Consider the following 60948-nt stretch of genomic DNA (forward strand, 5'->3'; position numbering starts at 1 on the left):
ACATGGGTGATGAAGGCTGACCTTTCCTTGGCGAGGCCATCTAGCAGCACTTGCCAGTACCCCTTAGTTAAGTCTAAGGTGGAGATGAACTGGGCACGTCCCAGTTTCTCCAATAGCTCATCTCTGCGTGGCACTGGATAGTTGTCTGGGAGAGTTACAGCATTTAGCTTACAGTAGTCCACACAAAAGCAGATTTCCCTGTCTGGTTTGGGAGCCAGAACCACTGGAGAGGCCCATTACACCCATCTGTAACATGTCCTTGATCTCCCTTTCCATTGCACTTTTGGCTTGAGGAGCCATCCGGTAGGGTTGGCCTCTAGTTGGGCAAGCATCATCTGTGCCAATGGAACGCCTGTTCTGTCCGTCCTGGGGTGGCTGAAAACGTTAGTGCGAAGCTAGTGCACAGCTCCTGGATCTGCTGTCGCTGCTTACGCCCAAGAGTCATGGAAGAGTCCCCAGTTTACAGCCCAGGAAAGAGATGATGCTGAGTGGCCTGAAGGAGCCGCCGTTGCTTTTTTTGTTATAGTAGTCTCCTTCAGGCCACTCAGCATCATCTCTTTCCTGGGCTGTAAACTGGAGAACCTTGATTTCTCGGAAATAAAAGGGCTTTAGAGAATTAACATGGAATACTTTAGGTTTTAGGGTAGGGTCTGGGAATGCTATGAGGTAATTAACAGCTCCCAGGCGCTCTCGGACTATAAATGGCCCCTCCCATGACACTTCCATCTTATCGGCCTGGAGCGCTTTCAGGACCACGACTTGGTCATCTACTCTGAAGGAACGCTCTCTGGCACGTTTATCATACCGGGCCTTTTGCTCCTGTTGCGCTTCCTGTAAGTTTTTTCGAGCAAGGGCTAAAGAGTCTTTGAGGGTGTTTTGTAGGTTGTTTACAAAGTCCAAAATGTTAGTTCCTGGAGAAGATGTAACCCCTTCCCATTGGTGCTTTACCAACTGTAATGGCCCCTTAACTTCGTGGCCATAAACAAGTTGAAAGGGTGAAAATCCCCAAACTGGGATGTGGTACAGCCCTGTAGGCAATGAGCAACTGCTGCAACACTAGGTCCCAATCATTGGAGTGCTCATTCACGAATTTACATATCATGGCCCCCAAAGTCCCATTAAACTTTTCCACTAGGCCATTCGTTTGATGGTGGTAAGGGGTGGGAACCAAGTGGTTTACCCCATGAGCTTCCCAAAGACGTTTCATGGTCCCAGCCAGGAAGTTAGTTCCTGAATCTGTAAGGATGTTGGCGGGCCAACCTACCCTGCCAAAAAATGTCTGTCTATGCCTGGCACACACTTTTAGCCCTGGTGTTGCTTAGAGCTACTGCTTCCGGCCATTGGGTGGCAAAATCCATGGAAATCAGTATGTACAGCTTTCCTCTGGGTGTCTTCTTAGGGAAAGGACCCAGAATATCCACAGCTACATGTCGAAATGGAACTTCAATGATGGGGAGTGGCTGGAGAGGGGCCTTGACCTGGTTTTGGGGCTTTCCCACCCTCTGGCACACCTCACAAGACCAGACATAGGTAGAAATGTCCTTGCCCATTCCCTCCCCATGGAATGACTTCCCCAAACGGTCCTTGGTCCTGTTCACCCCAGCATGGCCACTAGGGTGATCATGGGCCAAGCTCAAGAGATTTTCCCTATACTTAGTTGGAGCTACCCACTGCCTCTGAGGATGCCAGTCCTCCTTGTGCCCACCTGAAAGGGTTTCCTTGTATAAGAGTCCTCCTTCTATAACAAACCTGGACCTGTTAGAAGAGCTGAGAGGCGGTGGGTCACTCCATGCCGCCATCCAAGCTCCCTTGAGCCTCTCTGCTTCCTGCTCTGCCTGGAACTGCTCCTTTGATGCTGGAGACATTAGTTCCTCACGGGGTTGTGGACTTGGCTTGGGCTTGGTCCCACCAGAAGTGATGCAGGTGATGGGGTTCTTTCCACTGACTGTGAACCACTCTCCGCTGGTGCACTAGGTGGGATTTCAGGCTCTGATGTGCTAAGCTGGTGCAAGCAGCTCAGCACCCTTTGGTGGCACCCTTTGGTGCTGGCTCCCCTGACTCTGGTGCAAGCACGGGCTCTGGTGCCGACTGCTCCGCCAGTTCTGATCCTTGGGCTGGTTCTGGCAGGGTTCCAGGAACTGGATTTACAACCGCTGCCATAGACTCTGGTCCTGAGTCTCGTTCCACCACCTCTGGTTGGGTTCCTGTAGGAAGCTCAGGAATGGGGTTAGGTGTGGAGGCCTGTTTAGCCTGGCTGCGGGTGACCATCCCCACCCTTTTGGTTAGCCTCACATGGTTGGCTAAGTCTTCTCCCAGCAGCATGGGAATGGGATCATCATCATAGACTGAAAAAGTCCATATTCCTGACCAGCCCCTGTACTGGACAAGCAACCTGGCTGTAGGCAAGTTAAAAGAGTTGGACTTACCGTCACTTGGGTCTCTGGGTTGATGAATTTGGGGTCTACCAGGACTGGTGGATAATTGACACATGTGCTCCAGTGTCTCTCCACGCTGTAATCTTCCTCCTGCCCACACTCACAGTTTCCCTTTGTCCTCGGGGTATTTGTGAGACATCTGGTCCTGAAGGCTCTCAGTGGGACTCCGGAGAGATGAGTTGCAGTTGGCTGGTGCTCTTGGGGCAGTTGGCCTTCACATGCCCCAGCTCATTATATTTAAAGCATCGCCCAGCTGACTGTGGGCTGGGGCGAGGTGGGTGGGTGGGTGGAGAGTGGGGTGGTGGGACGAGAGGGCATCTGGGGTCTCCCTGGCTGTGTGGAGGGCTCCTGCTGAATTCCAACTCTATCCCTCCGAGTGCAGAAGTGGCAGCCCGCAAGGATTTTAAAAATGAATACTGGCCACTCCAGGCTTGTATTGAACTCCCACGGTTACAGCTTTTCTCTGACCTTGGCTTGGTAAATGCTGCCACCACCCAAATGCAAAAAAAACCAAACCCTTTGAACCCAGGAAGGAGCACTTGGGAATTCCACCCTTAAGCCCTTTCACCCCCCACTCCAGGGAAGAGCTGAGAAAGAAAACAAGAAAATTAGCTGTGGCTACCAGCTAAACAAACAACATGCACAAACCTCTTAGGACACCAAAAATCCAATCCTGTTCTTAAAAAAGGTACATTTTATTAAAAACAAAAAGAAAGAAAACACACCTGGAACTTAGGCTTTTGCTAGACTTTAAAAGAGCAATTCCAAAAACCAAGTACCCAAAATAGCTTTCTTGGAGGTTTAGCTTAAAGGTTACAAGCAAACAAAAGCATCTAGGGTTAGCACAGAGGAGTCCACAAGCCAAGAAGAAATAAAAGAAAAACCCTAATTGTGTCTAGCTAAACATTCTGATCTACTTACACATTTGGAGTTTGGAGAAGTAGTTTTTGGCATGAGCTAATGAATTATGATCATACCTGGCTTAAGCTGCTTATAGCATGGCTGCTCTGTCCCTCCGGCCCAGAGAGGAACAGAGAAAGGGAAAGTTTTTCCCCAATTTTAAAAAGTTCTACCTTCCCATTGGCTCTTTTGGTCAGGTGCCCACTTTTTTTTTTCTTTACCTGGGGGACTTTTTAATCCTTTACAGATAAAGCAAGTAAAGAACAGCTACCAAGAGGGATTTTACAGCTGGCTGGCTGGGTTTCCACCAAAGGAAGCTATCCCCCACTTTATTTATTACAATAATTCATAGCTATCTGGTCTGAGAGCATATTTACTAGTGGAAGGAGTATCAGCGTGTTGCTCTGAGACATGGGTATTGGAGCCATTCAGGTCAGGTCTCAAAATTGGGCTACATCTTGATGCCTGTTTGTTTGTTTTGTTTTTTGACTAACATTGAAATCAGATGCTAACCCATGTCTTTTCTCGGCCCAACTTCCCAGCCAACCAACTCTGGGGATTTTCGGATTAGGATTTTCACAGACATTTACCGAACACTTCTTGATCTAAAGACATGTGAAGACAGACAGATCAGTTTTATTCACAGATCCTAAGGCCAGAAGGGACCACTGTGATCATATAGTCTGACCTCCCGTCTAACACAGGCCAGAGAACTGCCCCAAATAGTGCCTAGAGCAGATCTTACTTCTGTATTTTCTGTTTTCAGACACACATTAAAAAAGCAAGGAAGAGTCAGATCAAATTTTTTCCTCAAGTCTAGCCAGTGCCCCATTTAACCATTGATTCACTAGCACGCGTCTCTGCCTTCTGGTAGCTCGCCCTTTCCCCAGTCTCCATAAAGCTCAGGGTGAAAAGGAAAAAAAAAGAGACCTGCAAAGCAGCAGGGAGTCGCGTTTTGGCTCTAGGTTGGGCCCTGGTCCTGATGGCAGTTTGGGGTGTTGATTCTTGCTTTCGTATTATCCCTGATTTTCTTTCCCTTTAGCGGTTGAGCAGCGATGCTCAGCCTGAGGCTTGCAAGCCCGAGACTCTTCAATGCATCTCCTGCCGCGCTTTAAAACACTGCGACTTAACTCGTAACCAATCAGGAGGCTTTTACTAGGTTATTTACCAATTGCAGCTGATAGAATACTATTGGTTGTGTCACCGGGCCTCAGTCGGTCACAGCTGGGATCACCAGATTCAGGACAAACTGCTGAGACATAAGGCAGACATGCCCCAAGTGGCTGGTTCTTCTATCCTTAGATTATACCAAGCCAGTAACAAAAGTAAATTTCTGTCTGGTGCCTCCCTGTACTGGAGGGGCACAAGCTAAAGAGGAGCACACGTGACCTCCCCACATGTCTCCTCCCTGCCTTGCCCCCAGCCTGGGGCCCCCGCGCTCTCCCCACCCCATGTTACATATGGGGGGGGAGGAGGGGGCATCTGGCTCCCCCCAGCACGTTCAACTGCTCTCCCTGGCAGCTGGGCCCGGGCAGGGAGCGGGACGGAGCAGCTCCCGGTCGCTGCTCTGTGCGGCGTAGCCAGCTGCCTGGAAGAGAGCCTGGCTGGGGAGGGGTGGCAGGGGCAGTCCACTCCCTTGCTGGTGCTCGGCTTCTGGGTACAGGGGCCAAGCATGCCAAGGCGGGAGGGGAGGCTCTGGCTCACTCAGCTCCTGTCCCCAGAAGCCGAGCCTGGGCAGGAGGCTCTCCATTGCTGTTGCACCAGGCACTCTTCCGGGCAGCTGCTCAACTGCACGGGGAAGTGTCCCAGCGGCCGGAAGAGGCTCTGGCCCCACCCCTACTGCTCCGGTTCTGGCCCCACCCCTTACTCTCCCCACCCGGGCCAGCTGCTGGGGGGACACTTGGCCCTGCGTGCCCCCCACCCTGCCCCCCCAATGCGTCGCCTTTGGTCTCACCACACTGGTTAACAAGAAGTCAGAAATGCCATCTCCTTAGGCATTCCAGCCCTCGTTGCACCGCCCAGCCACTTGACTTTCTAAGGAGAGGTTACTGAAATCCAGTGTCACCAAACAAAGGGTTCTTCTGATCCCGAGAGATCAACCACCTGCCCTGGCCTGCAGATTTATTTATCAGAGAAAAGAAGAAGAGAGTTAAAATGGTTCATAGCTCTACATACAATTGTTGCAAATTTCTTTGTCAGGGCTGTAGCAGTGATGCAATCAACTTGCTGGCTTGTAACATCTCTGGTGACTTCCAAAAGACTGGACGGTCCTCAGTCCAGAGACTAGGCTGCTCCTTTGAGTTGAAAGCCCATCAGAGGATCAGAGCAGGAAAGAGGCAAAATGGAGGTGTTTCAAGGGTCTTTTATAACCCTTGTTTGAAACAGATTTCCGGGCACATGGCAAAGCTCACAGTTTCTGTTTGTGGAAAGTTACAGGCACAAGATGGAGTCCAGAGTCACACGAGCATGTCACATACCCTTTTGCTGACTCACAGGGGCAGCCACTGGCCATATCTGTGCTGAGGTGACCCCCAGGAAGGCAGGAGGAGTTTCTTCGATGGCCCATTGTGAAAGTCAAGTGTCCAAGGGGCCACCAAGCTTGAATGGTCCATTCACAAAGTACTGGGTAGATTGGAGGTAAACGACGTGGTGGGTAGAGCAAACATTGGAAACCCAGGTACATAGTCAACATTCATAACTTCAGCTACACAGCGGACACGTGCATATAGACAGGATAGTCATACTGGGAAAATCCTAACTTTTCCATTGACACCTTACACAACATACATTGTACAGATCTGTCGCAATTGTAGAACAGTGGTAGCAACAATGATACAGTCTCTTTCAATCCTACAGCATCACAACTTGATCAGTCATTTTGCTGTGAAAATATTCATACACACAAAATATTTCCCCCATCCTACTGTTTAAATATGAATATATAGACTATAGTAAATGAAACTCCTGTGGCTCTTTCAGGTAATGTTGATTGCTAATTTGGTCACTGAATCACTGAGGTCTGAGTATCCCTGCTGTAGAGAGTTTTTGTAAAGGAGAAGAAAAATGCTGTTTGATCGTCTTTTAACTGTTTGCAGTGTTGGTGTAGGTGTGTTGGTCCCAGAATATGAGAGATAAGGTGGGGGAGGTCAAATCTTTTATTGGACCAACTTCTGTCAGGGAGAGAGACACAGTTATGAGATCCACTCTGGAGCTTGTCTCTCTCGCTGCCAGAAGTTGATCCAATAAAATATATGATCTCACCCCCCCCCCCCCGCACTTGTCTCTCAGTCTTTTAACTGGTATTAAAGAGGAGAATCATAGAATCATAGCATATCAGGGTTGGAAAGGACCTCAGGAGGTCATCTAGTCCAACCCCCTGCTCAAAGCAGGACCAATCCCCAATTAAATCATCCCAGCTAGGGCTTTGTCAAGCCTGACCTTAAAAACTTCTAAGGAAGGAGATTCTACCACCTCCCTAGGTAACGCATTCCAGTGTTTCACCACCCTCCTAGTGAAAACGTTTTTCCTAATATCCAACCTAAACCTCCCTCACTGCAACTTGAGACCATTACTCCTTCTTCTGTCCTCTTCTACCACTGAGAATAGTCTAGAACCATCCTCTCTGGAACCACCTCTCAGGTAGTTGAAAGAAGCTATCAAATCCCGCCTCATTCTTCTCTTCTGCAGACTAAACGATCCCAGTTCCCTCAGCCTCTCCTCATAAGTCATGTATTCCAGACCCCTAATCATTTTTGTTGCCCTTCGCTGGACTCTCTCCAATTTATCCACATCCTTCTTGTAGTGTGGGGCCCAAAACTGGACACAGTACTCCAGATGAGGCCTCACCAATGTCGAATAGAGGGGGACGATCACGTCCCTCGATCTGCTCACTATGCCCCTACTTATACATCCCAAAATGCCATTGGCCTTCTTGGCAACAAGGGCACACTGCTGACTCATATCCAGCTTCTCGTCCACTGTCACCCCTAGGTCCTTTTCCGCAGAACTGCTGCCTAGCCATTCGGTCCCTAGTCTGTAGCTGTGCATTGGGTTCTTCCATCCTAAGTGCAGGACCCTGCACTTATCCTTATTGAACCTCAGCAGATTTCTTTTGGCTCAATCCTCCAATTTGTCTAGGTCCCTCTGTATCCTATCCCTGCCCTCCAGCGTATCTACCACTCCTCCCAGTTTAGTATCATCCGCAAATTTGCGGAGAGTGCAATCCACACCATCCTCCAGATCATTTATGAAGATATTGAACAAAACCGGCCCCAGGACCAACCCTGGGGCACTCCACTTGACACCGGCTGCCAACTAGACATGGAGCCATTGATCACTACCCGTTGAGCCCGACAATCTAGCCAACTTTCTACCCACCTTATAGTGCATTCATCCAGCCCATACTTCTTTAACTTGCTGACAAGAATACTGTGGGAGACCGTGTCAAAAGCTTTGCTAAAGTCAAGAAATAATACATCCACTGCTTTCCCTTCATCCACAGAACCAGTAATCTCATCATAGAAGGTGATTAGATTAGTCAGGTTAGATTAGATTAGATTAGTAATAGCTGTCCTTTTAGGGGAGAAGAGACAAAAAGTGCATATGAACTTTTAACACGGTGGGTTGTGGAGAATGGCTTACGAATGCAAAAATGCTTCCAGTAAACATCTCTATTGCTCCTTTCTTTTAAGAGAGGATTGTACACTTAAGTAATAATGCCTCAAAGGCTAAAAATTTCTCCAAGTTTAACCACACGTGGGTAGAATTTTCATGATTGATCTAAGAGGACAGCTTTAAAAGTGCAAACTAACAAAATTGTCCCCAGATTTACTCTTTCTGGGCGTACAGCCAAAAAATGACAGCAAGCTAGTATGTTTTAAAACATCTTACAAATATAGAACAGCAGTTTTGCGTTACAAATAAAGTAAATTGTAAATTCTTAGCTTTGCTAATATCTGGAAGATTTAACTGTGATACCTGTAACATCTAATCCAATAAAAATAAGGCATAATTTGTTACTGGTGAGGGTAATTAACCACTTGCCATTTTAAAATCAAGATTGCATGTTTTTCAAAAAGAGCTGCTCCAATTTAAACAGGAATTATTTTGGGGAAATGCTGGAGCATAAGTGATGCTGGAAGCATGACAAGATGATCACAGTGCAGATCTGTGGAAACATCATTTGTAAATCCCAATTTGTAAATACAAAATGTGCAAACCTTCAAAAATAAGCAAGTACCATTTTCTTTTTCCTTTTTGCTTAAGATGAAGTCAGGTTTTTCTTTTGTAATTATAGTTTTATGAATCAAAGTTTGATCCTAAGTGGAACTGGTTTATAAAAGAAGGGGTTATTTTGTAATATGCAGAGAAGGCTATGAAAGAGATTGCATCTGGGTCAGGAGGAGGCAATGACCAGCTACCTCTGGAGCTCCTGAAGGCAGGGGGGAGAAAGCTTATGAGCGACTTCTCTGTACCTGTTGGGAAGAAAGCCACATATGCCAGGATCTGAAACACAGGGGCCAGCTTCCAATTTTCCCCAGGGGTGCTCAATCCACCCACACTCCACCGCTTCCCCAAACCCCCACCCTACCCCACCTCTTCCCATCCCCATCCCCTTCCCCAAGCACACCCCAGCCCCCCTCCTTCCCAGCGTCTCCTGCACACAGTGGAACAGCTGATATGCAGCAGGTGGGAGGCGCTGGGAGGGAGGGGGAAGAGTTGATTGGCAGGGCTGCCAGCAGGCAGGAGGTACTGTGGAGGAGGGAGGTTGGCTGCTGGTGGGTGCTAAGGACCCATTCATTTTTTTTGTAGGTGCTCCAGCACCCAGGGAGTCATCACCTATGATCTGAAAGATGAAAAGAGAATTACTCTGTGTAAATGTAAGCAGGGTCTGAATGAATGCTTCCCTGACGGCTAGCTGGGAGGAGAGACTTTGGGTGAGTTTATGTAAATACAGTTTGCTCCTGCTCTGCTTACCTATTCAGCAGATACAGCGGTGTCAAAGTGATCAACTTTAGCTGGTGTTAGGTACAAATCACCTTAGTACTGAATGCAGGGGTAGTGAAATATGGTTACCAATGTTGTAATTATTGTAGGAATACAGGAAAGCAGGACTGTGCTTAACCTGTCCCAAATGAGGGGACCACCCTCAGTTGAAAGAACCTCGTTAAGCCAGGGGCTCAAATGTCAGAGCCCTGTGAGAGTAAGAGTGGTGAGGACAGGTATCCCCAGCCAGGAGGCTGTATACCCTCAAAGGTTCTCCCTAGACCGGTTTAATCTATTCCCCACAATGTTCAAAGACTAAAGCTAAATAGACTTCATTAGAAGCCTCTTTGTTATGTTAAATTCCCAATCAGAGCTGGAATCAGTTGTGATAGGACTGTGTTTCTGCCCTGCCTGCTAAGAGCTAAAAATCACTGAGAGCTGAAATCACTTGAGATGGGGCAGTGTGTCTGCCCAGCCTGCAAAGAGCTGAAAATTACTATGAGATGGCTGTGCAGAGGTCACAGCAGAGAGGCAGGTGGCAGCAGAAGGTGACCAACAGTCAGCTGGTGAACGAGCAGCTGATGTGGCAGAGAGGCACGATGACTGGCCAGCAGGGTGGCTGGTGGAGCTGCATGGCGAGAGTGGTGAGCAGGTGACTGGCAGGAATGGTTGGTGAGCATCCAGCAGGGTGGCTGGCAGAGGGGGGCAGTAAGCAAGTGCCCCAACAGCAGAGCGAGGAAGGTACTTCTTTACCCCACCTAGGGTGGGAGGTGAGCTCTGCAGATGCACCTCTGATCTCTGAGTCTGCACTGACCAAGGACAGCAACTGTGAGTGGGGTGCAGAGAAGGGTCGGGCACATAAAAAGGGACTTTTGGGGTTGCAGAACCTCACCTGAGGGGAAAAGGACATTGCCCAATCTACTTGGGGGTGGGTCTTTTACTCATGGTTTATGTTTATGAACCTTGTTTGTGGTGTTTTCCCAAATTAACTCCAAGTTACTTCTGTCCTTTTATTAAGTTTCTTTTCTACACTCAGACTCTGTGCTTGTGAGTGGGGAAGTATTGCCTCTCAGAGACACCCAGCGGTGGTGTGTAAATTTCTCAGGTGTGATGTTATTGACATGAACTGTGACCGTATAGATCATTAGTGCAACCAAGGTCCTGTAATGGCATCAAATCTTGTATAAAGGGGTCAAATAAGGTATCTAAGACAAGGTTTTTGTTTGCTGGTTATGATTATGGTATCTGTATATGTGTATCATTTTTGTGGTTGAAGTTATGAATTTTGGCTGTATAATGTCTGTATTTCAAACTTATGCTATGCTTCTGGGTGACATCCCAGACAAGTTGGTGTCAACTCTGCCTAGACTGCTTGATGGCCCATTAAGGACCATCAGCTATACAATTGACCCACTGAGAGAAGGCTGACACACCTGGTGACTCAGCAAGGTATGCAGGGACCTGCCTATGGACAGAACTCTAAAGATTTTTCTATGCCATGTGCTGGATAGCGTGTCCTTGGGACAAAGAAAGCAGAAACCACATGGCAAAAGACTATAAAAGGCTGATGCCTCATCTCCATCTTGTCTTCAGTCCTGCTTCTTGCCTCTGGAGGGACTTTGCTACAAACTAAAGCTCTGAACAAAGAACTGAATGACCCATCCCAGCTGTGGATGTTCTCCAGAGACTTGATTTGAACCTGCAGTTTATTCTACCACTGCTACAAGCCTGAACCAAAAACTTTGCCATGACTGTATGTCCTTGATTTAACCAATTTTCTTATTATGAATAAACTTAGATTTTAGATTCTAAAGGACTGGCAACAGCATGATTTGTGGGTAAGATCGGACATGTATATTGACCTGGGTCTGGGGCTTGGTCCTTTGGGACCGGGAGAACTTTTTTTCTTTTACTGGGGTATTGGTTTTCATAACCATTCATCCCCATAACGAGTGGCACTGGTGGTGAACACGGGAAACTGGAGTGCCTAAGGGAATTGCTTGTGTGACTTCTGGTTAGCCACTGGGGTGAGACCGAAGTCCTCTCTGTTTGGCTGGTTTGGTGTGCCTTAGCGGTGGAGAACCACCAACCTGGGGCTGTGAATGCCCTGCTCTAAGCAATTTGTCCTGAATTGGTACTCTCAGTTGTGTCCCACCAAAGGCAGCATCGTTACACCAAGTTACTGGGTGGGGGCTTGAGCCGGTTCTGTGTTGGATCGGTGGAAAGGAACCCCTAGATATTGCACCCAACCCTGGTTGCTGCTGGCTCTACCTGGCAGAAGGGTTACACAAAAATAAAGAGGACAGAGTGGTCTGCTACAACTATCGAGGGATATCTTTGCTCAGCAAGAGTCCTGTTTAAAAGACTCCAAGTCCTTGCTGAGAGAGTCTACCCTGACAGCCAGTGTGGGCTCAGAGCAGGACACTCCACAGCTGACACCCTTCATATTGCACTTGTTGCAAGAAAGAAAAGCCGTGAACAGGCACCTCTGTGCATAGCGTTCGTTGACCTACAAAAGATCTTCGCCACGATTAGCAGAAATGGCATCTATAAGATCCTGTTGCTCTCTGTATTCAAGGAGCTCCACGAGGGAATGAAGGCAACCCTCCAATATGAAAATGAATCATCATCCGAGTTTAGTGTCAATACTGGTATGAAGCAAGGCTGCGTCTTAGCGCCCACTGGCTTTGGCATCTTCTCTATTCTTCAGTACACCTTTGGAGATGATCAGTCTGGCATAGTAACTAAATAGAGGATGGACGGCAGCTTGTTTAACATCAGACAGTTCCAGAGCAGAAGGCATGTCACCCAGCTCACTATTCGGGATCTACTTTTCACAGATAACACTGTATTCTTCTAACTCACCCAATGAATTGCAGTGCATGAGGAACAAGTTTTCTGATGCATGCTTCAAGTTTGGCATGGCAATCAGTATCAAGAAAACAGCTGTCCTGGCACAAGGTACCAACATTCCACCCAAAATCTGTCAATAACGAAGTTCTGGACTTAATCTTGATAAGGAACTTAATGCCACAATCGGCAAAGCTTCTGCTACCTTTGACAAACTTCCCTCACATGTTTGGAGCAACAAGTTGCTAACCCTGAACACAAAGGCCTCTGTTTATCAGGCTTGTATCCTTTATGGTTGGGAAAGCTGGGTCACATACTCCCAGCAGGAGTGGATATTGAACAGTTTCCACCTCCGCTGTCTTAGAAAAAATGGCTGGAGTTACTTGGGACCAACCGATCACCCATAATGAGATCCTTTATTCAACAGGGCTACCGTCTATGCCGACTTCGCTGGCTGGGACACGTGGAGCGCATACCTCAAGATTGTCTGCTGAAGGTTGTGTTCTATGGCCAACTTAAGAACCGCCTGCAGTGCTGAGGAAGTCCAAAACTCCGATACAGCGACATGGTCAAGAAATTCAGCATTCCTTCCGACAACTGGAAGAACCCTACCCACAACCAACCAGTTTGGAGAAGCTGGGTTAAGACTGGTGCAGTCATGGCGGAAAGCCATCAGAGAGCCTAGGCTGAAGCCCGCAGGCGAGCCAGGAAACAGCGTGTGCTTCCACCCCCATCTGGCGAGTGGACCTGTAGCCTCTGTGGGAAGGTTTGGGCTCTTTTCCCATATCCTTGCTAAGCACCACGGCCAGACCAACTTTATCGCATCTCTTTTCATCTGTCAAGATGTTGGACGGCCATGTGTGGGGTCTAGCCGGCCTACCCCAATTGGGAGCTCAGCAGTAGGAAAGTAAGGGAAAGTTTATAAAATGTTCCCATCACCTATAACAAGAAGCGTTGATGGAAAGAGGCGCAAGAGAGAGAGACAAAAATTAAGGGTTGGTCTCCACTGAAAACGTACACAGCCCTGAGAGATGTAGCTAAGCCAACCTAACCCCCAGTATAGGCAGTGCTGGGTCGATGGAAAAATTCTTCCGTCAACCTAGCTACTGCTTCTTGGGATTAATTACAGTGAAGGGAGTTAGTCTAAATTAATCCAAAGCCTGCTGATATAACTCATCGACTGGAGGATAGGTCCGTCAATGGCTATTAGCCAAGATGGGCAGGGACACAGCCCCATCCTCGGGGTGTCCCTAAACCTCCAACTGCCAGAAGCTGGGGCTGGACAACAGGGGATGGATCACTCGGTAATGCCCTGTTCTGGTCATTCCCTCTGTAGCATCCAGCACCGACCACTGTCAGAAGACAGGATACAGGGCTAAATGGCCCATTGGTAGAGCCCTACCAAATTCACCAGCCATGAAAAATGCATCACGGGCTGTGAAATCTGGTCCCCCCCTGTGAAATCTGGCCTTGTGTGCTGTATACTATAGGGTAAAAGATTTCACAGGGGAGACCAATGTTTCTCAGACTGAGGGTCCTGACCCAAAAGAGAGCTGAAGAGGAGCTGCAAGGTTATTTTAGGGAGGGGGTCGTGGTATTGCCACCCTTCCTTCTGCACTGCCTTCAGAGCTGAGCGGCTGCAGAGCGGTGGCTGTTGGTCAGGTGCCCCGCTCAGCAGCAGGGCAGAGGGAAGGGTGGAAATACCAGACCAGGCCACCCTTTACTCCTGCGCTGCTGCTGGCGGCAGCTCTGCCTTCAGAGCTGGGCTCCCGGCCAGCAGCTGCTGCTTTCCAGCTGCCCAGCTCTGAAGGCAGCGCCGCCCCCAGCAGCAGCGCAGGAGTAAGGGGAGCAGTGCCAACAGCACCCCCTACAATAATCTTGTCAACCCCTCTGGTGGTGCTTGTCCCCCGATGGCCCCTTAAGTCAAGCGGGCGGTAGGTATCGATAATGACGCTGCCTTTGGTGGGATACAGCTGAGAGTGCCAACTCAGCACAAATTGCTTAGAGCCGGGCATTCACAGCCCCAGGCTGGTGGTTCTCCACTGCTCAGGCACACCAAACCCGCCAAACAGAGAGGACTTTGGTCTCACCCTAGTGGCTAACCAGAAGTCAGACAAGTAATTCCCTTAGACACTCCAGTTTCCCAGTATCCCCACTGGTGCTACTCATTATGGGGATGAATGGTTATGAAAACCAATACCCCAGTAAAAGAAAAACGGCTCTCCTGATCCTAAAGGACCAAGCCCCAGACCCAGGTCAATATACAAGTCAGATCTTACCCACAAATCACACTGTTGCCAATCCTTTAGAATCTAAAATCTAAAGGTTTATTCATAAAAAGAAAAAACTAGATGAGAGCTAAAACTGGTTAAATGGAATCAATGACATACAGGACTGGCAAAGTTCTTGGTTCAGGCTTGTAGCAGTGATGGAATAAACTGCAGGTTCAAATCAAGTCTCTGGAGAACATCCCCAGCTGGGATGGGTCATTTAGTCCTTTGTTCAGAACTTCAGTTTGTAGCAAGGTTCCTCCAGAAGTAAGCAGCAGGATTGAAGACAAGATGGAGGAGATGCAGCTGCCTTTTATAGTCTCTTGCCATGTGGCCTCTTTCTTTGTCCCAAGGACACGCTATCCAGCACATGGCTTGGAAAAACCTTAGAGTTCTGTCCATAGACATGGCCCTGAATGCCTTGCTGAATCACAAGGCGTGTCTGCCTTCTCTCAATGGGTCAGTTGTATAGCTGATAGCTCTTAATGGGCCATCATTAGGCCAAGGCAGGGCTGACACCAGGCAAGGCAGGCAAGCAGGCAAGGCAAGGTAGTGCTGACACCAACTTGTCTGGGGTGTCACCCAGAAGCATAGCACAAGTTTGAAATACAGACAGCATAGAGCCAATACTTACAACTTTAAATACAAAAACGATACATGCATACAGATAGCATAATCATTACCAGCGAATCATAAGCTCTTCATAGACACCTCACACAACAACCTTTGTACAATATTTGCAGCAAATATAGAACAGTGGTTGCAACAATGATCTATACGGTCCCAGTTTATGTCAATAATGTCACAGTAACCCAGCCTCTCTACGCGCAAGTCTGTGTTTGAAACCCCCTCTGTAGTTAGCACAGTTTTGGCCCTAGGGCCAGAGTCCATCTACTTCCCCTTCCCTAGTGGGGTAATGTGGCCAGTGGCCAAAGTCCATACGATGCGTCCCTAGGGCAGCGCAGCACAGGGCCGGTGCAAGGATGTTTCGTGCCCTAGGCGAAGCTTCCAATTTGCGCCCGCCCCTTCCCCCCCCCCAGGAGCCCTGCAGCATCTCCCCACCCCCCACTCTGCCCTGAGGCACCCCCACTGCAGCAGCTCCCTGCCACCCCCTCTCTCTGCCACCCCCTCAAGTTGCAGTGGGGGAGGTTTAGATTGGATATTAGGAAAAACTTTTTCACTAAGAGGGTGGTGAAACACTGGAATGCGTTACCTAGGGAGGTGGTAGAATCTCCTTCCTTAGAGGTTTTTAAGGTCAGGCTTGACAAAGCCCTGGCTGGGATGATTTAACTGGGAATTGGTCCTGCTTTGAGCAGGGGGTTGGACTAGATGACCTTCTGGGGTCCCTTCCAACCCTGATATTCTATGATTCTATGATTCTCCCCTCGGCCCGGAGAGCCATGCGGCAACTCCCCACTGCTGCCCCCCACCCCAGGGAGCAGTGCGGCAGCTCTGCGCCCCCTCCCCCGTTACTTGCTGCAGGCGGCCCTCCCCGCACCCCCCTGCCCCAGCTCACCTCCGCTCCACTGCCTCCCCAGAGCACGCTTTTGGCAGACCCCAACCACTTGGCGCCCTAGGCGACTGCCTAGTGGTTGCACCGGCCCTGGCGCAGCACAATTGTCAGAGTCCATCCAATTCCCCTCCTCTGGTGGGTCAATGCAGTCGGAGTCAAACCAACAAACTGTGTGGGGCCACCGCCTTTCAAAGGTGGGTGTGAGAGATAGGGGGACCTGATCCCACCCCCAATCCTGACCCAGGGCCCTGTTGGTGGCAAGTTCTCTTCACCAGTGGTCCAGCAGGGATGCTCCTGAACATGCAGGCCTGAACGGTCTTTGCACCGTTTCCCTTTAAGGACTCCCTGGGTCACTTCCTACCCCTTCCTCAGATTCAACCAGATCTGCGGCATCCTCTGCTTCCCCCCTGCAGCGTGTCTGGCCTCTGCATCGTAAGGTGTGGGTCCCTCTTCTGCTGGAGAGAGTGACAAGCCTCCTGCCCCTCCAGCAGTCTGCCCTGACTGAGCAGCTCTGCAGACTTTTATACCTGACTTCCAGGTGGAGCATGCCCAGCAGAGCCTCAGGGGCGGGGCTTCTTCTGCTAGGAGGGAAGGATTAACCCCCGCCGTATCAACGCAGGGCCGATCCACCCCATCACAAGCCCCGCCCCCCCAACACCTTTTTGGGTCAGGACCCCTACAATTACAACACCCTGAAATTTCAGATTTAAGGGGATGAAATCATGAAATTTACGATTTTTAAAATCCTATGACTGTGAAATTGATCAAAACGGACCATGAATTTGGTAGGGCCCTACCCATAGGTCTGACTCAAGATTGTTGTGTCGAAAAATAGGCCTTAATGGTGGACAAAATAATTAGGGGATGGGAGATTCCCCCTTTTGGGGGCTTCAAAAAACCAAAGACCCTGGGAGGGGGAATCAAGCTAACAGCTGGATGGGAGATGGGTGGACTGTCTAATAAACATCTGGCTTAGCCGGCTAAGACAGTGTATTTCGCAACACTGCGGTGAGCCTGTGACCAGAAAGGCAACTAACAGCAATGCCCTAAATAATTTGATGCTTGTATCAGTTTGCCAGGTCTCAGAGTGGCTGATCAATCCTTGAGGCTGTGAGAGTCAGCCCCAGAGACAAACTGTGTTTTCTGTCTTGGTTGCTCTTATCTTTCCCTCTTTGGGTGCGTTTGTCATCTAGGAAATGGGCAGGAGCCCTTCTCAACTAACTTCTTCTCTTTCCCCCCCAAAAAAGGGTAGTTATTTCCAGCTTTAATGCCAACTCCTGACCAATGGGGCTTTTCTTATAAAAACTATCTCCAGCTAAAGGGAAAGAGAATAAGGACCTGTCACAGGGTAAGTACACCCCTTGGGCCGGAGAAAGGGGAGCTACAGCCCTGTGGCTGAGTCCAGCTGTCCACCCTTAGCCTCGGGGCAGTCTGGCCTAGCGGCCAGAGTCAGTACAGCTGCCCTCCCTTGCAGAGCTGCACAGCCTAGAGGTGAAAGTCATAGACTCCCAGAAGATTAGGGATGGAAGAGACCTCAGGAGGTCATCTGGTCCAATCCCCTGATCAAAGCACGACCAACCCCAACTAAATCATCCCAGCCAGGGCTTTGTCAAGCCGGGCCTTAAAAACCTCTAAGGATGGAGATTCCACCACCTCCCTAGGTAACCCATTCCAGTGCTTCACCCCCCTCCTAGTGAAATAGTGTTTCCTAATATCCAACCTGGACCTCCTCCACTGCAACTTGAGACCATTACTCCTCGTTCTGTCATCTGCTACCACTGAGAACAGCCGAGCTCCATCCTCTCTGGAACCCCCCTTCAGGTAGTTGAAGGCTGCTATCAACCCCCCCCCCCCCACTCTTCTCTTCTGCAGACTATATAACCCCAGTTCCCTCAGCCTCTCCTTGTATGTCATGTGCCCCAGGCCCCTAGTCATTTTCGTTGCCCTCCAATTTGTCCACATCCCTTCTGTAGTGGGGGGATCAAAACTGGACGCAGTACTCCAGGTGTGGCCTCACCAGTGCCAAGTAGAGGGGAATAATCACTTCCCTCGAGCTGCTGGCCATGCTCCTACTAATGCAGCCCAAGATGCCATTAGCCTTCTTGGCAACAAGGGCACACTGCTGACTCATATCCAGCTTCTCATCCACTGTAATCCCCAGGTCCTTTTCTGCAGAACTGCTGCTTAGCCAGTCGGTCCCCAGCCTGTAGCAGTGCCTGGGATTCTTCCACCCTAAGTTCAGGACTCTGCACTTGTCCTTATTGTACCTCATCCGATTTCTTTTGGCCTAATCCTCCAATTTGTCTAGGTCACTCTGGACCCTATCCCTACCTTCCAGCCTATCTACCTGAAGCACTTAGAGGAGAGGAAAGTGATCAGGAACAGTCAGCATGGATTCTCCAAGGGCAAGTCATGCCTGACTAATCTAATTGCCTGACTAATCTAATGACGAGATAACTGGTTCTGTGGATGAAGGGAAAGCAGTGGACGTGTTGTTTCTTGACTTTAGCAAAGCTTTTGACACGGTCTCCCACAGTATTCTTGCCAGCAAGTTAAAGAAGTATGGGCTGGATGAATGGACTATAAGGTGGACAGAAAGCTGGCTAGATTGTCGGGCTCAACGGGTAGTGATCAATGGTTCCATGTCTAGTTGGCAGCTGGTATCAAGTGGAGTGCCCCAGGGTTCAGTCCTGGGACTGGTTTTTTTCAAACATCTTCATTAATGATCTGGAGGATGGGACGGATTGTACCCTCAGCAAGTTCGCAGATGACACTAAACTGGGGGGAGAGGTAGATATGCTGGAGGGTAGGGATAGGATACAGAGGGACCTAGACAAATGAGAGGATTGGGATCCTCTACCCACTGAGCCCAACAATCTAGCCAGCTTTCTATCTACCTTATAGTTCATTCATCCAATCAATACTTTTTTAACTTGCTGGCAAGAATATTGTAGGAGACCGTATCAAAAGCTTTGCTAAAGTCAAGATATATCACATCCACCGCTTTCCCCATATCCACAGAGCCAGTTATCTCATCATAGAAGGCAATCAGGTTGGTCAGGCATGACTTGCCCTTGGTGAATCCATGTTGACTGTTCCTGATCACCTTCCTCTCCTCCAAGTGCTTCAAAATGGATTTTTCCAGGGACTGAGGTGAGGCAGACCGGTCTGTAGTTCCCCGGATTCTCCTTCTTCCCTTTTTCAAAGATGGGCACAAAATTTGCCTTTTTCCAATCGCCCGGGACCTCCCCCGATGGCCATGAGTTTTCAAAGATAATGCCCAATGGCTCTGCAATCACATCAGCCAATTCCCTCAGCACCCTTGTATGCATTGCATCCAGCCCCATGGACTTGTGCATGTCCAGATTTTCTAAATAGTCTTTAACCTGTTCTTTCACCACTGAGGGCTGCTCACCTCCTCCCCATACTGTGCTGCCCAGTGCAGCAGTCTGGGAGCTGACCTGGTCTGTGAAGACAGAGGCAAAAAAAAGCATTGAGTACTTCAGCTTTTTCCACATCCCCTGTCACTAGGTTGCCTCCCCCATTCATTAAGGGCCCCACACTTTCCCTGACCTTCTTCTTGTTGCTAAAATACCTGTAGAAACCCATCTTGTTACCCTTCACATCTCTTGCTAGCTGCAACTCCAAGTGTGCTTTGGCCTTCCAGATTACACCCCTGCATGCTCGAGCAATATCTTTATACTCCTCCCTAGTCATCTGTCCAAGTTCCCACTTCTTGTAAACTTGCTTCTTGTGTTTAAGCCCACCGAAGATTTCTCTATTAAGCCAAGCTGGTTGCCTGCCATATTTGCTATTCTTTCTGAAGATAGGGATGGTTTGTTTCTGCGCCTTCAATAAGGCTTCTTTAAAATACAGTCAGTAAGTCTGAGTCAATATAATGGCCTTCCCTCGCAGGATTATGTGGCCTAGTGGCCAGAGTCAGTATGGCTGCCCTCTCTTGCAGGGCTGCCCTGTTTGATGGCTGGAGGGGGATGGCCCACCACCCAGAGGGGGTGGTGGTCAGGATAGGGGGATCCGGGCGCTCCCTACTCCACCAGGTCTCAGCCTAGGGCCCTGTCAGCTACAAGTGTACTCATCACTGGGTCTGAAGGGATCCGACCGAAACATGCTGACTTAGTTCCCAGTTCTACAACTGGACCAATGTCTAATTCCCTTGGGCTACTTCCTACCATGTCCTCCCCTGGCACAGTCTCTGGGTCTCCTGGGTCTCTGGCCTGTGAAGCTCCCAGTGGTTCTGACAGCTTTGGGGTGTCTGCAGGTCGCCAAGTATCTGTCCAGATCCTGGCAGGCTTGACCTCTGTGGTCTCGGGCTCCAGCAGTCAGCCTTGACTGAGCTGGGTTGCTCCCTTTTATACCGCTGCTCCAGTTGGAGCATACCCAGCGGGGGTGGGGGGTGGGTTCCTCTGCCCAGAGTATGGGTTTAATCCCTTCGTCTCCAATGCAGGGTCAAAACACCCCATCACAGGGCCCTTGTGGAAATGCAAGCCTGACTTAACGCTTTACATTTCAAATGCTTCACTTGTTTTGCCTTCTTGTTCTGCATCTTTAATAAATGGTTAAAAAGATTTCAATGGGCTTTTTGCCACGGGGCTGAGATCTCTGTTCTTAGAATCCCCACCTTTGCTTGACGCTGTTTGTTTGAAAATGAACACAATGGCCCCGGGGGCTCCCCACTCTGGCTAGGCCAAGGCCCAGGACGGGTTGATTTCCACGGAGACTGCGTTGGAATGGTATCCCAGGACCTCTTGCGGTGGCCTGGTCAAAGTGCCTCCAAACCTCCGTGCCTTTGATCCGGGTGTTAAAACAGCATCAGAATTGACACGCTGACACAATGTCGTGATGTTGATGAAATTCCTTTTTTACCCCCTACGGAAAATTTCTGCTGGACAAGTTTTTCCAACCAGCGGGTGCGGCCCAGGCCTGTAGCACAGGGTGCGGGCCTACTTGGGTCTGCTGAGTCCATAGGGTCAGTCTGTGCACTGGTGCTGGAGAACCACAGGGTCCATCTGTGCCCAGCAGCCTGGTTAAAGAAACCCCCCCCCCCCGCCACTTGATACTCTGGGTCTTCCTTACCACGACATGCCCTGCAGCCAAGAGCAGATGGGGAGTAAATGAACAGCCTACGTGAAGTGGGACATGGATTCACAGGCTCTGGACTAAGTTCTGCCCTTAACCAGTCCTCTGGGAGTACCCTTTGGGTGCGTCCCCCTGGAGAGGTAATTTTGACCCTGCCATATCTCTGGGGCTCTGGGAAGGCAGGGATGCAGGGTGCTCCCCCACATTGACAGACCTCCTCCGGGGTTGTGTCTCCGCCTGGGGCTGTATGTTTACAAGGAATCCCTTTCCCCTCTTGGTGGCACCCCAATTCATTCCCCCCAGGACAGAGAACTCACTGTGTCCGTGGCCCAAGGAGTCTTTGCTACCAGCAACAGCCTCTCCTCCTGTTTTCCCCTTCCCTGGCACTTTTCCCACTCCAAGGCTAATTCAGATTGGAAAAATCAGGTGTACATTTTTAAGCAGAGAGGGGCTGAAGTACTGGAACAATTCATCAAGTCCCTGGGGCAGACTCTCCATCACCGGAAATGTATAAATCAAACACTGGAATTTGTTTTAAGAGAGTGAGAAATGATCTAGTTCAAAAGGAATTACTGACGGGAAGTTCTCTGGCCTGGGTTGTATGGGAGGTGCAGGGAGGCGGATGATCCATGTATAACCTACAGTGGTCCGTGCCTTCTGATCTGGGAACTTATGAATCGACGACAGGGTAAATTAGTCCGGCAGTGCTCCTTCCCTCCTGTATCTTCCCATGCTCAGCTGGGTCTCCTTTTCTACCAGGCCCAGCTTTGCCTCCGCTTCTCTAGTAAGGGTAAGCAGGAAGCTTGGTCCCAGAACCGGCCTTCATGGTGCGTCTACACCAGAGCCAGTGTGACTTGTGTCTCCTGTGTGGAAATGGGTGGGGGGCCCTTCTTCTGCCCCCCACCCCCTCCCGTTAGCTTCAGGGGTCCATTTACAAGCAGGAAGATGTCCTGAATTTTTCAGTTTTCCCCCTCCTCCCTCCCAGCCGCTCCATTGCTATTTTCATCCCATGCCGCCAGTTGCAGCCTTCTGGTTCCTTGTCAGGGCTTGAGTCAGGCCCGTGGTTTTTCCAGGAAGTAGCACCAGGCTCTGTGTTTGAGTGACACAGCCATTTCCAAGCAAGATGAGAGGCTCTGGAGAAGCCCCACTGACAACCGACCTGCCCTTTGTGTCTGCCCAGGGATCAGAGCCATAGGAAGGGCCAACAGCTTCACATTTGGAGGCTCACCCCAAGTCACACATCCTAGCCACCTTTGATGGGGTTTTACTGCATGGGGCCCAGCATCTCTCCAGCCCATGAATGTCTCCGCAATAGCTATCACCTCCCGCCCCCTGGGGACCAGAGGAATCTGAGCCCGTGAGTAACCCAGAACCTGTGCACGGCCCCGGGGATGGGTGCACAGTACCCAGTGGGCTCCGCTCCGCAGCGGAGCTGGCTGCATCACTGCATTCCTCCGTAGTTCATTCTACGAGGCTGAGACACGGACTGGCTTCCTGGCTGGACAGGGTATGGGGGAGCTGCTCGATCCCAGACAAATCCCAGCCCTCGAGCTTTGGGCAGTACCCAGTCTTCCTCCAGCTTTCGCATCTCAGGTATTTAGGGTCTGTTGGCAGGGGCCACTTGGGTTCGCTGTGCCCCAACTTTGGGTGTGCCCAAATCCCACTTTGGGGGTGGGGGGTTCCTCCACTGGCTCCCCTCCCCATGCTCAGGCCAGTCCACTTTGGGTTTTCTTTCCTAGCTGGACCTACTGTCCACAAACTGCCCTGCCAATCGTCCCGTGCTGCACAGAGCCTTAGGCTCCCCAGCCACTAAACACATCTGAAGCTCCGGGTCCATATTTGGTAGAAATGTTCCAACCCAACCAGGTTCTACAAAGATTCCAGCCCCTTCATCCCCACTGGTGTGGGGAGCTCTCCATCAGTGTAGAAGCTGACAAGGGCATCACACCCTAGCTCTTTTGCTCACACCAGGTATGGACTGGCTACTCCAGAGCTTCCTTCCCAGAGCGAGACACTAGATGCATGTTCATATAAGATCCTTTAATTCACTGCTCAGGTATGGCTGGTCTATAGTACTACCCCCCCCCCTTTTTTTTTTTGCACCTCGGTCTTCACAGACCAGGTCAGCTCCCAAACTGCTGCAGTGGGCAGCACAGTATGGGGAGGAGGTGAGCAGCCCTCAGTGGTGAAAGAACAGGTTAAGGACTATTTAGACAAGCTGGACGTGCGCAAGTCCATGGGTCCGGATCTAATGCATCCAAGGGTGCTGAGGGAGTTGGCTGATGTGATTGCAGAGCCATTATCTTTGAAAACTTGCGGCAAACGGGGAAGGTCCCAGATGATTGGAAAAAGGCAAATATAGTGCCCATCTTTGAAAAAGGGAAGAAAGAGAACCCGGGGAACTACAGAGTGGTCGGCCTCACCTCAGTCCCTGGCAAAATCATGGAGCAGGTCCTCGAGGAATTCATTTTGAAGCACTTGGAGGAGAGGAAGGTGATCAGGAACAGTCAACATGGATTCACCAAGGGCAAGTCATGCCTGACCAACCTGATTGCCTTCTATGATGAGATAACTGGCTCTGTGGATATGGGGAAAGCGGTGGATGTGATATATCTTGACTTTAGCAAAGCTTTTGATATGGTCTCCTACAATATTCTTGCCAGCAAGTTAAAAAAGTATTGATTGGATGAATGGACTAAAGGTGGATAGAAAGCTGGCTAGATTGTCAGGCTCAACAGATAGTGATCAATGGCTCAATGTCAAGTTGGCAGCCGGTATCAAAAGGAGTACCCCAGGGGTCAGTCCTGGTGCCGGTTTTGTTCAACATCTTCATTAATGATCTGGATGATGGGATTAATTGCACCCTCAGCAAATTCACAGACGACACTAAGATGGGGAGAGAAGATACACTGGAAGGTAGGGATAGGGGCCAGAGTGACCTAGACAAATTGGAGGATTGGGCCAAAAGAAATCGGATGAGGTTCAACAAGGACAAGTGCAGAGTCCCGCACTTAGGAAGGAAGAATCCCATGCACCGCTACAGGCTGGGGACTGACTGGCTAAGCAGCAGTTCTGCAGAAAAGGACCTGGGGATTACAGTGGATGAGAAGCTGGATATAAGTCAGCAGTGTGCCCTTGTCACCAAGAAGGCTAACGGCATATTGGGCTACATTAGTAGAAGTGTTGCCAGCAGATTGAGGGAAGTGATTATTCCTCTCTATTCGGCACTGGTGAGGCCACACCTGGAGTACTGCGTCCAGTTTTGATCCCCCCACTACAGAAGGGATGTGGACAAATCGAGGGCAACGAAAATGACTAGAGGCCAGGGGCACATGACATACAAGGAGAGGCTGAGGGAACTGGGGTTATTTAGTCTGCAGAAGAGAAGAGTGAGGGGGGATTTGATAGCAGGCTTCAACTACCTGAAGGGGGGTTCCAGAGAGGATGGATCTAGACCATTTTCAGTGGTAGCAGATGAGCAATGGTCTCAAGTTGCAGTAGGGGAGGTCTAGGTTGGATATTAGGAAACACTATTTCACAAGGAGGGTGGTGAAGCACTGGAATGGGTTACCTAGGGAGGTGGGGGAATCTCCGTCCTTAGAGGCTTTTAAGGCCCATCTTGACAAAGCCCGGGCTGGGATGATTTAGTTGGTCCTGCTTTGAGCAGGGCGTTGGACTAGATGACCTCCTGACGTCTCTTCCAACCCTAATAATCTATGATTCTATGGGCGGCGGATATAATAGACCAGGGGAGGCTAAGCCTCCCCAAACCCAGGCCATGGTTCTGCCCACACTCCATCCTGAGACCCCTGCCCTCGCTCCCCCTCTCAGCTGGTAGGGGCTCAGCTCAGGCTGGTGGCCTGGAGCTCAGGGCTTGGATTGGCCAGCGGCTCAGGCTGGCCGGCAGCAAGGGGCAGCTCTGGCCAGCCCCACCCATGGTGCTACCAATAACTAAACAGTATAGTACAGTTAAGCATTCCACACATTTCCCTGCGGGGAAGTAACTTGCTCTGGAAACTGCATTTTAGTCACTGAGGCTTCCATGCCAATGTGTCGATTCCAGCCCAGACAGACCCAGCAGCTCTATCTCTGAAACACCTGATCTCCCACCTCCCACGGCGGAAAACAATTCTTCTCCTCCCACAATGGGGTAGCACTGCCTAGAGGTTAGGTACAGAGCTAAGTTCGTGCTAAGCTGCGTGGCTATCAAGGGCTGTGGGGAGAGGCACCTCTCCCCCAGCCCAGGGTTGCTGTGGTGAGAGAGGGCTGGGGGGAGTCCTCTCCCCCCGTCGCAGCCCTGGGGCAACCTTCACCCCAAACCCCTCATCTCTGGCCCCACCCCAGAGACTGCACCCCCAGCCAGAGCCCTCACCTCCCCTGCACCCCAACTCTTCCCCAGCCCTGAGCCCCTCCTGCATCCCAAACCCCTTATCCCTGGCCCCACCCCAGAGCCTGCACTCCCAGCCACAGGCCTCATCCTCCCACACCTCGACCCTCTGCCCCTGCCCTGAGCCCCCTCCCACACTCTGAACCCCTCGGCCCCACGCCCACCACACATCACCTCCATATTGGTGAACATAACAAAATTCATTCAGCACATGGATATAAAAACTTAGAGGGAACATTGGTCAGGCAAATAGTTCGTAAAAACATCCCCCTTTGTGGCAGGCCGCTGTCTCATTAGCCTGGCATCAGCCTGTCTCAATGTTGATACAAGAGCTCTCACAAGTGTTACAAGAAAGACTGGAAACCCCCCGCTGATCTCAGGGCCCTGCTGTGAACAGACACATGCAATGGGAGCCTTGGACAGATTGACCGGACCCTGCTGCCGGGGGCTTCAGTACTGACTTCAACACTGAGCTCTTGTGGAAATCACACCCATTATGAGAGACAATCCCTGCCTCAAAGAGTTTCCTGTCTCAGACAGTGGGAGGGAAAACTGAGACACCTAGTGGTCAAGATCATTCAGCAGAGCTGGGGCTAGAACCTGTCCATGACTTGTACTATATACCCCTAATTCAGACTTCGGCTGGGGGGCCGCGGGTGTTGATAAACCATTAACCCTGCCTGGCTCCTCCATTGTTGTACCTGAAAGGCTGGTTGTGGGTGTTCCCAACCTCACAACGTATTTCAGTAACATATACAGCAATACTTCATAACCTCACATACAATGTGAACACACACAATCAAGGCCGGATTAATGCAGGGGCTTTAGGGGCTGCAGCCCACGGGCCTCGGGGCTAAGGGAGGCCCCATATATAAAAAAATGGGATCGGTAACAACCTTTGGCATGGAGCCCGTCAGGGTAATCAGCTGGCGGGCCGTGCAACAGTTTGTTTACGTTATTAGGTCCTCATAACAGACTGAGATTCTGCCAAATTCCAGATTTTATTTGAAAACAAAACAAAGAAACTTTCTGGCTCTTATGGTCACTAAGAAAACCTAACAAACATCAAGCAATGTAGCATGGTCTTAGAGTGAAGCAACAGCTTTGTGAGATGTCAAATACCTCCCACCCCCAAATTTATCTAAAAGCCAGGGCCTGAATTTCTAAAAACATAGATGGGATAATTCTGCATGCAAAACACATGTGTTCTTGCGTACCCAATTTACATGGGCAATTATATGTGCAAATAGCCAAAGAAACAAGAGCATAAAACAAGTATCGGGGGTAGCCGTGTTAGTCTGTATTCACAAAAACAACAAGGAGTCCGGTGGCACCTTAAAAACTAACAGATTTATTTGAGCATAAGCTTTTGTGGGTAAAAACCCCACTTCAATCTGAAGAAGTGGGGTTTTTACCCACAAAAGCTTATGCTCAAATAAATCTGTTAGTCTTTAAGGTGCCATCGGACTCCTTGTTGTTTAACAGCATTAAACAAATCTATTTTACCAACTTATCTTATTAAAAGAACTTCCTTCCTGATCATAATTATCATGTGATAAAATCCAATCACGTGCCATTTCTTATTGCTTGGATCTGTGCACCTGTGCGTGGGGTTTCATAAAAATGTCGAATGATGGTGCACCTGCACCTAGAAAATATGACAGCAGAGCTCAAAAGAGGAAAGTGCAGAAGTTAAAACCGATTTATGAGGAACAGTTGTAAAACAAAATACTAAAATTGACAGGCTATTTCAGTAAACCACCACCAACTGCACCAGATATTAGTGAGTTGAAAAATAAAAGTCAACAAGCTTCACAAATCCATGTGTAGGAATGACAGCAGCCATAACAGACAGTCCAGACACAGTCAGCCAGTTTCGGATGAGAGTGAAATAGCTGCATGTAATGAAGGTAAAAATGCAGCTAACTTTTGTAATAGGAAAATCCTATTTTAATAAATGTTTTGATTTAGAATGTAGTATGTATTGATGTATTTTATAATTATGGATTTTATATGCTCTGCCAGCCACACATTTTGATTTCAAGGCAGGAATAGACCAGAATACTCTTTAGGGCTGATTATAGTCACCTTTTGTTTTAGGATAAGATTTTATTACAGTATTTGCTATAAAGTCTTGCTTCTTGTACACATTTCAAATTAAGTTACGTTTCTTGTACACATTGCAAACCAAGTTGTTTAAGGTTCTTTTGTAATCCCTTTAGTAACCATATAATCCTTTCCAAAATGTTATTATGTTATCATGAAAGTCTCTGTAAAATTGCTTGGTGTGAATGAGGAATGTGTGCATAGTTAAAAATAAGTGAAAAGCCCATCACAAATGTCCAGATGGTCAAGAAAAAGTGAGAGACTTGGAAACACCAGGAGACGATCAGAAAACATCGTGTCCAATGCTAAACATGTTAGCAGCATTGACGACCTCAGAGGTGAGGCAGGCACCCCCGAAGGCGAGACAACAAATAAGAAATAACGATGGGAAGCCCGACAATAACCATCAAATGATAAGAGCAGAAAACACCAAGATTAACACCACTTAAGGACTAATGATTACAGGATGACATTACAGAATGCATGGACTCAAATGGGAATTTACAACTATAAAGATGGGGTGTTTTGCCACGAAACTCTGGGTTCAGTCCTGCAAAACCTCGGAGCATCGGATTGCAACCGGCAGAACCCAGCTTCTCACTCATTCCCAATCTAACTGGCCATTAGATTGACTCGAGCTACGACAGTTATTGATAAATGTTGCTAAAAGCGCTTGATCTATGATATAACTGATAACTGAGTCTATGTATAAACTGATTGAGCATTCAGGTGTGCACATCCCCGGCTGTAGAAGCCCAGGTAAAGAGAGGAGGAAATTAGATTTCTCGCTCCCCTGGTTGTAGCATTCAGGTGTGCACATCCCCGGCTGTAGAAGCCCAGGTAAAGAGAGGAGGAAATTAGATTTCTCGCTCCCCTGGTTGTAGAATTGCTGGCACAAAGTAAAGAAGGAGGGGAATTGGATTTTTCGCTCCCTGTGATGGGGTCTGGGACTCACCACCGCAGCGCCTCCTGTTGGTACCACCTGGAATTAGCTCCATCCTCTGTGGGGCGCCTTCTGTCAGTGGTGTCCCAGCCGTCCTTTGCTCTGCTGCTCTGGGGACCAGCGTTGCTCCCCGCTCGGCAGCATCCTCTTCAGGACATTGCCCTCCAGACACTACTCCGGTCTCAACCCCTTCCGGGGGTTTGGTATTATCAGCAGTCTTTGCTCTACACCCGCCCTAGTGGCCGACTGCAGCATCAAAGCCTAGCCCCTTTGTCACAGGGGCCAGCTACAGCCTGTATCCAGCCACACTCCTCCTCAGCCAGGTGTAGTACAAGGGAGAAGGGGGAGACCCAGGCCCACCTGCTACTCTGGGTCCCAACCCAGGGACCCTCTAGCAGCAGCCTCTCCGCCCTCCTTCTCTCCCCTCATCTGTCTGTCCTCCCTGGGTCACTTCCCCTCTGACTCCTTTGCACCCTCTAGGCCCTTCTGGTCAGGCCCCACAGTCTGACAGGTATCGGGCTGGAGCTCTCCTCTGCTCCCCCAAGCCTGCCCAGCACTGCGCTGCGCTGCGCTGTCCAAGGTGATGGTCTCCTTAGCTCAGGAGACAGACCTTCCCTTCTGACAGTCTGGGAGAGACTCCCTACTTTTCTTCTGGACAGCCTTTATATAGGGCCTAGCCTGGCTCTGATTGGCAGCCCTCTGCTCAGCACTGATTGGCTTCCCCACAGGCCCTTACTGATTGGCTGCTGTTCAGTGCAGTCGTTCTGGCCTGTTGTAGCCCAATCTGGCCTGGGGGTGGGGCACCACCCCACCACCCCACCACACTCCCCTTCACTTGGCAAGGAAAAAGAATTGTCTTAAAGGTATACACACCATCAGTCGTAGCAAGGTCGAATAAGGAGAGGGGTTTAGTATTCCACTCTCTGACCCAGTCTCTGGGGAATAATTTATAGGTGGTATACCCTCGGTCGTAGTAGGGTCGAGCCCAAAAGAATGAAGCCTAGCACCTCCCATAGGCGCCGACTCCATGGGTGCTCTGGGGCTGAAGCATCCACGGGAAAAATTGGTGGGTGCTTTGCACCCTCTGGCAGCTCCCCACCCTGCCCCCCCGCCCCAGCTCACCTCTGCCTCCTCCCCTGAGCACACATAACAAGCTGTGGGAGGGAGGGGGAGGAGCGGGAATGCGGTGCACTCAGGGGAGGAGGCGGGGAAGAGGCGGGGCCAGGACGGGGATTTGGGGAAGGAGTCCAATAGGGGTGGGGGGGGGGAGTTGAGGGGACTTTGGGGAAGGGGGCTGGGGGCAGGGGGGCACAAGCACCCACTGGTGCCAGGAGAGGTTGATGCCTATGGTGCCTCCATTCTACCCTCACATAGGGTCCAAGGGGTACAAGACAAATAAGAGTGAGGATTATTATTAAGTCCCAACAGGAGATTGGGCATATTAGAAAATGTTTAAACCATTTTACAGAGGTTCCATGAACCAAACTGCTAAAGTCTAAACCCAGCAATAGCAAAAGTTTGAGCCTTCCCACCTATTTGGCAGAATGACCACACCAGAGCAACAAGAGAAAAAGGGACTGAAGGAAAAGGAACCAGGAGGGGTGGGGGCTAATTGAGGAGTCCACCCTCCTTGCTAAATGGTTAGTGGGACAAAGCCTGTGCCCATGGGAAGGAAATGCAGGAATGTCTGTAAATAATCCAGGCAAAGAGACTATCTGATTGAAATCATTTGATTGTGGACAATTTAGTCAAATTTGCTAAAAAGAACATGAGGAGGTTCTACTGGGACTTAACTGCCTCAAATGTATAAAGGGAATGTAATCTATGTACAGCTATGTAAAAACAGAGCCGTGTCAAAGGGATGTTAAGAAAAATGGGTATGTAGCTATCTGTGCATGTAAATATGTGAGGTTCTAAGGACCTAAACCAACACACCTGGTTTGTAAAACTCCTGTTTTGTAGGTTTAAGATAAATTGGTTTTGTTTTGAATAATGCCACTAAAAATCCATTTGACTCTTTAATTCAAAGTTGCAAAACTGACAGACCTGTTTGCTAGACACAGATAATTAGTGTTGTTTGGCTTTGGGATTTGGCATTTAACCCTTAAGGGGTAACTCAATGCTTTACAACATTTAAAATGTTTTTAAATAAAGACCAAAGTCGTGGCTGCAGCAGGGGAGTCAAAATCAGGAGAACAGGAAGAGATTCTGGATTCTTTTTGTTTGTTTTTTGTAACAAAATAGCAGATGAGAGCTGTAGTAAAAAAATAAGATATAAAAGACAGTACACCTCTAGAACAGCAGCAGGGGTGAGGTGCACAAAGAAGCAATGTTAGGAACACGGAACCTAAGGTGGCTCTGAGAAATCAGACTGTCACTTTGATAAAGGTACTTGAAAAGTCTGAGCACAAAAGAAACAGTTACACCTTATGTAAAAATGGATATGGCTAATATAATGTTATAAAAGTTACACGATGGAAGGAATGTGCATTTTCCCCAGGACATGTGCAGTGTATCTTGAGAAAGGAGTAAAAGAAACGCACGCAAATCATGCTACTTAATTAATTCAGCATCTGAAAACAATATAAACATCAGAAAAGGTGTTTATCGAAAACCCATTTCACACGTACTCTTCAAAATGGAGAATCTGTATCTTGGGAGTGGCTTCTTTAGTCTCCATCGACAGGGTCTGTTTTTTGTTTTGTGTGTCGATTGTTTGGAGATTCGGCCTCTCTTACAACAGCATTTAGTGGTTGTGGCATTTATGACTGGTGTCAAGGTTCCTCCCCCACTCTGAACTCTAGGGTACAGATGTGGGGACCTGCACGAAAACTCCTAAGCTTACTTTTACCAGCTTAGGTTAAAACTTCCCCAAGGTACAAATTAATTTTATCCTTTGTCCTTGGAATATCCACTGCCACCACCAAACTCTAACTGGGTTTACTGGGAAATGTAGTTTGCACACGTCTTTTCCCCCAAAATCCTCCCAACCCTTGCACCCCACTTCCTGGGAAAGGTTTGGTAAAAGTCCTCACCAATTTGCATAGGTGACCACAGACGCAAACCCTTGGATCTGAGAACAATGAAAAAGCATTCAGTTTTCTTACAAGAAGACTTTTAATAGAAATAGAAGTAAAGGAATCACCCCTGTAAAATCAGGATGGTAGATACCTTACAGGGTAATTAGATTCAAAACATAGAGAATCCCTCAAGGCAAAACCTTAAGTTACAAAAAAGACACACAGACAGAAATAGTCATTCTATTCAGCACAATTCTTTTCTCAGCCATTTAAAGAAATCATAATCTAACACATACCTAGCTAGATTACTTACTAAAGTTCTAAGACTCCATTCCTGGTCTATCCCCGGCAAAAGCAGCATACCAACAAACACACAGACCCTTTGTTTCTCTCCCTCCTCCCAGCTTTTGAAAGTATCTTGTCTCCTCATTGGTCATTTTGGTCAGGTGCCAGCGAGGTTACCTTTAGCTTCTTAACCCTTTACAGGTGAGAGGATTTTTCCTCTGGCCAGGAGGGATTTTAAAGGGGTTTACCCTTCCCTTTATATTTATGACAACTGGAAACACACTGCAGTTTGTGTTGTTGAACACAACATTTGTCACATAAACGCAATGCTTACCTGGATTTCTTAGACACAAGCCAAAGGGCAAATTGACTCAGAACTGAAAAAACAGTTTGAAACTGACCTTGCTTATTGGAAAGAGGTCCTCAGATGGGTTGTTGCAGTTGTTAAGTTTCTGGCGGAGCATGAGCTTTCTGTCAGAGGAGACAATGAAACTGTTGGATCCCCCAATAACGGGAATTACTTGGAGCACCTTGGAATTATTGAGTCACTTTGATCCTTTTCTAAATGAACATATTAAAAAATATGGGAACGCTGGTAAAGGAAGGCTTTCATGCCTTTCTTCCACGATTTGTGAGGAATTTATAACTTTAATGGGACAAAGGGAGCTTTCAGAAATAAACAGTCAGTTGCAGATTGCAAAGTACTTTTCAATTATTGTAGATTCCACTCCTGACATATCCCACGTAGATCAATTTACGTTCATTGTGTCGCAAGAGGGGCAGATTTAAGAGCGTTTTCTTAAATTTTTCGCAACAAGAAGTCATACTGGAGAATTGCTTTGTAATTCAGTTTTGACAGTTTTGCAGGAGATGGACATTGACATAGCAAATTGCAGAGGTCAGTGTTATAACAATGCTAGTAACATGTCAGGGGCATACAACGGTCTGCAATCACGAATTCAGGAGATTAACCCTTTAGTAGAGTGAGAACCCTGTGCAGCTCACACTCTCAATTTAGTTGGGGTTACAAGTGTAAACTGCTGCTTGGAGACAAACATGTTTTTTCCTTTGTTCAGTCATTTTTTAATTTCTGCTCAAAATCAACCACTCGCTGGCAAATTGTTACCGCAGGATTAGAGCCAAATGACAAGAAGCTAACTGAGACACTGGAAGGTCTTTCAGATAGAAGGTGGTCTGCACATGTCCAGACTACAAAAGCACTATGGCTGAATTATGAAAATATTCAGGAATCTCTCCGAAAACTAGCTGACAAGGCACATCAGACACCAAATATGCGCAACGATGCTCCATCACTGGTTGTGAAAACGGACAAGCTGGAAATTGCTTTTCTTTGCAACCTCTGGAACACAGTTCTGCAGAGATTTCAAGCAACAAGCACTGCAGGCTGTTGACCTTGACTTTGTGACTGGGATCCCAGTGGGGGCCAGCTGTGGTCACTCAATTAGGGTGAACTGCAAAGAATGGGGCAGTCAAACCCCCAAAAGCTGGTGGATATTCCAATACTTAGATTTACCAAACTAGCATAAAACAGCTTCTTTATTACCTTACTGGTTACTCAGAAGTCCAAACAACACAGTTCCCTTAAAGTGATCCAGCCTCAGGCCTCCATCCAGGTACCCACATCAATTATGATGATTTCTGAAAATCTTATCTCATCATATAAAAGAACAGGTTCTACCAATCCCGAAGGATCGGACACATTACCTCTGAGGTTAATGAATGTTTCAGATCTTACCCAAATACATGCTACAACCAGTTCTTATTAACTACACTAAAATTTATTAAAAAACAAAAGAGAGAAAGAGTATGGTTAAAAGATCAATATACATATAGACATGAGTTCAGTCCATTGAGGTTCAGATTCATAGCAGAGATGGTGAGCTTTGTAGTTGAAAAGAGTTCCTTTAGAATTCAGTTCATGGGTCATAGTCCAATGTCCAAATCTCATATTCAGCATAACTGGGACCTCAGTCTTGCGACTCAAACTTCCCCTGATGAAACCTAAGCAGATCTGAGATGACAGAATCAGGACCCAAGGATCTTTTATACAATTTCATGTCTTTGACAAGTTGGGATTTCCTCGGGGAACAAAAGGTAATCAGGATGACTTTGAAGGAGGTCCATCACCGGTACTTTAGCTATATGCACTAATGTAAGGCCATTTGCTTGTTCCTCCACCATTCACAGTACATTTCAAAGAGAGATGAATACCGAGATATCCTGTGTTTACAATTCATTTAAATGCTAGGCTGTTCTTTTGACCTCTGAATGATCAGAATACAGCATGGACAGGGACTGTTGATTACATTGCTGACCCTACTCATACATATGTAACTACACAAAAACACAAACATCATCTCCCCACATGTCTTTTGAGGGTTATTTATTTTGCAGGATGCTTAACCCTTGTTGCAGAATTGCATCGCAGGTATGAAGCATACAAAGACGTATGCGGCTACTTCGGATTTATGAACAATCTTCATCTACTTTCTGCATCAGAACTACATGATTCAGCTGTTAAACTACAAAACAAACATAGGACCGACTTCCAAGAGGATTTTGCAGATGACCCGGTTCCATTTCGGGTGTTCACAAAAAACGAGGAAAACAAAATGGCAAAGACACCACTTCAGGTTTGAAGACAATGGAGTCTGTGTTTCCAAATGTTGACATTGCCTTACGGATTTTTTTGATGCTGCCAGGGACGAACGCTGGAGGGGAATGATCGTTTTCAAAATTGGCGCTAATAAAAAACAAGCTGAGGTCAAGTATGGATCAGATGAGACTGAATAATCTGACTCCGATGTCAATAGAGTATGATTTGCTTCATCAACTGGATTTCAGAGACATCACTGAGGATTTCTCAGCCCTGAAGACCAGAAAGAAACTAATATAACAGCTGTTTTAGGTAAGAAATAGGCTATTTTGAATGAACTTAACTAATATTCTACATGTTTTAAGACTGAAATGTAACCACAGAACCGCTTTATGGTCATTAAAAGGCAAGTTTAGTATAGCGTTAATAGCCTCAATGCCAATTGTGATAATTTTCTATTAAATTAAGAAAAAGACTTGTACACAGGGGGTCCCCACAAAATCTAATAGCCCCAGGCCCACAGGAGAGTTAATCTGGCCCTGCACACAATCCAACAGGATATTAGTGGTCAACAGATCAAGATTTTTAAAAGGATACCCCACTAGGCATGCATTGTACAAAGCATATCATCACTATATGAAAGTGGTGAATATGAGGGAACCAGGATGCTACTCTGAGAGACAGAGTGTCACAGGGAGCTTTCATTGAGATCAAATGGAAAGTTCTAGAAACGGCTGATATAATTTTCAAAAGCTTTGGCTCGTTAAGAAATATTAAAATATTTTCTCAGACTATTAAAAAAGCCTGGAGTACCCAACAAAAGCAAGAAAGCTGCCGGACATGTGATGGAACTGTTTCCTGTGATCTTAGCTGAAAGGCGGGCAGTGTTTAATTGAGACTTAAGGGACACATTATTACTGAAAACAAACAAAGTATCCTATTTAATCAGCGGTTTAGACAAATCAGAACCGGGCCTCCCTCATGCGCTGCCCATTTGACTTCTCTCATCTCAGTCCAAATGTCCACTGCATAGCTCCATTTCCTCTTCCCGGGCCATGGTTTGAACAGAAAACTGCTTCTCTTGCTTGCTAAAAGATACAGGCCCAGCAGCTGAAATTCATTATACATGCAGCAGATCTGCCAAGCAGACACTGACCCGACATTGCACTGCTATGCAATTTCAAGGGTTCTGGGCTGTATTTTAGAAATGGCCCTAAAATACGGCTTTATTGCGGCTGATTCTGATTTTATCTTGTACCTGTTTCTTTTGCTTGGGCTGTCTGGTGTTTTTCTTTTCAGTGCTTAAAAACTGCTAAGGCTAATTAAAGAAAATGTATTCAAATATTTGCAAAATACAGCATATGCCGGTGCACATCGGCAGGTGGACACTTCGATCAGTCAGCTTTTCCATATGTTTTGGTAAGTGTAATAAACCAATCTACACACACAAATGTGGGTGTCCAACTGTGATTTCTGCATCACTGACATTTTTCCAAACCATGATGGACTGACTCCAACCTCTGTGGTGCACCACAGCTGGCCTCCGTAACCAGTCTGGACTCCCGCGGGTAGGGGAAGAGTGGCACAAAGTGACCAGCAATTCTGCAGGGGAATCTGAATTCAGCTAATGCAGTTTACGAGTGGGCAGGGCCAGATGGGAAAAGCTGAGGTCAAGCTGCCTGTGAGCTGATTTCATAGAATCATAGAATATCAGGGTTGGAAGGGACCTCAGGAGGTCATCTAGTCCAACCCCCTCCTCAAAGCAGGACCAATCCCCAATTTTTGCCCCAGTTCCCAAATGGCCCCCTCAAGGATTGAACTCACAACCCTGGGTTTAGCAGGCCAATGCTCAAACCACTGAGCTATCCCTCCCCCCAAATGATGTGATTTCATTCACATCATTTGTTGGAAAGACCTCAGCTAGGCAGGTTCCTGGAAATGCCCAGCTGGGATGTCAGACTTCCCTTCCCAATAGCCGTACTGCCACCTGTCCTCCCTCACAATATAACTGACCCAACAGAAAGAAAAGGAGGACTTGTGGCACCTTAGAGACTAACAAAATTATTTGAGCATAAGCTTTCGTGAGCTACAGCTCACTTCATCGGATGCACGCCTGTAGCTCAAATAAATTTGTTAGTCTCCAAGGTGCCACAAGTCCTCCTTTTCTTTTTGTGGATACAGACTAACACGGCTGCTACTCTGAGACCCAACAGAGGTATTTGAGTCTCCTGTGCGCCAGGAAATGAATGGGACTCTAACTCAAGAGTTGTAAGTTTGAAAACTTTCCTTCAACCTAGGGCTAAATCATCCTTGCTCCAATTACAGCATCCTGAAAAAGCCAAAGGCATTCAGACAACTCCAGTTCTTTGTATGCTTCAATAAGAATCAGCGCATCCAAGACCAGGATCGAAAAAGGATTAGTAAATTCTAAGGCCAGAAGGGACCCTTGTGATCACATGACCCCCCTGGATAACCCTGGCTGGAAACCTGCCCCACAGTAATTCCTAGAGCAGAGCCTTTAGAAACCCAGGCCACCTCAATTTAAACATTGTCACTGATGGAGACTCTGCCACAACCCTCGGTAAATTGTTCCCATGTTAATTTACACCTTATTTCTAGTGTGAATTTGTCCAGCTTCAACTCCCAGCCATTGAATTGTGTTAGACCAGTGGTTCTCAACCTGTGGCCCAATCAGCACACAGCTGAGGCCCATGTGACATCCTCGGGGCCATGCAGATTGTGTATTGTGTGGATGCGGCCCACGTAACACATAGGGAGCTGCACAGAAAACCACAGTGTTAGATCCGTCTGTGCCAGATTGAAGAGCCCATTATTAAATATTTGTTCCCCAGGGTGACAGGGTGCTCCACTCACCACTTAGCTGGGGCCTCCTCCTGGCCATTCAGGGGGGGAACGGCTCACCAGGTCGACACCGCATCCCGCGGCTGCACACACCATCTCTCTGCCTCTCTGGGTCTGCAGCCCCCTTCTCTCACTCCACACGCTGCTGCTGCCTCTTCGTGACTCAGCCCCCCGGCCAGGTCCCTACATGCATGTCATAAATATAAAGGGACGGGTAACAACCTTTATGTATGCAGTAATATAAAATCCCTCTTGGCCAGAGGTACAGAATCCCCTTACCTGTAAGGGGTTAATGAATTCAATTTACCTAGTTGGCACCTGACCAGAAGGACCAATGGGGAAAGAAGATACTTTCGGGGGGGGGGGGGGGGAGGTTTTGTTTTTGTGCTCAGTGTGTGTTCTCTCCGAGACAAAGAGAGAGACCAAGCAAGTAATCTAGCTCCTACTGAATGATACATCTAAATTACAGGAATAGTAAGTAATAGCAAGGAAATCCGTTAGAGTATCTTTTGTTTTAGCTTGTGAATTTTCCCTATGCTTAGAGGGAGGTTTATACCTGTTTTTTCTAACTTTAAAGTTTTGCCTAGAGGGGAATCCTCTGTGTTTTGAATCTGATTACCCTGTAAAATTACCTTCCATCCTGATTTTACAGAGGTGCTTCTTTTACTTTTTTTTCCTTTATAATAAAGTTCTGGTTTTTTAAAGAATCTGATTGGTTTTAGTGTCCTAAAAACCCAGGGATTTGGTCTGTGCTCACCGCTACCAATTGGTGAGGATATTATTCTCAAGCCTCCCCAGGAAAGGGGGTGAAGGGGCTTGGGGGGAATATTTTGGGGAACAGGAACGCCTAGTGGTTCTTTTCCTTGCATCTTTGTCTAACTCACTTGGTGGTGGCAGCGATACCGTCCAAGGACAAGAAGGAATTTGTGCCTTGGGGAAGTTCTAACCTAAGCTGGTAGAAATAAGCTTAGGGGGTCTTTCATGCAGGTCCCCACATCTGTACCCCAGAGTTCAGAGTGGGGAGGGAACTCTAACAACGCGTCTTCCTTCAGCAGTGCCCACCAGTCGTCCGTCCCCCCCCGTGGCTGGTAGGGGAACCTGGGCGCACCCTCGATTCCGGGTCCCAGCTCAGGGACCCCCTCAAGGTCTGGTCCCTTCGAGAATGTTCTGCCTTCCCCCGAGCCCTTTCCTTGCCAGCTGGCACCTCCCCTCGCTGGGGTTCGCCAGCCTCCTAAGGGAGTAACTGTGGGCTACCTGTCTCTGCAGCCTCCAAACCCCTACTCCCTTCTCTCAGGGAGCGTCCGCAGCCTTCCCCAGCAGCCAATTTCCTGGGTGGGAGGCCAGGAGCCTGAGAGCAGCCTGCAACCCTTGTCTCTGCCCCCTCCCGGGGCACAGTGGAGGATCCAGGACTCTCCACAGTGGCCCAGGCTCCCTGAGCGGTTCTTACCGTGGCCTGGCTCCGGCTTCTGGCCCAGCCAGGAGCGGGGCCTCAGGGAAGAGGAGGACCAGGCGGGTGGGGCCTTATGGTGAGGAGGGGCTAAGGTCCACCTCAGGAGCCGCCCCCACCACCACCACCAGGAACAGGCTGGTGCTGCCTCTGAGCCTCAGGCAGGGGTGGAGCAGCACCACAGGGAATCCAAGACAAATGCCGTCCCGGAGTCTTCAGCCCGGGGCCGGGATTCGAACTCTGTCCCACCCAATTTGGAATGGGTGGTCAACGTAGGCCCAACAGGTGGAGTGGGACCAGGCGCTGTCCGGCTCCGTCCCAGCTGGGTGCCTGGCCTCCCTTACCCCTGCTCTGCTCCTTACCCCTCCCCTGCTCCTTACCCCTCCCGGCTGGCTCGCTGCTTCCCACCAGTCCCCGGCGCTGAGAGGGGGCCTGGCAGACAAAGCAGGACCCAGCTGCTGGCCGCGCTCAAAGCCACGTGAGGTGGTTACCACATTCGTGCGTGACCTGAAGGGAATGTTCTGCTGGGGCCCGCCTGCCCTGCCGCCTGGCATTGCAGAGGGCGGCCTGGCCAGATCTGAGTGTGATCTCCATGCGGAGCATTGCTCCATCCGGGATGGCAGGTGCCAGAGCAGTGCTCCGTACTGCTCTGGCAACACTACAGCCCCTTGGTCTGCGGGACAGGCCATGGTTGTGTGTGTGTGTCTGGGACACACTCTTAATAGTGTCTCGTGTTGTTCTCTCTTCCCCAGGTTGCTCTTCTGGCATTCCTGGAGCTCTGGTGTTGACTGCCCCACTGTAGCTTGCAGCTTGCTGATCCAGCAGGCCTCGTGGCGAAGCAGAAAGTAACACCCCAGGCTCTGTTCAGCGGTGAAGGCTCGGCCAGATTTATGGGCCAACAAGACACGGTATCAGCACCCTGGCTCGACGGCTGCAGGTTACGCTCACGTGTGTGCCCGCAGAAAGATACCCGCTCCATCAACATAACGGCATCCCCCAGGTCGATACAAAGAGGCCCCTCCTTGCATTCTCCTTTTATACAGGCATGCCTTACATTCCATATGGTTACCACCGGTAGGGGTCTGTGGCCGTCCCTCCCTGTCAGTTTGGGAAGGAGGTCACGCCCCCTTGCTACCACGTATCGATACAGGCAATCCTTAATGGGGAATTAGCAGTCTCAGCGTCTGATCCTCTGGGCAGGGCAGGGCAATAAGCAGTCTAAAGGGCTCTGGCCCCATGGCAGGGCACAGCAACACGCATTTTATAGGGGTCCAGCCTTCTGGGCAGGGCAGAGCAGTGAGCAGTCTTTCGTCTGACTTCCTGGCTCAGGCAGACAGTGGATAAATGCTGGCCTCTTGGTCTAGGGTGGGTAAGCAGCCACCCCAGAGGTGGGGCAGCCGCAGGGGGTAGAGGGACCTGGGCCTCCTTACTCCACCGGGTCCCAGCCCAGGGCCCTAACAGTGGTGGATTGTCCCGCCACTGGGTCAGAGGGGATCCCACCCAAACATGCTGATCTGAATTCTGGCAACACAACCAGACTATTGTCTGGTGTCCATGGGCTACTTCCTACTACCCCTTCACAGTGTACCTCTGTCTCATGGGTTCCTCTGTCTCTCCGGGGTACATGGCCAGCGGCTCCTCTGAGTCCTCGGCACTGCAGAGCTCACTCTTGGGCGTAGGGCTTAGCAGCAGGCAAGAGGCATCTGTCTCCTTCTCTGACCCTTGCACAACAGACCTGCAGGATCTGCCTTTTAAACTTTCTGTCCCGAGGGCTCCGAATCTTGGCTAACTGCTCAGGTCAAAAAGGAGTAACAGCTGCTAACCCAGTGACCTGTCGGCCTTGTCGGAGCACTAGGCATAGCTAACAGCGTGAACCGAAGTAAGGTCAGAATAGTAACACTAACCAAGTAAGCACATTCCTGGCCCAAAAGGATGATACAGGAACACCCAGAGTTCTCCAGTAACTAGGTAAAGAGGTTCCTAAGAGGCTGGTACAGGAAAACACGAACCGTGTAAACATTAAGAGGGGATAAGGATATAATGGATGAGGATATTTTGTTCGCGCTACAAGATACAACGGTGGTATAGCAAGAGGGCATGGTCTCTCTCTCAGACTGATGGAGCAGAGCTGCTCTTTACCCCCTGGTGGGCGGAGCCAAAAAGTCCACACTCAGCCCATCGGAAGCGGAGGGGCAGGTTGTCTCCATTAGGAGGAGAAAGTGATAATGGAGACAGTCCTGTCTCTGTAAATAAACAGGGTTGCAAAAAATGTACAAAGTCTGGCTCCCCTGAATCCAGGAGGAATCAAACAGCAGGAGAGAGTTTCTTTGCTTGCAGTTCCCAGCCTCCTTTTGGCCAGCAATCTGCCCAACAAGATGTCTCTCTGAGCTTCTTCTCAGGGTCACACTACCAGTGCATCTGTCGCTGGTGCTTCCTTCTTTGTCTCCTTTTGTGGTATTTCTTCTGTTTCTTGCTAACGCTAACACACACACACACACACCCCTCTGCTAAAACAATACCCAGTGAAGTACAAATTCCTGAGCAGCTTCATATGAGCCTTTCTTTCGGGTACTGACATGAGCCGAGGTTTTGGGTGGAGGTTGATTTTATTTCAGCCACCTGCCTTCAGGGAGGAGGTTTAATGGCTTCATGCAACTATCTTAACTGTAGGGCAGTGGGGTGACATCTCCAGTTTCAATGGGATTCACGCCAACTCGGAAAACCCCCATCTGAGCTTAGCCCATCATCCCCATACCACCTACAATGGTAACTGTCTGAAGAACAGAGACAGAAAGAAACACATTGTTTAACTGGCTGCAGATGATACAATCAGCTACCTACATAATGTCTCTCACAAGGTTTTTTATATCACACAACAAAAACGCTTCCTGCGTGATTTCCTGTCGGCCACATCTGATGATGCAATAAACCCTCTCCTGAGAACGTAGACTTATGCCATAATGAACCTATTTCTTTTCTAGTCCATGTCCTTGGGCCAGTGCCACCTCCAAATCATAAGCACTAGTGTCTGTTCCCAGTATGGAAGGGACTTGACACATGCACAGGGCATGACAGAAGCAGTCACCAGAGCCATTTTTAACTCTGAAGATGCCACGTCACGCTCTGCTGACCACTGAAATGGTGACCCTGGCTCACCCGACCTATGCGCTGGTTTTGCACAATCCACAAATAAACCTTCTATTCTGGGAGCAGAGTCCCACAAAACTCGGCACATCTTTGAGAGTCTGGGGAATTGGCCAGCTCTGTCCAGCCTCAGCTTGCTTTCATCCGTGGAAGTTCCCTCCTCTCCATTTGTGAGCCTGTGACAATCAGGGTCCAGATGCCCCAGCAGGAGAATCATAGAATCATAGAAGATCAGGGATGGAAGGGACCTCAGGAGGTCATCTAGTCCAACCCCCTGCTCAAAGCAGGACCAATCCCCTGCTTTGAACAGGGGGTCTGAACCCCCCAAAATAAGCAATTGAATCAACTGATAATATACAATATTCCTGTACAGTAGAAGTGTATTGAGTGAGGTACCATATAAAGACCGGTGACACACTGGCTAGGCATGTCATTGCGCGCTGTATGGGCGGGTTGTGTAGGAAGAGTTATGTATGTGTGCTGGAAATACATTCTTAAAATGTGTTTGGGAGGCCGGGTGTGACCCTAGCCTGCCTGAGACATACTAAAGTAGATTCCCCATCTGCCCACCTCACAGGCAAAGGGCAATGACAGGATAGTGATGGGCCAGGTGAACAAAGCCATTGTAACGAGACCTGTCTCTTCTCTTGCTCAGTATCACCGACATCTCTGTTTTCTGTTACAAAATTAATTCTTCTCCTAATACTAAACCATCTCTGGGCTGTTATATTGAAGTTCAAGTGGGGGTCCCCAGCTAACCCGGCAGGCTGGTGTGTGCATTGTGTCTTCGGAGGCAACCAACGTAACAATTTCTGTGAGCGTCACAGCGAGAGGGACTGGACGCTGCAGAGAGAGGTCTCCTGGGAACTCAGGCGCCGGGGTTCACTGAATGTTGCCAGGCCATGGTTAGACTGTTGGCTGTTGAGTATGTGAAAGGATCTGTGATGTGCGCAGGAATCATTGGCACGGACTCAGACGTAAGTTATTAGGCCAGACTGGCTAACAATGCTTGGAGATCCCAAACCGAACCACCTAATTGGCCTCAAGTGGGGACAGTGACTGGGGCAAGGACACCCAACCAAAAACTGGGGAAACTGGCTCTGAGAACTGGACTTCTGGAGTCTGAGCAAGGACTCTGGATCACTTGGTGATCACCTGTTCTGTTCATTCCCTCTGAAGCACCTGGCACTGGCTGCTGTCGGAAGACAGGACGCTGGGCGAGATGGAGCTTGGGTGTGACCCAGTCTGGCCGTTCTCGTGTTTCTCGATACAGTGGCTCAGCTAATAATTGGATGTCACGACTAAAAACTGGGCAGTTGATGCCAGGAAAGGGTGTTTTGCAAATTCAGTCTATGGAAATTCCTCTCTCCTCGCATGTTCCTCCACACCCCACTCTTGGTCAAAAAAGTCAGGATGGCTGGGATGGGGCTTAAAAAAAGGGACTGTCCCGGCCAGAATGGACAGATAGTCACCCTAATTATAACAGCCAGATGGTGCGGTAGCTCTGCAGCAAGGGAAAATGGGGAGTAGTTCAGACCTGCTTTGAGATCCGGGGTCATGGGGGGAGCATCTTAGCTACTAAAGCGCCTGTGGAAACAAAGCCAGAATCATCCCTGTTCATTTGCTGAATCTTTCGGACAAGCAGCAAAGAGTTAAAAAAGGATCCATGGTTCCAAATGGACTCCAGTGGAAATGCTGACTTGGAGGAAGCTTACAAAGGGGACGAGGAGGAAACTGAGTTTGCAGAACTTCTCTTGGACCTGGTCCAGCCCAGTGCAAACACTTATATGAGAAGCAGCAGGATGGACTCAAAGGCTTCCTAGTTAGGAATCAGGAGCTGGGCTCTCCATTCAACACAGATATGGGCCATATCACATGGGTCCAGCACAAAGTGATACTGGGCGGGGGGGAAACCAGCCCATTAACCTGCCGCCTCACCTGTTACCAGTAGCAAAGAGGGATTACAGGCAATTGAGGAAATGGATCAGCAAGGCCTATATGTGCCTTCAAACTGCCCTTGGGCTTCCCCCGTCCTGCTGGTTAAGAAAAGGACGACAGCACCAGAGGCTGTGTGCACTATATAGGAAATTAAATGATGTCATTGTACAGGGCTCGTCTCCATGACCACAACTTGACGACATCCTGGATGCTGTAGCCAGTTGCCTTTGGTTTCCCACACTGGATCTTAAAAGTGGGAGTGAATCCAAAAGACATTGGGAAAACTGTCTGTGGCAGTTTGAAGTGATGCCTTTCGGCTTGTGCAAGGCACTGGCCACATTTGAGAGGCTAATTAGGGTGACTTTATGTCCCGTTTTAGCCGGCACCATCCCAGCCATCCCAACCTTTTAGACAAAAATGGGCAAAAGCAAACGGACAAAGGCCCAGTCTACCAAAAAATAGTCAGGTGCACCCCCCAGGAGGGTGCAAAGCAACGTTGTGGGCAGCAGCGACGCAAGGTGCCGGGCAGCGGGGTTCAGGGGGTCAGCCCCAGCTCCTGGCAATGTGGAGGTGAGGGGTCAGCCCGAACCCCAGCCGCAGGAGGCATGGAACTTGGGCACTCAACCCCAGTCCCAGCTCTGGGTGCCGTGGAGCTTGGGGTGGGGGTGGGGAATCAGCTCCAGCCCCAGCTGCAGATGGCACAGGGCTCGGGCCCTCAGCTTCAGCTGTGGGCAGAATGGGGCACGGAGCTCGGGGGAGCCATGAGCCCCAGCCCCGGGCGGTGCGGAGCTCAGTGGGCAGCATGGGGCATGGAGCTTGGAGGTGGGGGGGCCGCCCCATGTTTACTTTGGGAACTATGGTCACAGTAAGGCTAATGGCAGAAGGTATGACTTGGCCTTCCCCTCTCAGCCAGTCGGTTATGCCTAGACGATATCCTGGTGCGTGCTACAACATCGGACTGAGAGCTTTGCTGGTGCTTAGACTGTGAGTCAGCATCCTGCCACGCTTCTCTGGCTGCCTCACCAGCAAACCTCTCGAGAATCTGCCAGTCTAACCCTGGCCTGGCAACATTCAGTGAACCCCGGCGCCTGAGTTCCCAGGAGACCTCTCTCTGCAGCGTCCAGTCCCTCTCGCTGTGACACTCACAGAAATTGTTACGTTGGTTGCCTCCGAAGACACAATGCACACACCAGCCTGCCGGGTTAGCTGGGGCCCCCACTTGAACTTCAATATAACAGCCCAGAGATGGTTTAGTATTAGAAGAAGAATTAATTTTGTAACAGAAAACAGAGATGTCGGTGATACTGAGCAAGAGAAGAGACAGGTCTCGTTACAATGGCTTTGTTCACCTGGCCCATCACTATCCTGTCATTGCCCTTTGCCTGTGAGGTGGGCAGATGGGGAATCTACTTTAGTATGTCTCAGGCAGGCTAGGGTCACACCCGGCCTCCCAAACACATTTTAAGAACGTATTTCCAGCACACATACATAACTCTTCCTACACAACCCGCCCATACAGCGCGCAATGACATGCCTAGCCAGTGTGTCACCGGTCTTTATATGGTACCTCACTCAATACACTTCTACTGTACAGGAATATTGTATATTATCAGTTGATTCAATTGCTTATTTTGGGGGGTTCAGACCCCCTGTTCAAAGCAGGGGATTGGTCCTGCTTTGAGCAGGGGGTTGGACTAGATGACCTCCTGAGGTCCCTTCCAACCCTGATCTTCTATGATTCTATGATTCTCCTGCTGGGGCATCTGGACCCTGACTGTCACAGGCTTACAATTGGAGAGGAGGGAATTTCCACGGATGAAAGCAAGCTGAGGCTGGACAGAGCTGGCCAATTCCCCAGACTCTCACAGATGTGCCGAGTTTTGTGGGACTCTGCTCCCAGAATAGAAGGTTTATTTGTGGATTGTGCAAAACCAGCGCATAGGTCGGGTGAGCCGGGGTCACCATTTCAGTGGTCAGCAGAGCGTGACGTGGCATCTTCAGAGTTAAAAATGGCTCTGGTGACTGCTTCTGTCATGCCCTGTGCATGTGTCAAGTCCCTTCCATACTGGGAACAGACACTAGTGCTTATGATTTGGAGGTGGCACTGGCCCAAGGACATGGACTAGAAAAGAAACAGGTTCATTATAGCAAAAGTCTACGTTCTCAGGAGAGGGTTTATTGCATCATCAGATGTGGCCGACAGGAAATCACGCAGGAAGCGTTTTTGTTGTGTGATATAAAAAAACCTTGTGAGAGACATTATGTAGGTAGCTGATTGTATCATCTGCAGCCCGTTAAACAATTTGTTTCTTTCTGTCTCTGTTCTTCAGACAGTTACCATTGTAGGTGGTATGGGGATGATGGGCTAAGCTCAGATGGGGGTTTTCCGAGTTGGCGTGAATCCCATTGAAACTGGAGATGTCACCCCACTGCCCAACAGTTAAGATAGTTGCATGAAGCCATTAAACCTCCTCCCTGAAGCCAGGTGGCTGAAATAAAATCAACCTCCACCCAAAACCTCGGCTCATAGAATCATAGAATATCAGGGTTGGAAGGGATCCCAGAAGGTCATCTAGTCCAACCCCCTGCTCGAAGCAGGACCAATTCCCAGTTAAATCATCCCAGCCAGGGCTTTGTCAAGCCTGACCTTAAAAACCTCTAAGGAAGGAGATTCTACCACCTCCCTAGGTAACGCATTCCAGTGTTTCACCACCTCATAGTGAAAAAGTTTTTCCTAATATCCAACCTAAACCTCCCCCACTGCAACTTGAGACCATTACTCCTCGTTCTGTCATCTGCTACCATTGAGAACAGTCTAGAGCCATCCTCTTTGGAACCCCCTTTCAGGTAGTTGAAAGCAGCTATCAAATCCCCCCTCATTCTTCTCTTCTGCAGACTAAACAATCCCAGCTCCCTCAGCCTCTCCTCATAACTCATGTGTTCTAGACCCCTGATCATTTTTGTTGCCCTTCGCTGGACTCTCTCCAATTTATCCACATCCTTCTTGTAGTGTGGGGCCCAAAACTGGACACAGTACTCCAGATGAGGCCTCACCAATGTCGAATAGAGGGGAACGATCATGTCCCTCGATCTGCTCACTATGCCCCTACTTATACATCCCAAAATGCCATTGGCCTTCTTGGCAACAAGGGCACACTGCTGACTCATATCCAGCTTCTCGTCCACTGTCACCCCTAGGTCCTTTTCCGCAGAACTGCTGCCTAGCCATTCGGCCCCTAGTCTGTAGCGGTGCATTGGATTCTTCCGTCCTAAGTGCAGGACCCTGCACTTATCCTTATTGAACCTCATCGGATTTCTTTTGGCCCAATCCTCCAATTTGTCTAGGTCCTTCTGTATCCTATCCCTCCCCTCCAGCGTATCTACCACTCCTCCCAGTTTAGTATCATCCACAAATTTGCTGAGAGTGCAATCCACACCATCCTCCAGATCATTTATGAAGATATTGAACAAAACCGGCCCCAGGACCGATCCCTGGGGCACTCCACTTGACACCGGCTGCCAACTAGACATGGAGCCATTGATCACTACCCGTTGAGCCGAACAATCTAGCCAGCTTTCTACCCACCTTATAGTGCCTTCATCTAGCCCATACTTCCTTAACTTGCTGACAAGAATACTGTGGGAGACCGTGTCAAAAGATTTGCTAAAGTCAAGAAACAATACATCCACTGCTTTCCCTTCATCCACAGAACCAGTAATCTCATCATAAAAGGCGATTAGATTAGTCAGGCATGACCTTCCCTTGGTGAATCCATGCTGGCTGTTCCTGATCACTTTCCTCTCATGCAAGTGCTTCAGGATTGATTCTTTGAGGACCTGCTCCATGATTTTTCCAGGGACTGAGGTGAGGCTGACTGGCCTGTAGTTCCCAGGATCCTCCTCCTTCCCTTTTTTAAAGATTGGCACTACATTAGCCTTTTTCCAGTCATCCGGGACTTCCCCCGTTCGCCACGAGTTTTCAAAGATAATGGCCAATGGCTCTGCAATCACAGCCGCCAATTCCTTCAGCACTCTCGGATGCAACTCGTCCGGCCCCATGGACTTGTGCACGTCCAGCTTTTCTAAATAGTCCCTAACCACCTCTATCTCCACAGAGGGCTGGCCATCTCTTCCCCATTTTGTGATGCCCAGCGCAGCAGTCTGGGAGCTGACCTTGTTAGTGAAGACAGAGGCAAAAAAAGCATTGAGTACATTAGCTTTTTCCATATCCTCTGTCACTAGGTTGCCTCCCTCATTCAGTAAGGGGCCCACACTTTCCTTGGCTTTCTTCTTGTTGCCAACATACCTGAAGAAACCCTTCTTGTTACTCTTGACATCTCTTGCTAGCTGCAGCTCCAGGTGCGATTTGGCCCTCCTGATATCATTCCTACATGCCCGAGCAATATTTTTATACTCTTCCCTGGTCATATGTCCAACCTTCCACTTCTTGTAAGCTTCTTTTTTATGTTTAAGATCCGCTAGGATTTCACCCATTAAGCCAAGCTGGTCGCTTGCCATATTTACTATTCTTTCGACTCATCGGGATGGTTTGTCCCTGTAACCTCAACAGGGATTCTTTGAAATACAGCCAGCTCTCCTGGACTCCTTTCCCCTTCATGTCACCATCCAAAAGAAAGGCTCATATGAAGCTGCTCAGGAACTTATACTTCACTGGGTATTGTCTCAGTACTTAGATCTGCTGCAGGACAGTGTTTCTTTGTAAGAGACAGCTCAGCCTGCACTAGTCGCAAAGTTCCCCCACTGAGAGCTGAAATGACTGAGACCGGGTGGAACCGCGAGAGGCCGACACAGAGGCAGGTGGTAGCAGAAGGTGACAGTGCAGGGCCATTGGGGACGCAGCGGTAGGGTGAACGGTGGCACGACAAACAACAGCGGCCAGAGCACTGGACTATGTTTTAGTGACTTTGCTCTAGAATGCTAGATTTGTGACTGGAAACCTTATATAAATATACATTTCCTAGTAGGCCAAGATTTTTAAAATGCATTATTTGCCAAGGTCATTATCTGACATCATCGCTATCTCAAGAGGTCATTATCTTGGAGAGTTTCTGTACAAAACTTCTTGATTATTATAATTACTTTTTATGTAAGAACTGCCATATTGAGTCAGACCAATGGTCCATCTATCCCAGTATCCTGTCTTCTGACAGTGACCTTTCCAGGTGCTTCAAAGGGAATGAACAGAACAGGGAATCATCAAGTGATCCATCCCCTGTCATCAACTCCCAGCTTCTGGCAAACAGAGGCTAGGGACACTCAGAGCATGGTGTTGCATCCCTGCCCATCCTGGCTAATAGCAATTGATGGACCTAACCTCCATGAACGTATCTAGTTCTTTTTTGAACCCTGTTCTAATTTTAGCCTTCACAACATCCCTGGCAAAAAGTTCCATGGGTGACTGTGCGTTGTGTGAAGAAATACTTCCTTTTGTTTGTTTAAAACTTGCTGCCTATTAATTTCATTGGGTGACCCCTGGTTCTTGTGTTAAGCGAAGGGGTAAATAACACTTCCTTATTGATTTTCTACACACTGCAGAGGCCATCTACTCCAGCTAGCGCTAGTACAAGCTGCAGAATCTTCAAAAGACATTAAAAAGCCATAAATTTAATAGCTTTTTTATACTCTTTTTATTCAGCAAGAGTCCAAAAGGACTGAACGTCTTGGAAACAAATAGAAGATACACTGGGATTGAAGTTCAAATTAGTCCAACCTGGGAAAACCTGCTGGCTTTCTTATGAGCAATTCTTGGCTGTTGTTTTAAAATTACTGCAGCTGTTATTACTGGCTTTGGGAAGCATCCACCAAGATAGGACAGATCTAAGTAGTGAGGCTGGTGGACTACTTTTGTTACTAAGTTCAGAGAAGACTATCGCCATTCTCTCTTGTAAGTCTACAGTTGCAACCACTTGGGTCATTAAACCAGGTCATGCAGGCATCTGCTACAACAGTAGTCAATCTTTGTCCAGCAATAGAAGCTACCCTTGGATCTATCAGAGAGCTATCCATTGAAAATGTACTGGAAGAAGAAAAGACTTCAGTCCAGAAGTTGACTAATGAAAGTACTTATATTGACTCCTTAAGTGAAGAGGACAAGAAGTGTTTATTAAACCAGCTGAAAAAGTACACAGACTTGATTCTTACAAATCTACAATAGCAATTTCTGGATTCTACTCAACCTCCACGTAGCTTTTACAGATGCCTGTCTTATAAAACACCGACAGTTGAGTGGAGTGGGGCATTACCAGCAATAGGGCTGCCATGTGATCAGGACAGAGTAGAGAATTCTGAACATAAGAGTGGAATAGCATACGATGAATGAATGAAGATTTAACTTCAACTTCTTTATCATCACTAGTGGTTCGACTCAATCTTTGTGCTATGTTTTCTGGGATGAAAGAAGTAGGAATTCATCTCTTGCTACTCCCAGTCACAACACCTACAGTTGAGCATTCGTTTACTTCATTGAATAGAATTCTGTGTTCTGAAACAAGTCACCTTCTGCTGGATCATGAGCATATCATGAAGGACTGGAAGTACCGGACACACAAGAAGACACCAAAGAGTGCAAAATTACAAGAAGAAACCAAGAAGGATGTAGATATAGTGCTTGAGTAGCCAACTTTAATTTTTGTGATGATTTTATAACACGAGTTAAATCTAATAAAATGGTCAGGAAACATTTTTCAGTTTTTACTCTGGTGCCATACAGCCCACCTTCGCCCTCATGGTCTCAATCCTCGTCAGCCCTTACCCCCCCTGAATATTCCAACACCCTCCCTAATTACAATTCCTGGGGAAAATACTGAGTCGTTCAGAGGCCAACAAGTGGTTCTTTCATCTCCTTCAATTTTCTTAAACCTGGCAGTGACACTCTGTACCTCAAAATAGCATCCCGGAACCCCCATATTCATCACCGTGACATGATGGTGATGTGTATTGTATAATGTATGCCTTGAGAGGTATCATTTGAAAAGTCTTGATCTATTGAACATTAATATCCTGTTGGATTGTGTGTACTACCATTGTATAAGAAGTTATGAAGAAGTGCTATATGTCTGTCATTGAAATATGTGGTAAGTCGAAAACTTACTTTAGTTCAGGCCTCAGGCTTCTCACCAGGCCTCTTATACAAGGCCTTATGTCTCAGGTTCTCTTTCTACTACAGCCCACAGCCAGCCTTTCAGTGGCAACAAAGGAGCAACTGACACTGACAAGACAGATTTACATCAAGATCAGCCAGACAGCCATTGATGGCCCATTAAGGAGAATCCACTCTCCCAAATGGTACATGATGGAGGTGGCCGAACCCCTGTGATACAGCAAGGCTCTTTCTAGCAGCTGGAAAAAAGTATAAAAGAGGGACAGTGACATCACCTCTTGGCCTCTCTCCTCCCTCATCTCAAAGCCTGGAAGATCACTGGGAAGACAAAAAGACTTTGAACTGGGCAGATTGGTCCCATGCTGAGAAGAGAATTCAGCCTGGGGCCTGCCTGTGGGGTGAGAAAAGCTGTCTGATTCATGTCTTGCTTAGTCTGATAACGTTTAGAATTTAGACTGAGATTTTATTTTTATTTCATATGTAACCAACTTTCACCTTTATGCCGAACACTTATCACCACTTAACCACTCTCTTTCCGCAGTCAATAAATGGATTTTAGTGTTTTATCTTTACCAGTCAGTTTCTCTACAGTGCTTGGGGAATCTGCTCAAGCTGGTGCATGTCCACCAAACATTACTGAGTTTGCCTTGTTCAAGAGAAGGTCTCGAGCAGAGTCAGATGGTACATCACTGGGGTGCAAGGCTGAGGCTGGGGGCATTGACTAGAGTCTCCCTGTTTATAATTCATGAGCATTCATGCAACCCAGCTAGGTGTGTGTCTCCACATGGTGATGGCTGAGCGATCACAGCACCTGGAGGGGTTTGCTGCTTATCACTAGCATAGTATTGTGAGAGACAACCCAGGCTGGAGAGTTTAAGGGGACTCAGCGGTCCCACAGGCTAGGTTGTACCCCAGGGGGATGGCACACTGACCATTACACATTTTTCCCCCCATTGATCCTGTTACAGTCCAGTTTTTCTACTGTGGAAGCAAAGATGTTTGAAAGGCAACAGTCGCAATTCCAGAAAGTAACGTAACTAAATTTAATATCCCTGTGGCAGGAAAAACAACACAGTGGCCCCACAGTGTAGCATTTAATTTCAGAAAGGGGAACTACACAAAAAGGAGGAGGTTAGTTAAACAGAAATTAAAGGGTACAGCACCAAAAGTGAAATCTCTGCAAGCTGCATGGAAACCTTTTAAAGACACCATAATAGAGGCTCAACTTAAATGTATGCCCCAAATTAAAAACCATAGTAAGAGAACCAAAAAAGAGCCACCGTGGCTAAACAACAAAGTAAAAGAAGCAGTGAGAGGCAAAAAGGCATCCTTTAAAAAGTGGAAGTTAAATCCTAGTGAAGAAAACTGAAAGGAACATAAACACTGGCAAATGAAATGCAAAAATACAATTAGGAAGGCCAAAAAAATTTGAGGAATAGTTAGCCAAAGATTCAAAAAGTAATAGCAAATTTTTTTTTAAGTACATCAGAAGCAGGAAGCCTGCTAAACAACCAGTGGGGCCACTGACTGATCGAGGTGCTAAAGGAGCACTCAAGGACGATAAGGCCATTGTGGAGAAACTAAATGAATTCTTTGCATCGGTCTTCACGGCTGAGGATGTGAGGGAGATTCCCAAATCTGAGCCATTCTTTTTAGGTGATAGATCTGAGGAACTGTTCCAGATTGAGGTATCATTAGAGGAGGTTTTGGAACAAATTGATAAATTAAACAGCAATAAGTCACCAGGACCAGATGGTATTCGCCCAAGAGTTCTCAAGGAAGTCAAATGTGAAATTGCAGAACTACTAACTGTTGTCTGTAACCTGTCATTTAAATCAGCTTCTGCACCAGATGACGGGAGGATAGCTAATGTGACACCAATTTTTAAAAAGGGCTCCAGAGGTGGCCCTGGCAATTACAGGCCTGTAAGCCTGACTTCAGTACTGGGCAAACTGGTTGAAGCTATAATAAAGAACACTATTGTCAGACATATAGATGAACATAATTTGTTGAGGAAGAGTCAACATGGTTTTAGTAAAGGGAAATCATGCCTCACCAATCTACTAGAATTCTTTGAGTTTGCTTAGATTTTCAGAAAGCCTTTGACAAGGACCCTCACCAAAGGGTCTTACACAAAGTAAGCTGCCCCGGGATAAGAGGGAAGGTTCTCTCATGGATTGGTAAATGGTTAAAATATAGGGAAAAAAGGGTAGGTATAAATGGTCAGTTTTGAGAATGGAGAGAGGTAAATAGTGGTGTCCCCCGGGGTCTGTTCTGGGCCCAGTCCTATTCAACGTATTTATAAATGATCTAGAAAAGGGGTAATCAGTGAGGTGGCAAAATTTCCAGATGATACAAAATTATTAAAGATGGTTAAGACCCAGGCAGACTGCAAAGAGCTACAAAAGGATCTCACAAAACTGGCAACAAAACGGCAGATGAAATGTTGATAAATACAAAGTAATGCACATTGGAAAGCATCATCTAACTATTGTGGCAAATTGCCGGCACTAATATGATGGGTCTCGCGCTTTCTCTTCTTGGCGGGGGGTTCAGGGCACTGTTTCTTGCCCCTGAACTGGGGTATTAACTGCCACACTAGTGTCCTAGAGGAGGGGAGTGGAGAGGGAGGGACCGGGGCCTGCCCTCTACTCCGGGTCCCAGCCCAAGGGCCCTAGGGATAGCGGTAAAACACTAGAACTAGCGGTTCCTTCCCTGGGCTACTTCCCACTCCTGCCATTCAGCTTGTGGGGCTTCCTGCCCTCCCTCTGCACCAACCAGGTGTCCCTTTACCGAGGGTCTTGGTCTTCTTAGTCCACCGCAGCACTTCTCCAAACTCTCCTCTGCTTCCCTTCAAACTGCTCTCTGCTCCAACACCAATCCACTCCGCTTCAACTCCTCCAAACTGCTCTCTGCTCCAACACCAATCAACTCCTCCTCTTGTCTGATTGAAGCAGGGGGGGTTTATCATGTGACTGGCTTCAGGTGCTTTAATTGGCTTTAGGTGCTTTAATTAATTTATAGCAAACTTTCTTCCCTCTACAGGCTCCCTTCTAACACTCTCCTGCTGCCCTCTGACCATGCTGTATCACACTATACATATACAATGATGGGGTCTAAATCAGCTGTTACCACTCAAGAAAGAGAACTTGGAGTCATTGTGGATAGTTCCCTGAAAGCATCCACTCAATGTGCAGCAGCAGTCAAAAAAGTGAACAGAATGCTGAGAATAATTAAGAAAGGGATAGATAATAGGACAGAAAATATCATGTTGCCTCTATATAAATCCACGGTACGCCCACATCTTGAATACTGTGTGCAGATGTAGTCGGCCCATCTCAAAAAAGAGAGATTGGAATTGGAAAAGATTCAAAAAAGGGCAACAAAAATTATTAGGGGTATGGAACGGCTTCCGTATGATTAATAAAAGACTGGGACTTTTCAGCTTGGAAAAGAGATGGCTAAGGGAAGATATGACTGAGGTCTATAAAATCACAACTGGTGTAGAGAAAGTAGATAAGGAAGTATGGTTTACTACTTCTCATAACACAAGAACTAGGGGTCACCAAATGAAATTAATAGGCAGCAGGTTTAAAACAAACAAAAGCGGGTATTTCTGTCGTGACACCGCTCCTCCGCCAACGGGACGAGCTCCCCGAAGCGGGCGCTCCGGGGCATCGGGTCTGCACTTAGGGGGACGAAGCACAGTCAACCTGTGGAACTCCTTGCCAGAGGATGTTGTGAAAGCCAAGACCATAAAAGGGTTCAAAAAAGAACTAGGTAAATTAATGGAAGATAGGTCCATCAATGGCTATTAGCCAGGATGGGCAGGAATGGTGTCCCTAGCCTCTGTTTGCCAGCAGCTGGGAAGGGGCGACGGGATGGATCACTTGATGATGACCGATTCTGTTCATTCCCTGGGGCACCTGGCACTGGCCACTGTCGGAAGACAGGACACTGGGCTAGACGGACCTTTGGTCTGACCCAGTAGGGCCGTTCTTTATGTTCTTATGTAATTAGAAAAAATAATCCTAACCTGAGGTAAAACTAGTCCAGCCCCGGAGCACCCCGGGAGTCAGCACCTATGCTGTGAACCACGTGCATGGGGAAGTGGGATCCACCAGCGTCGCAGGGGTGCAGGTGGGGGTAAATGGGGCTACCTCATGACATATTAAGATGCGGTAAATAATGCTGCCTTGAGGGAGGCAGGGATAGGGGCAGCCAAAGGTCTCGAAACTGCAGATGGAGGCATAAAAAAAGCCTCTGTCTCACCACATATTTTGCAAAAAGATGCATCCGATGAAGTGAGCTGTAGCTCACGAAAGCTCATGTTCAAATAAATGGGTTAGTCTCTAAGGTGCCACAAGTCCTCCTTTTCTTTTTGCGAATACAGACTAACACGGCTGTTACTCTGAAACCTTACACATATTTTGCAAACACCAAAAGACACGGGGTGGGGTGGGGGGGCTGGAAGAGGAGGGGAGAGACCAGGTCACATCTGGGGGAGGGAAGTGATTGGCAAGGGAGAGGGGGGGAGGACTGGGGTTTTCCTGCCTTTAGCAGGACAGCAGAGCCTCCTTCCATTTGGCGCCCCGTGTGCATCTGGGGGTGGCATATCGCTGGAGGCTGCTCCCGTGGGTTGAGGCAGTGGGGATTTCCCCAGCCTGCAGGGGAAGGGCTGCGCGAGGATTTCCCCGGCTCCCTTGCCTGCCCGTGCCCCCCCCAACCCCCCCCGCTTACCGTCTATGTTCTCCCCGTCGCTGACAGGCAGCAGGTTGCAGCCCGTGTCCTGGGGGCTCAGCTCGGGCTCGGGGCGGTAGGAGTGGGCCTATCCCCCGCGGCTCGGGGCTAGAGGAGACGCGGCAGGAGGCGGTGTTCCCCCTCTTCCTTCGCCGCCTAGCCCCGGCCGCCCGATGGAGGGGGAGCCCGGCACCGCTGGCGGCGAGAAGAAAACAACAAGTGGGCGCGGAAGAGCCAGCAGAGCAGAGGGCGCCCTGCCCTACGGGGTGGGGCGGGAGGGGGGGGAAAGGCAGCTGCCTGAAAGTGACCAGTAAAAAGTGATGGGGCCCTGCCCCGTTCCGGCGCCCCTGCTGCCCTAGCATCGTGAGATTTTCCCGGGGCGCCCAGATTGGCTGGGGACCTTGGGCACGGCCCCGTGGGCCTGTGTGTTAATCTACTCCACTGCTCTAGCCCTCAGGGCCCAGCTAGGGTTGCCACCTGCCTAATCGCACAAACCCAAACACCTTTGCCCTGCCCCCCTGCCCCAAGGCCACACCCCTGTCCTGCCCCTTCTCCGAGGCCCCACCTCCCCAGCCTCCTCCCTCCGTCGCTCACTCTCCCCCACCCTCACTCACTTTCACCAGGCTGGGGCAGGGCGTTGGGGTGCGGGAGGGGGTGCGGGCTCTGGGCTGGGGCCAAGGAGTTTGGAGTATGGGAGGGGGCTCTGGGCTGAGCCTGGGGCAGGGGGTTGAGGTGCAGGAGGGGGTGTGGGAGGGGGCTCAGGGCTGGGGGAGAGGGTTGGGGTGCAGGAAGCAGTTCAGGGTGTTGGGCTCTGGGAGGGAATTTGGGTGCGGGAGGGGACTCTGGGCAGGGGTAGTGGGTTGGGGTGCAGGGGGGGTGAGGGAGGGGGTGCAGGATCTGGGAGGGAGTTTGGGTGGGGGAGGGGGCTCTGGGCTGAGCCTGGGGCAGGGGGTTAGGGTGCGGGAGGGGGCATTGGGGTGCAGGCTCCGGCTGGGTGGCGCTTACCTCAGGCAGCTCCTGGAAGCGACAGCATGTCCGACAGCAGCTCCTAGACTCAGGGGTGGCCACGTGGCTCTGCGGACAGCCCCTGCCTGCAGACACCGCCCCCTCAGCTCCCACTGGCTGCGGTTACCAGCCAATGAGAGCTTCAGAGTCGGGGTTCGGAGTGGGGGCAGCATGTGCTGCGAAGACCCCCTAGCTGCACCTCCGCCTCGGAGCTGCTGCCAGACAGACCAGCTGCTTCTGGGAGCGGCACGGAGCCAGGGCAGGTAGGGAGACGGACTTTTAGCGGCCTAAAATCTCCTGGATTGGCTTCAGTAGCCTCTGGGAGATTGAGCCTGATTCTGGGAGACTCCTGGCCAAACTGGGAGGGCTGACAACCCTATGCCCAGCATCTATCTTCTGTCCTTCCCACCAGTACACAGCTGGCTCAAGGCGTCCGGCTCACATCTCGCTCCCGCACGCAGCTGGACCGTGGCCCAGCAGCTTGCAGGCTCAGTGAAGTTCCCTCACAGCTACAGCCTCTCCCCAACCCTTCTGCAAGCCGATTCCTTCCTGTTTTTCACCTTGTGCTTCGGCTCTTCAAAGTCGACTCCTTCCTGTTTTTCACCTTGTGCTTCAGCTCTTCAAAGCCGTTTCCTACCAATGCCTAGAATGGTTCAGCCTGAGGAGAGAGTTAAAGAATTCAGGAAAGATGTGCTCCATGTGGGCGGAGGGAAGTGATTTTGTACCGTTTTTCAGCCAAGGGCTTGACCATGTGAAAAAGGACTGCAGAGGCAGCCACATGAAAGGTTCGTGTCGGGTTGCAGCAACGGGGAAAACAGAAAACGAAGGGTGACGTGACAGCAGCAAAGCCCCAGCTCACAATTACTAGTGTGCATGCATGCAGAAAGGAAAACCAGACATACAGGGAAAAGATAGCAGGAGATCGGGTGGAGGCCGTTGGCAGTGCAAACATCCCATTAGAAAAAAACGGACCATCCCAAAATGCGAAAATCCCTAATCGAGCATGTATGAAATGGGGGCTGTGTCCCACAAGCGAGTCCATCTTCCCCACGCATCTTTGAACTAAACAAGCAACAACGGAGCGCTGAGCAGAAGGATCGGACAGTAGCTGTCATTGTGGATGACTATACAGACAGCCTACACTGGCATGTTGCAAATATTCTAATACCGCGGATGCAGGTTTCAGACGGTCGTCCAGCTGCTGCCACGCTCGTCGAAATGGTGGAGTTGGGACGTGTTAACAACTCCACAATTGCACAAGCTGTTACAAAGACCCTTCTACAACATGAAATTGACTTGTCAAATGCCGGGGCTTATGTGGCAGGTAATGCAAAATACCTGTGGACGTCGTTCAAAGACAGGTTAAGAGGCATTTTAACCAACTGCTTTCCTGTGACCTTCTGGGCACACATTACAGCTTTAGCAGGCGAGTGCTGGCACCGTTTCTATACAGAAGTGGACCATCTGTGCGCTCTCATAAAAAAGCTGTTCTGTGAAACCCCCACTCAGATCTGCTCGCTTTAGAGACTACCTTATCGTCCAAGGAGTTGAAAGCCCGACACTACCTCCGGAACCAGTTGCAACAAGGTGGAACACTTGGTTTAAAGCCATAGACTATCACAAGCATTGTGTGGAGTACAACAAGGGGTTCGTTGCTCGGGAAATCGACGTGGAGGACACAACTGCCGTTTTAGAGGAGCTACTTGTTTTATTGCAGAGCCAATCGCTTGCGGCAAATTTAATTTACCTAAGCGGGAGCAACCCCACTTGTTCAGACACTCCTTACGTTTGAAGCACAGTCGACATTATCAAGAGCAGTGGACAACCTTGCATCTGATTTGCCAGTAATGCTTCAATTCACAGGACGGCATGCACTGGACCATCTCAAGTGTCAAGTTTTTCAAAGCCGTGCAGAGAAACTGCAGGGCACATAAATACAAACAGCCAGCACAGGTTGCCCACGATGTGAGAATCCTTAATCTCAAGCGAGTTTGTGTACTCTCCCACCACTGCAGTGGCTGGGGATGGAGTATTTCGCTGCTAAGCTCTGTACCTGTGGGTGAGTGGGAGGTTTATCTGAGCATTGTAAATGAACTTCCTCATACCAATGACATTTCTCTCTCCTGTTTTTGGTAAAAGCATGGACAAACGTTTGCCAAAACTTAGCCAGATTGCTCGAGGTCTTTTGGCAATCCCGTGCAATTCAGTTGACGCTGAACGTGGTTTCTCCAAATCTGGACAAGTGCTAACCCCGCAATGTCACTGTATGTCATTGGAAAGCATGAAGATGTATGGCCAAATGAGTTGTAATGTGCCCTAAGCGTGTGTCAATGAATATCTGTATGCTGCTACAGGTGATATACCATAGAACGTTAATTTACTTTAAGCAGAAATGTAATTATGCCAAATTTCCCTGTGCTGTTAGAGCGTTGCGTAAAGCAATAACCCAACTTTTATTTTCATTGCAGAGTCTTGTGCGGCAAGAATTTTGTTTTATGTTTATTGTGATGAAGATGATCACTTAATACATTTGTTATGTTCTAAAACTGACAATTTCGGTAGCCAAAAACAATTTCAAAAGTGTCTGTAAACAGTGTAATGCAGGCTACTGCATTTTGGTGCCGTAAAGGGTTACGTATTGCTCAGGTTTGTCGAGCCGTGTATTTTTGGTATTAATATAATGCATATCTGATATTTCCAAAATATACAGCTTTGAAAATCTGAAATTAGTTTGTTTTCATTGCTGGAAAACACTGGCCCTACCTATCTGCAACAGAAATGGACAGCACTGTTGTATTAATTTAGATGGAATATGTGGGCCAAGGGTATTAACACACCCCAGTCACTGGCCAACATTAAATCGTGGCCAACAAGGTTTGGAGTTTGGTATACAGAGATGTTAGCCTGCTTCGTCGCATGGCAACCATGCCATTCAAAAGTCCTGTAACCTTTTATTAAAGATAAAGACATCTTCTAAAAACAGTGACAGCATTTGCAATGTCAGGTATTAAATAAGGCTTTTGTTTTAACAGCATCCCTAGTTCCCCTTAGCAGGAGAGAGTTTTAGAAGGAAAAACTCCCTTCTTTGACAGTTTCTTAGATGGTTTGGAGTCCTGTTATAACTTCTTGGTTCCAGGATAAGAGAGAAACAAAGTGGGTGAGGTCATATCTTCCGTTGGTCCAGTAAAAAATACACTTCACCCACCTTGTCAGTCACTTGGATGGTGTTGAGGATTCAGCCGGCACCAGCAGGGGTCACGGTGTCATCTGGGTCCCTCTCTCTGGCCCAGTCTGTTCAGAACATCTTAGATTTAGGGTGACGAAAGTCCAGAGTCCCAGGAAACGGGAGGAAGGGGGGCAGCCGCAGTGATGGTCTTCAAATATTTGAAAGGCCGCCATAAAAAAGATGGAGAAAAGTCGTTCTCCCCTGCCACAGAGGGCAGGACAAGGGGCAGTAGGTTCAAACAACAGCCCAGCAGATTTAGATTAAATCTCAGGAAAAACTCCCTCGCTGTACAAGCAATAGGAGAATGGAGCAGATGCCCAGGGAGGTTGTGGAAGCTCCTTCCCTGGAGACTTTCAAAAGAGGCTGTCTTGGATGGTTTAGACACATCAAATCCTGCATCTTAGACTAGGTGACCTTGGCAGTCCCTTTGAAGTGACACTCACTTCAGTAGCCTCTGTCTGTGCTTCCGTATTGTGCCCACAAAGTCTCTTTGTTTAATAGCCCCTCCCCTCATTATTTTGTCCACCAATCAGGCAAGGGCACCTCAGCAGCCTGGCACGGCATGGCTTCTGCTGTGGGGGGAGACACAGCTGGCAGAATTTCCGACCCACCAATTTCGGTTCATTGGCTTCCAGATTTACATTTTCTTGGTCGTCAGGCACAGACTTAACCCAGTCCAGGAGTTCTATCAGGAGCTGTTTTGTGTCGGCTAATTCCTGTTTTCTGTCTCCCACCAGCTTTTGTGATCATAAATTAGTGGGACTTCTTTGGAACGTCCTCATGCTTTTTACAGCTGAGCTCACAACTGGAATAAATATGCAGGCTCAGTTATGACAACAGTGGGGCCCACGCCTGGGGCATAGGTGCCGACTCCGTAGGTGCTCTGGGGCTGGAGCACCCACGGGGAAAAATTAGTGGGTGCTCTGCACCCACCAGCAGCCAAGTTCCCCCCCTGCGCCCCACCTCCTCCTCCTCCTCCCCTGAGCATGCCGCATCCCCACTCCTCCACCTACCTCCCAGTGCTTGCTGCTGCCAAACAGCTGTTTGGTGGCATAGCA

General features: G+C 48.7%; 1 long non-coding RNA gene across 2 annotated transcripts; it reads right to left on the reverse strand.

The window, feature by feature from the left end:
* Nucleotides 1–31524: 31524 nt before the first annotated feature.
* LOC142069864 (uncharacterized) lies at nt 31525–60687 on the reverse strand. Of its 2 annotated transcripts, none has more exons than XR_012665831.1 (5): nt 59870–60687; nt 56665–57322; nt 55660–55854; nt 37283–37453; nt 31525–34681 (listed from the first exon to the last, which is right to left on the reverse strand). It is a non-coding gene; the product is annotated as an uncharacterized LOC142069864 (long non-coding RNA). The 2 variants fall into 2 exon arrangements; XR_012665830.1 differs by having other exon boundaries at nt 31530–34681; nt 57225–57322.
* Between the last annotated feature and the right edge of the window lie 261 nt (nt 60688–60948).

Source organism: Caretta caretta, chromosome 23, assembly GCF_965140235.1.
Source record: "Caretta caretta isolate rCarCar2 chromosome 23, rCarCar1.hap1, whole genome shotgun sequence".
Lineage (NCBI taxonomy): Eukaryota > Metazoa > Chordata > Testudines > Cheloniidae > Caretta > Caretta caretta.